Source organism: Pyrus communis, chromosome 4 (genome assembly GCF_963583255.1).
Source record: "Pyrus communis chromosome 4, drPyrComm1.1, whole genome shotgun sequence".
Taxonomy (NCBI): domain Eukaryota; kingdom Viridiplantae; phylum Streptophyta; class Magnoliopsida; order Rosales; family Rosaceae; genus Pyrus; species Pyrus communis.
The window spans coordinates 16,099,193-16,170,679 of NC_084806.1; the positions used below are offsets into that span (position 1 = coordinate 16,099,193).

Genomic DNA, 71,487 nt, shown 5'->3' on the forward strand with positions numbered 1-71,487 from the left:
TGTTTATTAATTTGCAGCAAGTTCAAGTCTTTACTGATTTCGGATGAAATGTGATTGTTTAGGTTAAGTGGGAAGAGGTTTGTGGTGATGGAAGTGATGAAGATTGCTCTGTACCAGGAAAGGATGTGACCTATGACATCCTTTTGACTGTTGGCTTTGTGCCAGGATTGAAAGTTGATGCCATCCTGCTGTTATGAACAATAAAGGTGCCAAATTTTACATTTTCTGTTACCCTTTTCTTTGATATGCTTTCTTGGGGAAATATTTACATTTCCTTGAACATTATCCTGATGCATCAATTTTTTTTTCTGTTACAGATATGGAACTGTTCACGTGATGAAGGTACTACAAATGTGTCCATCTTTGCATTAAATCACCGGATTCGTTTAGTTTAATGATCAAATTATTAATTTCGACATTTGCTAACTGTTTGATCTGTTTTTGGATTGTTGTGTGCTATAGAATTGTGTCATATGTTGGATGTTGAGATGGCATTTATTAGAAACGCATGCTTCAACTTATAAATGTTTTGAGATTGCTGCTGAAACTTTACTTGCACTTTTTTTTTCTCCTGCCATATATTTTTTCCTTTCTTTTAAGCATAGTCATGATTGGTTATGTACTTTGTTTTGATAGCCGATATTCGTGTTCATCAGTTCTTTAAAACATCCTATTTCAAGACCGGGATCCACTCACTCCCAGGTGCTCAAGAGACGATTCATAAGTTGTTAGATTTCTGTGACCTGTCTACAATTTGATTAATGGATTTTCTTGACACATAAATAGTTTCTAATGATATCAGGAACCTCGAGAAGTCTTGCTTGATAAATTCATCATGGATATTAAGGATTACACAACCTCTGAAAATTGTTGCACAAGTTCTAGGTCCGTATATAAGAAATGACTCTTGGATTTCTCATTTCTTAATGAATAAGAAATTACAACCAGTTTATATATACATGTGAAAAATAGCTTAGTAACTAATTAAACCTGATTAACTAACTAATCTAGGAATTAGTTACATGGACAGCTGTAACAGACTTGTAATCAAAATACAACCAACTATATATGTGCTATATGTGCCTCTTTACACCCCCTCAAGCTGAACGGAGGAGGGCCGAGGCAAAGCTTGGAATGAAGATATTGAAACCGAGCTTTAGAAAGAGATTTGGTGTGGATATCAGCAATTTGATACTGAGTATTGAGATATTTCACTTGAAGCAGCTTGGCAAGAACAAGTTCACGGATGTAATGATAATCAATTTCCACGTGTTTTGTACGAGCATGAAATACTGGATTTGAGGCCAGAGAAATAGCATAAACATGGTCACACCAAAGAGTAGGAATGGTAGTGAGGTGAAGAGCAACATCGCTGAAAATCTTACATATCCAGGTGAGTTCAGCTGCTGTGTGGGCAAGGGAGCGATATTCAGCCTCTGTAGAAGAGCGAGCAACTGTAGGTTGCTTTTTGGCACTCCAACTAATCAAGTTGCTGCCCAAATATATACAATAGCCACTGGTGGACCTGCGATCAAACACACAACCTGCCCAATCGGCATCAGAGTAAGCAGTAAGATGCAAGGGACTCTTCTTAAACCACATTCCTTGATCAAAGGTGCCTTTTAAGAACCGTAAGATCCGTTTAACTGCTTGAAAGTGGGAATCGCGTGGACAGTGAAGGAATTGACAGACTTGATTCACGGCAAAGGAAAGATCCGAGCGTGTCCAAGTTAGATACTGTAATGCCCCGACGATAGACCTGTAGTCTTTAGGATCAGCCAAAAGATCTCCAACATGATCAAGCTTTTGAGGTCTGAGAGGAGTAGAATAGGGCTTACAACCTGCCATGCTTGTCTTGACTAAGAGATCTAAAGCATATTTGCTTTGAGACAGGAAAATACCCTCATCGGATCTGTGAACTTCGAGGCCAAGAAAATAGTGTAATGGACCCAAATCCTTAACAGGAAATAAGGAATGAAGTTACTGAATAAACTGTTGACACAGAGAGGTATTGGGACCAGTCACCAGGATATCGTCCACATAGACAAGAACAAGGACAGGGAAGGGTTGAAGTTTCACAAACAAAGAGCAATCAGAGTTGGAGTTAGTGAAGCCAAGAGAGACCAAAGCTTGAAACAGCTTGTCATACCATGCCCGAGGGGCTTGCTTCAAGCCATAGAGGGATTTTTGAAGTTTACAAACAGAGGAGGGTTGAAAAGGATCAATGAAACCTGGGGGTTGTTGCATAAACACATCTTCTTGAAGATTGCCATGGAGAAAAGCATTGCTGATATCAAGTTGGTGTAAAAACCAATCATATTGCACTGCCAATGTAAGAAGAATGCGAATAGTAACAGGTTTAGCAACCGGACTGAAAGTCTCCTTGAAATCAATACCCTCTTGCTGATGGAAGCCCTTAGCAACAAGACGGGCTTTGTACCGATCAATAGAACCATCAGGTTTCCGTTTGATCTGGAAAACCCATTTGCAGCCTACCAAGTTTTGATTAGGAGATGAAGGGACAAGAGTCCAAGTGCCTGTGGATTGAAGGGCTTGAAATTCTTCAAGCATGGCTTTATGCCAGTGATCATACTTAGAGGCTTGCAAATAAGTAGTAGGCACAAATGAACTAGAATCAATAGGGTGTTTGGTGGCTGCTAGCACTCGAGGCTTGAAAATGCTTGCTTTAGATCTGGTGAGCATGGGATGAGTGTTTACTGGAACTGAAACTGTGGGAGATGGAGCAGGAGAGGGCTCGGGAGATGAAGAAGAATTGGGAGGTGGCTGTGGAGAGGAAGATGGAGAGACAGAAGATGGGGGGGGGGGGGGGGGAGGTGTCTCGAGGTCCGGAAGAGAACATTGAAGAAGATGGTGTGGCAGGGAGGCTTGACTGAGGAAATGGCAGGGAGAACTCAAGTGACAGAGAAGAGGGGACAGAAGAAGAACACTGGGAAGAACTATGGTGAAAAGAAGAAAGATCATGAAATGGAAAATGATCTTCATTAAAGAGAACATGCCGTGAAATATAGACTCGGTTAGAAGACACATCTAAACACCGATAACCTTTATGTTGCAGGCTATAACCAAGAAACACACAAGGTTTGCTTTTACCATCCAATTTGGATTGCAGATATGGCTTGAGCCAAGGGTAGCAGCAGCAACCAAAGACTTTTAACTTGGAATAATCAGGAGGCTTATGGAAAAGAAGTTCCCATGGAGACTGAGAAGATCCAGAAATAGGCATGTGATTTATAAGATACAGTGCAGTAGAAAAGGCTTTTACCCAAAACTTGTGAGAAACTTTGGAAGCAACAAGCAGTGTCCGTGCAGTCTCAGTAAGATGTCGATGTTTGCGTTCCACACACCCATTTTGCTCAAGAGTGTGTGGACAACTATACTGATGAGAAATACCATGTTGAAGCAAGAAAGAAGTGAAAGCAGAACCAGTGAACTCACCCCCTGAGTCTGTTCGAAAAATCTTGATTTTATTGCCAAGTAAGTTTTCAACATAAGCTTTGAAAGTTACAAAAGTAGTGAAGACTTCGGACTTGTGTTGTAAAGGAAACATCCAACTGTATTTGCTATACTCATCCACAAAGAGAACATAGTACTTATAGCCACTAACAGATGAAACTGGACAGGGACCCCAGACATCACCATGAATTAAGTCCAACCTATCTGAGACAGTAGTAGTACTAGAAGAAAATGGGAGCTTGTGATTTTTACCAATGGCACAGTCTGCACAAAAAAACTGAACAGTAGCTGAAGTATGAGGAACAAGCTTATTGGTATGTAAAATCCTTCTGAAAATAGTTGTGGAAGGATGACCGAGGCGTTTATGCCATTGTTGTAACGAAGCTTGAGTGCTAACAAAGGCAGAATATGAAGCTTGGAAAGGCTGACCTTGCAGAGGATAGAGACCATCCCTAACTGGGCCGCAAAAAAGCGTCTTCCCAGTGAAACGGTCCTTGATAACAGAACCATCAGAATCAAGAGTTAAAGAGCAATAATTGTCTCTTAGAAATTGATATGCAGAGAGCAAATTGAACTTCATCAGTGGCACATGAAGAACATTATGTAACCGAAAAACAGCATGTGGTGTTTGGAGAATAGAAGAACCTGTATGGTGAATGGGCATACCTTGGCCATCACCAGCATAAACCTTGTCTTCACCAGAATACGGAATGGGAGAAGATATGGCGGATATATCATTGGTGACATGCGCAGTAGCACCAGAGTCCAGAAGCCAGGTAGGCTGAGAAGAAAAAGCAGTAGTGGCACACATAGCAGCAAGCTTGGCAGGTGGAATCTTTCCAGCAAAAGCATGGCTCATTCGAGCATAGCAGTCAAGAGCCTCATGATCTGAAGAATTGCATATTTGACAAGGAGAGCGATGGCCAGAAGGACGAGGGAATCCACCAGAATTGCGATTGAAATTACCAGGATTATGATGAAAAAGACCATTTCCAGGGCCAGAGTTGGGATAATTTCCACGATAGTTGCCACGGCCTCGATTGTGTTTCTGAAAATTGCTTCGACCACGATTATGGCGCTGGAAATTGTTGCGATTGTTGTAGGTAGAATGTTGAAGAACATATGCCTGTGAGGGAGGAGGCGTAGGTAAGAGACCTTGCTGGAAAGGTGAAGCTTGAGCAGCAAATGCTTGAAATGGTTCAATGAGAGACGATGACGGAGTTTTTTTCTTTCGATGCATGAAAAACTCTTTGTTCAGGAGTAATCCATGAAGTTCATCTAAGGAAGTAGATGAAATTCGAAGCATTATCGAATCAATGAAAGATTCGTAATCATCAGAGAGGCCATTTAGGGTAACAGCAATGAGATCAGGTTCCGACACCGGTGCACCGGCAGCCATAAGAGCATCAGAGATGCCTTTGATACGCTGCAGATAATCAGAAATTGACAAATCTCCTTTCTGAATCTCATGAAGACGCGATCGGAGCTGGTGAATGTGCGCCGCCGAGACTCCGCCAAAACGCTGCTCCAGAATCTGCCATAATTCTCGAGACGAGGTGACGCCAACAGTGAATGGAATAAGATCTTCAGAGAGAGTGGAATTCAACCAGATGAGGATATTTTGATCCTTTTCGAACTAGATCTCGAAATCAGGGTTAGGAACTGCAGTACTTGTACCGGATTGATTGAGAAGAAAAGGCGATGGATATGTCTCCGATCCATCGATGATACCTGTAAGCTTGTAACGCCGAAAGATTGGAGCAAAAAGAGCCTTCCAGACGAGATAATTGTCCCTTTTAATCTTTGTAGGAACCATACAACTGATGTTTTGGATGGAAATTGAAGAAATAGGAGAATTAGGGTTTATCGAAGTGGGATTTGATGAAAGAGGAGAGGGATTATGAGCAAAAACTTCTAGATTTGCAGGCGAAGAAGTAGAAGACGCCATTGTCGATCAAGATTTTGCAAAGAGAGACCAGATTTGGGAGGAGAAAGCAAAGATTGCAGAGGAAGCTAGGATCGGTGCGTGAGCAGAGAGGCGAGTGATACCATATAAGAAATGACTCTTGGATTTCTCATTTCTTAATGAATAAGAAATTACAACCAGTTTATATATACATGTGAAAAATAGCTTAGTAACTAATTAAACCTGATTAACTAACTAATCTAGGAATTAGTTACATGGACAGCTGTAACAGACTTGTAATCAAAATACAACCAACTATATATGTGCTATATGTGCCTCTTTACCGTACACACACACTCCTCTTGCTTTATACTTACAATTTCTTTCTCTTTAATTAGTACTGTTTTTTAATATATTTTTAAAAATGTTTGATCTGGGAAGTGTTTTGTATGATTGCAGACTAAGTAGAATGCAACACCGAGTGGCTCCAAGCTTGCAGTAACATGAAATAACAGAACTAACGGTAAGCTATTGCGGTAACCTTTTTCCCTTTCTTTGCCATGACAAACTAATGGTAACTCCCTTTTTGATATAATGAATATTATATGCATATGTGGAGATATTCACATCAAAATGTCTGAACATAATTTGGGATCAAAGCATTGTGACAGAAACACGTAAATTTACAATTTGGGTGTTGATATTGTTGTAAATTTGGTTTCTTGAAATTTGAATTGGATTTTTCTTTTGCAAATTGTCTTTGAAGATATTCATCTGAGGTCAAATCGTTGCTTAGAAGGCTTGGTGTGGAGCCGATCGAGATTGAATTGGATGAACTGGGTACAAATTTTTTACTATTTATTACATGGCAATGGTTGGTTTGCAATTCAATATTTAGATTTAATGTAATTTGTTAATTGAGCTTCAGTTTTCTGTGTTTCACAATGTGGTAGAATTGTCGGAATGAAAAATTTAATGGTAAACCAGTTGATTATGTATACAAGGTGGGAATAGTGAATAATATTTAAGAGCAACTTTTTACGTTCCATTCACCTTTCAAAACAGAAATATTCTGGTAGTGTCCTCGCATTTTTGGGGCTCTCAGAATGTTCAAAATAGTGTTTGCACAGTTAAGACTATATGTGTGCTTCAATGCACAAAGTTCAAAGGTTTTTGTTTCCCCAATTTAACAAGTTACGCGTCTGTTTAGCTTTAGTTTTAATGTCGAAGAATCATTATTTGATTACATTGTAGTATTAGCATGTTATTTTAATGATTCCATATGCTTCTCTTTACGTTAATTGTGTTGGATTTCTACTTTTCTGGCTTTTGTTTTCTTTAATTAAATGAAGTTTGTAATGTATCTTGACAGTTACCAATCTTCTTAATGAAGATTAGAGCAATCAAATGGAGTGTGAGTGTGAGTTTTTTTGTTACTCTATTTTTCTCCTCCGTGGCTTGCTTCTTGATGGTCTTACTTAAGTCTTCATTTCGGTTGCCTGCCCAGATACAGAACTCAAGTTGTGCAAACCTTGCTGTGGATATATGGAGTCTTGGGTGCACTGTCTTGGACATTGCTACGACAAAAACCACCTTGGAGCCAGTATAAAAGGGTATGAATTTAGATCTACAAACTAATGCTTTTGTACATTTGGTTTTATAGTCAATTTCACCTTCTGGGGTTTTGCTAGGTTTATGCTAGGTTTTAGTACAATTTTGAAGGGATGTATGATCTGGTGAGGTTTCTCAAGGCCATACAGAAGGCAGGACTCTATGCTCACCTTCGCATTGGCCCTTATATTTGTGCTGAGTGGAACTTTGGGTAATTTTTTACTCTATATTGATGATTTTGGCTTTTATTTTTCCTATGTTTGTGCTGAGTGGAACTTTGGGTAATTTTTTTCTCTAGATCTATAATTTTTTTCACTGATTAAGTCAAATTATGTTGCTTTCATTTCTTTTTGTATCCATGGTCTAATTTTACTTGGATGATTTAATTCTATGTCATGATTTCTTTTGGGGTTTTTTCATTTTGTATTTTAAATATATTTAAGGTTGAAGAAGGAGTAAGCGATGGAATCTTGGATGCCGAAGAGAAGAAGCCTGGTATTATTTCTTCTTTCTTTTTGAGTGAGCATCTCTTTCTTTTCTTCTAATTTTGCGCTTCTTTCTTTTTGTTGTTGAATGTTTCAAAATTTCAACTCACATGTTCGTGTGCATTGTTGAAGAGTGTATTTTGTTATTAGTAGGCCATTATTATGTCTTTTTAGTAATTGTTTCTTTATTTTTTTCGTATTATTTTTCGCAAAACCTAATCGTCATAGCAAAGCTTTTCCACACAATGTTTTTTTAATGTGTTGCGAAATGGATGATGCAATAAAAAAATACGATGCAAGTACTTTGCACGCTATAATGGGTTTTCTTTTTGGCAGGTTTGTGTTTTTCATTCGCAATCATGATTCCATTATCATTTACATTTGCTTCTACATGATTTCTCATAAATTGGATATCATTGTGTTTATTGTATTTTAACTTTTTTAGCCAAGCAAATGATTTCATTGAACAATACATGCATCAATTAAATGCTGCCAATGTACGATGGCAAAAGCATTACAGTGCCTTCAAATGATCGCTTTCCTTTTTGTTTTTTTTTTTTTTTTTTTTTTAATTTTTGACATATTACATTAGATTTTATTATAGTCTGTTTGATGAAGTTCTCGATTGAGAGAAGCTACACTTGCATTATTGTTCAGGACTAGCAACTGTAATAGTATAGTGGCAGATTCTCTTATTTACATCTGAATTTGAACAATTTATTGTATCATATAGGAAAGATGAAAAGGGAATATTACATGATATTGAAGAAAGCCTTGCAAAGCATCTGCCTACTTAATTCAGATACACATCTTTGGTTATTGTTTGGGTTAGGTGTTCTTATTGTGTATAAAATGACCATGTCTGTAAAAATTGAACCTTTGGCTTATTTTTATACAAAAATTAAATTTTTCAATCTGCTTTTTCATGTTGTGGGATGAGTGTTTTGTAAAAACTTGACCTTTGGCTCATATATGTGTAAACTTGAGGATCTGGAGTTGTTTTCTATGTTGTTTATGAATTTTAGGTGACTAAATTGATGGTTTCGTTTATTAAGTTAAGTTCTTATAAAGTAGATTTTTCCTTCGTACTGGAAAAGTGCCTAGCTGAGATTATTTTGAAGTTCCCGTTCATTACAATATTGTGATTTTGATAAGAGCTTTGTCTACATGTTTTTTGTTGAGTAATGGTTTACTTGGTTAGAAGAAACTCTCTGAAATTATGTTAAAATCTATTTTGCGGATGAATCTAATTAGTTAAAATTGTCGAGTTTAAGTTATGTAAGAAATTTAATTGCAAAGTTGAGTCTTTTTTTCTGAGTTATGTTAATAATTCTACGTAAAATTTTTGTAAATTCATGGTTGGGTTTAAGTTATATTACAAAACATGGATCATTCAAGTCTCAGTACAACTAGATGTTTTTTTACTTGCACAAAATTTTTGTGCATAGAACTTTGTTTCTGCTTCTCTGGTTCTTTGTCCCGTGTGTTTTTCTCTTATTCATTTGGGTTATCTCAATGGATTGAAGATCAATGAAGGTTCTTTCCCATCATTTCAAGCGAGATTAGCTGGTGAGTGATATGCTCTTTGGACTGGTGCGATATCATTGGTGCTCACTATGTACTACAGCTTTAGTAACGTTGGAATGTTTCAAGATTTATGACTTTGTGCTCTCTCTCTCTCTCTCTCTCTCTCTCTCTCTCTCTCTCTCTCTCTCTCTCTCTCTCTCTCTCTCATGTAGAGCCATTTTATGGTGCAATGTGTTTATACAATAGGGAGAGAAGAGAAAAATTGTGAGTGAGAATGTCACCCATTCGTGCGGATCTTCGATTCGGTGGGTGGGATTGTGATAGTGAGAGAAAGAAAGTACGATAATTTGAGTAAACTATACCCCTTACAAATATTATTTTCGGTTCTCATGTCCAAGTTTTTCTTTCTACTTTGAATTAAATTTTGTTTGTATGTTATGTTTTCATGGAACTTGCACAAGTTTCAATTACGTTGTACTTGAATGTTTTGAACTCAAGTCCATGAGGATTTTTTTTTTTTTGTTGAAACCGTTGAATTTCGTTGTACTTGAATGATATAGATGTGGGGAATACATTTACATAAGGATTAATTTTAATCATTGAATTTTATTTCATTTTTCCTTGGAGCTTGAGTAACAAGATCATCAAATTCTTATATTCGTTATATGTGAGAATAATTACAAATGCATAACAATATTGTTACACTTCTACTTTTCTTGGGTTTTTATACATTTTTTGTGTTTGCTTAGTCTTGCCTTTGAGTTGGATGCACTTCGTGTGACATGGATTATGATTTGTTTGAAAATATCTTTAGTGTGATGGTTTTGAGTTTAGTGTGTTTTCCTAATAATGTTTTTCTCCCTCTCTGTAGTCCAGTCGTGCAGAAGAGGTTCCCATGCTGAGGAGGAAAACTGCTACATGTGGAGGATAGGTAACAGCTCAAGACACATGGTACGAGGGTGCAGGTAAACTATACATATGCATCTGCAAAAAATAAAAAGTAAAGGCGGGTTGGTTGTAACTTCTCCTTCTCGCCACAACAGAAAATACTTTTGAAATGCATTAAGTTGTTAATAAATTAAGCTTGAGCTATATTTTACTTATCAAGAATGGGTAAGTTTTAAATAGAAAAATTAAGTGCTTGTATCAGGTAAACTGTAAATTTAAGTTTTTTGGTAAATTAGATATATAGTTTAATTCGAAGAGTTGAGTTGACCTTTCCTTTTGTTAAATTATATAGTTTATTTGCTTCCCCTTTTTCCAATCCTTATATATCTGCTCAACTCTTGAGTCAATTATTTGCCAGTAGGAATGTTTAATTGCTTGATCAATGATGGTGATTCAATTTGAAGAAGAAATAGGACTTTTGTTCAATAGGGATTTGAAATAGGGATTGGCCTGTCTCACATGAGTAAGATGTCACAATTGTTCATTGGTTCTTAGGTGCTACAACATCTTTTTAGTTGCTTTGTATGGAAACTATACATGCATGTTGCGACTAATACATTCAAATCCCCACAGCAAAGCACGGGCACATTTTCTAATTGCACCAAAAGGCTGAGTGCGAGAAAATGTCAAACACTTGTTATGTATATATCAAAGAAACTAGAAGAAGAACTGAGATTGCAAATGTCAATTCAGAACACCACAAAACCCTAGATTGTGGAGAAGAGGAAATCGAGTCGATCAAACCTTCAATTGTCGATCGCAGAGGTAGTCGAAGCAAGAATCTTGAGTAGCGGAAGCAGGAAATGAATGAAGATCAAGCGCGAGCAATGGCAATTGATACCATGTCAATCTACATAAATCTATGGTTAGAGAGAGAAAGAAGGAAAGAGAGAATATCAGAGAGAAAGGGGAGAGAGAGAGAGAGATAGAGAGATCCTTAAGCTTTCTTGTATTAATTTCTTGATGATTAAGAAAGTACATTGACTTGGTATATCAAGGACAGAGCTAGTGTAGGCCTAGGGGCAGATGCCCCCACTCATTCAAAAAAAATGTATGGTTGCGTTCCAGTTCTCAAGAACCAGCCCTAAACTAGTCTACCATTTTGGATCCCAAATGCCCTACCTGATGATAATTTAATTAACAATTAATTTAATTGTGCCTCCCCGTTTTTCTAACCCTAGGTCGTTAATGCACACAAAACTCATCCCACCACGTACAGCAAAGCAATTCCAGTCCTCAACTTCTCCAGATTTTTCCTCCCCTTTCATTCAACCAAAACTCAATTGAATTTGGAGTGTTACAGATAGTTGGAGTTCAAGTAATCAATTATCAAAATTCAACACAAGAATTTTACTCCACAAGGTATTTTATATGACTTTACTTCATTAATTTGTTTTTGGCATTTCAATTTAGAATTTAGCTTTCTAATTTAGAGATCAATGGATGAATGATAAAATGATTATTTTTATAGAAAGAGATATTTAATGGTATTGGTAATGATATTGTTATGCAACGCTTTCAAAACATGAAAATGATTCGAGGAATATTGTAATATGTTGTATGAAAAACTTTATGGATTAATATATTAGTGTTTTGTTCAATAAATTCTTGAGATTTTTAATTGTGACTTTGTTGTTTGAGGATGTCTCCGCTCATACAAATCTCTGTCTTCATCCCTGCTTGGTATTTATACAATTCATAACACTTCTAACAAACTAACTACCTCTCTAAGATTGTGACACTTGTCACAATCTTATTGTTACAACATATCTCTATCGTACTTGAGGCCACAAAATGTCAAAAACGCTTCAGCTTGAGTGAATTCATTTGATTTTAACAATGCTGGTTTGCCATTGATGGCCACGATATTGCATCATCTGGAACTTTATCAGCTTTTGGCGTTTAACTTTCTCCGAAGGGATCTTGTTTAGGAGCCATTGATTTGCTTTTCCTTTTGATAGTTTCATTACCTGCAAGGGTTAGAATGTCCAAAACCATCTCACTCAACTTACGAAACACTATTAATAGCTTAATCATGATTTAAAAACGGAGCATATGGATTACAATTTCACAAAATTTTACCTGCCCAGCAAAATAACCTTGCAGTTTAGTTTTTCCGCCACGACATTGTTCCAGCTGCTTTCGATTCTCCGACACCACCTTTTCTACCATTTTTTCAATCTCAGCCAGTAGGATCTACCATCTGTTACAAACCCAAGTCACTAGAGGACCCTTAATTTGTTACGAAGTTCTATACAATATTATCATCATAAGATGATATTATTTCACTGTTTGATTGGCTGTTAAATTTTATAATACATCACCTAACAAAAGTACTCTCAAGTTGGAAACTAAGTCGACAAATTAGTAGGATCCATCAGTTATTTTAGGTTGGGATGAATTATATATTGTATTTGAATCTCCACTGTTATCCCAACTTTAACTCATCACATTAAGTAGGGGCACATAAACAAATCAAAAAAATGTCTTTTGACGTCTGAAACTCGAAAACATCTGCGAAACATCCCAAAAATAAGATACAATACCACCAATTTTAACAATCTGGTAAGCTGGAAATAATCCAGAGTCTAGACGACACTATGTTATTTTTAGAAATATTGTGGTGATAGGTGTTGAAGTTGACACAAAAAAAGGAATGAATGCTATATTAGGCTAAGGCACAGGATGCTTGAGAAGGTGCTCAACTTCTGCACATTTTAAATCTATCACAGGATCAGAGAATCAGATAAAACTACTGAACGTCGCATATAGCGGCAATTAATGTTTAAAAGTGGGGACACAATTTTAATCGGACCAAAACAATAGATAATTATAAGAAAGAATCACATCTCACACATCTGACCATATAAAAATAACAAGCCTGGTAATTATAAAGTGAACTTGCCTGAACTAAATAGATAATTATAAGTGTAGTTTAGTTGTTATACATAAACCGGAAGGAAGTCATGTTGTTCAAGTGTCATTAATTAGTCATTATGTTGGATAAAAGATATCCGACACATCATTTAGTTAGTGTCGGATAACAATGAAATACTGTCGGTTATAACCGCCACTATTTTTGAATTCTTTTTTTAAAATATTTTTAACATATCCCGGTAGTTTTTAAGTTAATGATGGCGGTTATAACCAACAGAAATTGACTATTTTATTATTTTAAAATATTATATTGATTAATCCTTCATTATACTATTAAGTACATTTAATAGTTTGGTAGGTATCCATTTATTATGATGTTTAATCCTTCAATGTACTATTAAGTACATTTAATACATTAAGCTTGCTTTGAGTTTGGTGCATTTAACTCAAATTTCAATTATATATGATCTTTGTCACCCATTTAGCTCACACAAAGTTTTGTGTTGTTTGTATTATGTGCTTTTTTACTTAATTATGTACCGTAATATTTGCTTTAACTTGGGCTACACATTTAATCAAGACGAGCTTTTGTAATGTTTTGTTTGTGAATTAATGAATTGTGATTTGGTTCGAAGAGGACTTACATGACACAAGTATACTGTAAAGATGGCATCATGTAGCAAAGAAATACAGATTTGTGTAACCTTTTGCCCACATATTCTTATTTAATTGGCACAGGACGCCATGGTGTACCTATGCCATTCCCCTAGTTCAAATAGTTTTTGCTTAGTTTAGCAGATGTGTCCTACTATTAAACATTGTGTTATGCCACTACTACAATATTAGCTTTAGGTGTCGGATGATGGTGACGGTTTAATAAGCCATTATGTCGGATAAAATATATCCGACACATCATTCAGTTAGTGTCGGATAACAATGAAATCATGTCGGTTATATCCGACATAAATTTTTGGCGGATATTTAGTGTGGCCACCAAAATAATCTTTGAATGTTTTTTTTTTTTTTCACTCATGGTCCAGTTACCTAATCTCTGAATGTTTTGTTTTTTTTTTTTTTTTCCCGAATTTTTACACATGCTATCTCGGAGTATATACAAACATATTTCCCGGTTAGATCGTTGAAACTAGTTTCGTAGAATGCATATCCTATCAAATTCATAGATTCAACAAACTCTTAAGAGTTAATGTTATACTTCCATTAAGTATAAAATAAGATTTATCCACTAGTGTAAATATTTTAAACTGAAGATCAAATTCATTCATTGCATTCTTATAGGGTTGAGGAGTGTAGCTATAAAAAAATCATCAAAATCGGAGCTAAAATAACCGTTAAATTGTGATTTTTCGTTTATAACCATCGAAAACTTTTGTTTCGTTACCTAATCTTTGAACGTTTATTTTTTACGATTTTTACGTATGCAATCTCGGAGTGTGTACAAACAAATTTGACTGTTAGATCATTGAAAAAAGTTTTATAGAATGTGTATCGTGTCAAAACGGTAGATTAAATAAACACTTAAGAGTTAATGTTACACTCCTATTAAGTATAAAATAAGATTTTATGGTATCCACTAGTGTAAATATTTTAAACTGAAGATCAAATTTATTCATTGCAAAAATCATTAAAATCGGAGCTAAAATAACCGTTAAATTGTGATTTTTTGTTTATAACCGTCAAAAACTTTTGTTCCGTTACCTAATTTCTGAATGTTTGTTTTTTACGATTTTTTATGTATGCAATCTTAGAGTGTGTACAAATAAATTTGACAATTGGATCATTGAAAAAAGTTTCGTAGAATGCATATTGCGTCAAAACGGTAGATTAAACAAACATTTATAGTTAATATTATACTTCCATTAAGTATAAAATAAGCTTTTGTGGTATCCACTAGTGTAAATATTTTAAATTGAAGATCGAAATCATTCATTACATTCTTATAGGATTGAGGAGTGTAGCTGTAAAAAAATCATCAAAACCGGAGCTAAAATAACCGTTAAATTGTGATTTTTCATTTATAACCGTCAAAAACTTTTGTTCCGTTACCTAATGTCTGAATTTTTTTTTTTTTTTTTTTTGCGATTTTTAACGTATGCGATCTTGTAGCATCTACAAACAAGTTTGATGGTTAGATCATTGAAACGAGTTTCATAGAATGCATATCTCCGTTAAATTTGCCTAAATTTTGAAGTGGGAAAAGTAATTTGTGCTAAATTTTTATTTATGTTTTTGAAGTATTAATTAGACAATATTTAGTTTGTGTGATGACATTTTCATTGTACAATTATCTTTTTGTTTCTTTATTGCATATTTTACATCAGTTATCATCTATTAAACCAAACAATTATTTATTTAATTTTTAAAAACGTATTCTATTTAAATACATATTATTTATTTATTTATTAAACCCAACAATTATTATTTTATTTTTTTTAAATCGTAACAAAATTTTGGGGGGGGGGGGGGGGGGGGAATTTAAACTTTTGGGAGGGAATTTAAAATTTTGGGGGGATTTTTGCCGCCTTTTTTTTCTGTCGGTTTATATTTAAAAAAATGTTTCTGTTGGTTTTAACCAACAGTAATGAAAATTTTCCAAAATAAGACCTCTCCATCACTTCTTTGGCGGTGCCTTCTCCCTTCCCCCTTCCTTCCCCCTTTTCTCCTCTCCTCATTTCCTTCTCCTTCTCTTCTCTCCTAATTTATTTCCAGTTCAACACTTGCAACTGAGAGCCTTTGGGAAAGGACAAGGTGAAATAATTCTTTCACTTTTTAAATTCTGGGTTTTATTTTTAAGCCACGATTCATTTCCAATTATTGTGATTTAGTTTTACCTTGTTTCTGATCTTGTGGTGATTTTTGAAGTTGGGTTTTTGTGCAATTATTGGCTTAACTAATCACCATTACTGCTCTTAATCATTGGCTTACGTTGTTTGATTCTACACGTAATCACTGTCCTGTTTTGTTCTGTCAACAGAAATTGCATACAAGATTAGTTGATATCCATCCAAAATCATATAGACCAATATCTTTTGGTTTAAAAAGGTAAGCATTTTGTTACTCTTGAATTTTTGTAATTTTGATTTTTTGCTAAGAAGTTATGCTGATTGCAGGATGCTTTGTAAGGAGAGGGTCTTGATTTTGTATATTTTGGCTTTAAGGGGTCTGTTCGTTCGTAGTAATCTCGATTTTCGATGGCGGAATTGGTTGGGCCGAGGTTGCACAGGTGCTGCAATTGCTGAAACCATGTTGCCCTTCATGACGATGTCATTTCGAAAGCCTTTCAGGTGAACATAGGTTGAGTATGGAAACATAGGTTGAATATGGAAAATGCAGTGAATGCAGGGAGGCTAACTTGAAAGGGAAAGAAATGATTCAGAAAGTGGTTTAAATTTTTTATTATTATTATTAATATATTTTCTGTCAGTTTTATCTGAAAATAATTCTTTTATTTATTCATTATTAATAAATTCTCTATCGGTTATATCCGACACTAGTTCTATCAGTTTTAGCCATCAGAGAATGCTCTTATTTTTCATTATTAATATATTCTCGGTCGGTTATATCCGACACAATTTCTGTCTGTTTTAGAGTATTTTTCGTCTAAAAATTCATTTCCTAACGCTGGCAATTCTGTCGTTTATTATATCCGCCACTGCTCATTATATCCGTCACTGCATCCATTTTCTGTTAGATTTTGCTTAAAATTCGACAGTAATATAAGTTTTTTGTCGGTTATCATAGCGACATTAATAAATGATTTTGTAGTAGTGTGAGGATCAATTATACATCCTCACCAATACAGCGAAACAGGTACTCTACCTTGATGATCCAAAGACGGCGATGGGACGTGGTTGGAAAGTAATGAAAATTGTGTATTGAATAAAGTATCCTGTTAATTTTATTTAAGTTCATAGTGGTCCATTTAATCTTCATGGTTAAAAAAAAGTTAGTGTTTTGCCTGACGGAAAGGCGACAATTTTGTTGGGTAAGGTGTCCTTGTCTGACAGAACGTAGGACATCAGTCGGGCAAAGCTATATTTTATGATTTAGGGTTTAAGGTTTATAGTTCGTCGGGCAAATGTAAAATATTTGTCGGGTTTCTTTGAGGATTTTTGCAATCGACGAAATTAATTTGACCAATTCAACTGTCAATGTATATAGTATATACTCTAAGATTGCATAATCGAAAAATTTACAAAAATAAACTTTTATGGATTAGGTAACGAAACGAAATCATTTAACAGTTAGAAACATATAATCATTTGAACGTTTATTTTAGCACCGATTTTGATTATTTTTTACAATTACACTCCTCGACTCAAAAAAATACAACAAATGAAACCGATCATCAGTTTAAAATACTTACAATAGTGGATACCACAAAATAAGACATTCTACTTAATAGAAGTATTGAATAAACTCTAATTTTTTGTTTACTCCATTGTTTTGATGGGATACGTGGTCTACGAAACAACTAATTTACAAGATCCTATTGTCAAGCACGTTTGAATATAGTATGAAATTGCATAAGCCAAAAATTACCAAAATCAAACTTTCAGGGATTAGGGATCATGTCAAAAGGTTGGACAGTTTCAAACATAGCATAACGTTTCAACTACTACGTCAACTTTGATTTTGGTGATTGTTTGCAAGGATGCTAGTTGAGAGCCAAACCAGACACTAAATAGATTTGATCATCAAATTCAATGATCGTTTAACCGTTTGAAAATAAATAAAAAATTTAGAGAGAGATTGATTTTTTTAGAGTTTGCTCGACGAAATCTACAACATTCGTCAGGCAACATTACTTACATTCATCGGGCAAAGGTTGAAATTCCTCCCTTTTTTTTTCTTTCCAAAAGTTCAAATTTACCTCCATATTAAAAGTTTACCCTATTGGATTGCGTCAACGACTCAAGTGAAGCCAAAAGGGAAGGATTTCCGAAACCTACGAATTTCGTCGAGCAAATATTATTCCCCACCATTTTTTCGCCAAAAATTCATTTGGTAGACTTTTTTTATGGATGACTTGCCCAACGAAATTGTTCGTCGATGAAAGATTGATAAAAACACTTGTAAAACCTTTAGACCGTAGCTCGACGAACCATTTTCAGGCAAAGTTCTGTTGTTTTGTATCGGGCCAACAGTCTCTCTTCATCTTCCTGCAACTTTTTTTCTCTCTCACTCCAAAATCCCCTAACACTGCAAACCCCCTCCCCCTAGCTCTCACACTTGCCATGTCTCTCCCCCTCTCTCCAAGACTCCAACTCTCAAACCTCACAAAGGTACAATATCCCCACTTATTTCGAATTAAATTTCTTTATACTAGAAATTATTTGCTATGAATTCATTTGATTTATATGTCTAAATTTGTGATTTATTTGCGCATTATATGTGGGGAAGGGGTGGAGAAAGTTGAAGAGGTGGGGGAGGCACGGGGTGGGAGGGGTGGAATGGGTTTGGAAGGGTGAGGGAGACGGGTTTGGGGGACTGGTGTTGGGGATGGTGAGAGGAACATGGTAGGGAGGGTGCAGGGACGTGATAGGCGTTGTTGTTTTTGAAAATATTATAAATCTTTTAGAAATATTAGAAGTTTCTAAGAACTATTAAAAAAAATTAAGAATTATTAATTATAATTTTATATATATTGTAAATTCATAGGAAATATTGGAGATTTTTAGGAAAAATAGAATTTTATAATATATTATAAATTTCTTATATATTATAATTTGTACAAAATATTAGAAACTTTTAGGAAATAATGGAATTTTTAGAAATTTTTCTATAGAAGCCGAGATCGCTTACTATCCCCATAAGCATGGAAGAATCAAATTCGTTTACAACCTAGAACACATGTGTGAACACCCCGAAGTCCAAATGCAGTTGGACTCACGAGATGGAATCATTGCATGAGGTGCCCTATGAAAGCCTCCAAATGGAAGAATATCTCCCTATGGGTGAATGAGGCGATACTGCCTCCGCTCTCAGTAAGTCTTTTATTAATTTATATTTTAATGATTTTACTTATTCGAGATTTCTTTTTCTTTTTTTTTTTTTTTTTTTTTGTGTATTTTAAATACTAACTTGTTTTTTGTCTATTTCAAAACAACTTCGAGATCGATGTGGAAGTGCCTGGTATGTCCCGCTACGGAACCTAGTTGCGGATCAGCCGTTTAAGGAGCAGATGTACGAGCTTCACAAACAGTGCATGAATTTTGAAATTCATGATGAAACTATGAGCCATCCACCCTAGGATTTTGAGCATAGGATGGACAAGTGGCATTGGTTCAGCGGTTATTTTCAAAACTTATAATTTCTATGGATGGATATTTTCTAGAGTGAAACAGTTAGACAGCTTAGAGATAATAATGTGCAACTGAGGACAAATTTGTTTTTCAATTTTAATATAATGTAAGAACATTTTAGTTTTAATAAAAAAATATTTTTTTTATATTGTGATATCTTTTCACATAAATATAATAAAGATTAATAATTTAGATTAAACATCATTAAAATTTGTATATTTTTTTAAAAAATATTTAATCCATTTGTGTGACATCCCACATCGCCCAGGGGAGTGATCTTTATATGTATATTCCAATCTCTACCTAGCACAAGGCCTTTTGGGAGCTCACTGGCTTCGGGTTCCGTAGGAACTCCACTCTTAAGCGAGAAAGGGGCTAGAGCAATCCCATGATGGATGACCCACTGGGAAGTTGCTCATGAGTTCCCAAAAACAAAACCGTGAGGGAATGGTAAGCCCAAAGCAGACAATATCGTGTTACGGTGGTGGAGCGGGTCTGGGAAGTGATCCGTCCCGGACCGGAATGTGACAATTTGCCCAACGGAGGATGTCGTTGAGCAAGCTTTTTATATTTTAATTTTTTTTTTCTTTAAAACTAACCCGAGGATAATTTCGTTTGTTTAAATATATTTTATTATTTTTTTCATAAAATAAAACTTTGCCAAATGAAAGAGTTTGGTCGGGCATGTTAGGTTTGTCGAGCAAAGTTGGTCAACACACTTTTGCTTGACGAAATTGTCGTCGAAAAATCGGTCGGGCAAAGTAGTTTTGCCAAATGATTTTTTTGTTTTTGTCAAGTAAAATTTTGTGTTACGAGTTTTCCGCCACAAACTTTCCGTAACGAATTGTTGTCAGTCAAAACCTAAGGTGACGAAAAATTATTTTGCCCGACTAATTATTTTCGTTTAGAAAAGGGTTTTTTTTTTTTTTTTTTTTTTTTTTTTTTTTTTTTGGTTAGGTATCCGAGTAAAAGTCCTGCAACCTAAACAAGGTTGAAGATAATTGGAAAAAAAACATAAACTTAACATAGTTCACTCATATTTTTTAGCCTCTCACATACTCTTATTTATTTATTAAATTGAATAAATCAAACATAAACAATATCCACTTAATAATGAAAGTGTGCAGAAGGAGAAAAATAGTTTGTGTTTATCATTTTTTTAAAAGAAAAAAAAATGAAATCTACATATGTCTAACCTCCAAGGGTTTCAAAGACCATATTATTAGACAACAAATTAAGAGAAATGATAACTACGCAATGTTTTTTCCTTTTACACATTTCTCTTTATTTATAACCATCACATTGAATAAACGAAACGAAATAGTGAACATAATTAAACAAGGGTGTGTAGAAAGAGGGAAAAAAAGTGTATAATCCTCATTAACACAATTTGTTTTAACATTTGAATTGTTTCCCTATTTGGAAGTGGTGCCGGCTCAACAGGAGGTTATCCTTTTTACATTTCGCTTCATTTGCCTTTCTAACTCAATCAATGCCATGTTAATTTATGTGACACCTAAATCTATGTATTAGTTGTGCCACCAACGGGGTTTGAACCTATGCCGTCATGCAAGGACTCAACTCATTTACACCACTGTGGAAAAGGGCCACTTGCCTATGTATTAGTTGTGTTTAAAACTTGTTTCTTCTCCATCTACTAATTAAAAATCCTATATGTCAAATAAATCATTAAATTATTCACCAAAATTTGACAGATCTAATTATTTTAATTATTAATTTTACTTTTCTTTTATATATATATATATATGCTTCTTTCCTATTTTTGTTAAGTTTTTTCAAGTAGAGGTTTTGGATTATCAACATGTTATTCTGAAAAAGAAACGAGGAAGGATGGTCATGACTTATGGTTTAAGACCAACTATAGCCACTACTTAGGGTGTAGAGTTCCCCACTTAGTGTCAGCATGTTCAAGATTTTGAAAAGAAAGATATCGAGCTCGATGGAACAATGTTTCATGTGTATGTCGTAAGTTTGAATACAATACTTTCTGTTGAATATAATGTTAGAAGAAAAAAATAAACAAAAATAAAAATGAGAGTCCAAAAGTGAAACTTGTACAAAAGATAATATTAAAAATTAAAATATATAGATTTGTCAAATTTTAGTGGATAATTTAATGATTTGGTTGTCATATGGGAGTTAATTAGGGACATTAGTAAAAGGAGAAAAGAAAAGTTTTAAACACAATTGATACATACATTTAGGTGTAAAATAACTTAAGATGGCATCCATTAAATGGATAAAGCAAATAAGAAAAAGCAAGAGGAAAATATAGCTAACATTCCTCTGGAATAACAAATAAGAGGAGTAATGTAATGGCTACACATTGCTTTAATAGCGCTCTGTGCATGTTGTTTCCTCTTATCCTGCACAAGTGTCAAGTGCCGCATACTTCTCGCAGGAAAACACCTATCTAAGGTGTTGTCAAATCCTTATGTATTGTAATCTTTATACATAATTTATCCAAAACCTCATTATTCTGCAGGAAGACATCCGCATTTGATATTTTATCCTTCTCTACTTTTGTTTTCTCTGGCCATCCTTTTTTTCCATAAAACAATAGTTAAACAAACATGCTAGTCTTATTATATTTTTTATATCATACTTGTACAATTTTTGTATTAGAGATGGATCAACATATATTGGTGGACACTACTTCTATGGGGCCAATGAGAGAGATGGTACATAATGGTAATGCTAGGAATAGCATCTATTTGAACCATATAACGTGGTTGTTGATGATTGGTAGTTTACTACGTAAGTGTTGATTAACATGTTATTTTTTATTGGCGACGTACATCACATGGTTTGCAAATTTTGTCTACAAAAATTAGTCATTACCCTATAAAAAAATGCAATTTAAACTTGAGTGCAAAGCAAATGATTTGGTCCAACACTTTTTCTTTTTTTTTTTTCTTTTTTTTTTTTTTTTTTTTGTGTAATATTGCATAAGAAAAGGATGGGAGCATAAAAAATTATGTTTCATCGGATTTCGATTTTCCGTGGGAATCAATCAATCAATGTACAACAGAAATTAACGTTCAAAAACCAACATCGGAAAGGAAGGGATGCTTCAACAACTGACCCGCAGTCCACCTCTTTCCGACTTCCTTCTGCAAGCAAGCCTCAATAAAACTCTTGAATTCCTGCGAAGCGCCCTCCGGCAAGCTCGGCGGCTCTCCAAAACATATGGCTAACATCAAGGAGGGCCAGTCGGGACTCTGGCCTGGGGGCAAGAGTGGATAGCGACCCACGTAGAGCTCCATGATGGTCAGGCCGAAACTCCATATGTCACTGGCGTAGCCACTGTAAGTGTCACCACAATTCTCCTTGTTGAATCTTTCGGGGCTCATGTAAGCGAAAGTACCGACAGGAGAACTGCAGGCGCCGTCCGAGGTTAAGGACATGATCTTGCTGATACCAAAGTCGGCGATCTTTACTTCCATGTTACTGTTCACCAAAATATTGGCGGGCTTGATGTCACGGTGAGCGATGTTGTGGGTATGGAGATAGTTCAGGCCGCTGAGCACTTGACGGGCCACGTGGGCAAGCTTGGCCTCGGAGAAGGTGCCATTGTCTTTGAGTAAAGTTTCGAGGCTGCCGGAGTCCATGAATTCCATGAGGATTTTGATGTCTCCCAAGGGCTGTTCAAAGAAGGCTTCACAGCGGACAATGTGGGAAGAGTCGGTGCAGCGGAGGATCTCAATCTCGCGGAAGAGATTAGACCTGACCGTGGGGTCTGAATGGTTGCTGACGAGTTTGAGAGCGTAGGTACTGGAAGTCTGCTTGTGGCGAACCTTGTAGACCTTGCCCCCATTACCTTGGCCGAGGAGTTCGAGTGTCTCGAGATCAGCAGCGGAGATTGAAGTGGAGGAGTGGTTGGTGGCTGTCGTCAGTGCGGGAGGATGGACGGGAAGAGAGAAACATGGGCGGTGCACATGCACGGAGAGAGGGGCCAAGGACTTCAGTTGCCGACCTCGAATGAGAGCCATGGTGAGTAGAGTTTTGAGTAACTAGGTCGTAGGGTTTCGAGTACGTAGCAAGGTTTATGGATTATGGCCATTGAGTAGCTAGGGCTTTGATATATATAGTTTTCCTAAAGGGGTGTGATATCCACACACCTTGTTTTACTTCTCACACACCCTCTTAATTTTCAACCGTCGGATCAAAATGAATTGATGATGATCAAAGGACGTAAGTTAACAAAAACTATGTGAGAAGCAAATAGGGGTATGTGGATGACACAACCCTTCCTAAAATGAGTAGTAATTTTAGCAGGATACTCGGAACTAGCTAATTTCCTAATGCATCCTTGACTAGTATTCCTAAATCCTAAAACAGTCCTGAATTTGTTTGGTTTCCGAACTCAAACTGGATTCCCCAAACTCAAGTCCATTATATAATATGTGGGGTCTGCTCTTTCCGTTCACTCTTTACAAAGCGTCGTGACCATTCATTCAACAATGTTCGGAAAAGTATACCACCGTCGCCACATAGAGAGACGAACAACATCGCCAAATTGGTCTGACCTCCGATCTGAAATATTAGAGTTAATAATGAAAAATCTCTCCTTCCTTGACATGCTTCGATTTAAATCCGTTTGTTCTTCTTGGAATCAAGCCATGAAATGTTATTATGCCACATCGTTTCCGCAAACTTCTCCATGGCTAATGCTCCCTAGTGATCAAGAAAACGTTCATAACGATATTAGCACTCGTTGTTTCTACAGCCTTAAAGAAGATGAAGTTTACACTGTCAAGAACGTGTTACAAGAATGTCATGATGATTGGTGTGTTGGTTCATCACACGGTTGGCTGGTGATCATGGACAACAACGCAGTCCCACATCTTCTCAATCCCGTTTCACGGCGTAGAATTCAACTCCCAAAAATTTGGTCTCTGCAAAATTGCACCAGCAATCCTGACAGCATTGAACAATTGCGCATGACTTTTATTTGCAAAGCTGTTCTCTCCTCCGACCCTTCTTGCAACGGCAACTTTGTCGTTGTGATAATTTATGGTGTGTTATCTTCAAAACTTGGATTTTGTAAGTACGGGGAGGAGGGCAGCAGATGGAGAGGCTTAGAAGGTGTGCATGGAGAATATTGTGATGTTATTTTTCACAAGGAGAAGTTGTATGCATTGGCGGGGGATGGCTCGGTCGAAGTGTGGAGGGACTTCAACAACTCCTCTACTCCCATCAAAACTATGAATCTTCATCAACCATATTTAGAGCTAGAAAACGTAAATCATATAATTAGGGACTTTTCCAAGGACAAATATTCTACTCAGACTTACTTGGTGGAGTCTTTGGGTGAGATATTGTCCGTGGGGCGAGTTATCGGCAACTTTGTCAACCATGAGGGCACGGCTATTCTTGAGGGGGATCTAGATGAGTATGGTTACTTCTGTCCCTACAGAACATTGCAGTTTTATGTCCTCAAGTTGAATTTCACAGCCAGTAAGTGGGAGAAAGTTGAATCTTTGCGCGGTCGAGCTTTATTTCTGGGCGGGAATCAATCAATGTCATTATCGACTCCCGATTTTCTAGAATGCGAAGAAAACTCAATTTACTTCACGGACGATCGATGGGACGAGATCAATTTCAACGCCGGCAGTGTTGACGACAATCGTTATGGTGGTCATGATGTAGGAATATACAACATCGGCAACAAAGTTGTGAAGCCAATTTACCAATTTGAGAAGTGGAGAGTTGATCCACCACCCTTTTGGATAGTTCCTAACCCATGGTGAAAGTAGATAGTACACAAAATGGATGTGTTATGTAATCGATCTCATTTCTTTTATATATAAATTAATATTTGAACACCAAAATTACTGGAAGAGGGTGAGGTTACAAGTCAATGTTTCTCTATCCAGCTTTCTAGCATGTAGAGCAACCAAACAACAGCAGGAAGTATAAAAATAGAAGCCAATCATTTCTACATTCTCCAGGTAACCTTCATTCCATACTTGGGATGAGGCACGTAAACAATCTCAAGCGGCTGCTGACTACTGGTTCAGCAGTAGCTGCAAAATATGCTTCTACCGTAAGCAAGATAAACTGGAGGCCACAAAATGTCAAAACGCTTCAGCTTGAGTGAATTCATTTGATTTTGACAATGCTTGTTTGCGATTGATGGCCACGATATTGCATCATCTGGAACTTTATCAGCTTTTGGCGTTTAATTTCTCTAAAAGGATCTTGTTTAGGAGTCCTGGATTTGCTTTTCCTTTTGATAGCTTCATTACCTGCAAAGGGTTAAAATGTTCAAAACCATCTCACTCAACTTAAGAAACACTATTAATAGCTTAATCGTGATTTAAAAACGGAGCATATGGATTACTGTTTCACAAAATTTTACCTGCCCAGCAAAATAACCTTGCAGTTTAGTTTTTCCACCACGATATTGTTCCAGCTGCTTTGGATTCTCCGACACCACCTTTTCTACCATTTTTTCAATCTCAGCAGGATCTACTATCTGTTACAAACACGTCATTAGAGGACCCTTAATTTGTTATGAACTTCTAAACCATATTATCATCGTAAGATGATTTTATTTCACTGTTTGATTGGCTGCATGCAGCTGTGCATAAATTTTATATGACATCATCCAACATAAATACTCTCTAATTGGAAACTAAGCAGACAAATTAGTAGGATCAATGAGTTATTTTAGGGTGAGATGAATTGTTATATTGTATTTGAATCTCCAGTGTTATCCTTACTTTAACTCACATAAAGTAGGGGCACATAAACAAATCAAAATAATGTCTTTTGACTTCGGAAACTAGATAACATCTGTGAAACATGCCAAAAATAAGATACAATACCACCAATTTTACCAATCTGGTAAGCGGGAAATAATCCAGAGTCTAGACGACACAGTTATTTTTAGAAATATTGCGACGATGTTGAAGTTAACACAAAAAAAAAAAGAATGAATGCTATATTAGGCTAAGGCACATGATGCTTGAGAAGGTGCTCAACCTTCGGCACAGTTTTAATCTAGCATAGGATCGGAGAATCAGATAAAATTACTAAACATCGGATATAAGGGCAATTAAGTTTCAAAGTCGAGACAGACAATTATAATCGGACCAAAAAAATTAGACAATTATAAGAATGAATCACACCTCAAACATCTGACCATTTAAAAATAAGGAAAACTAACGAAAAGTCCAAAAAAACTTTAGTTTTAAGGAAAAAGGACAAATAAAGGTGTAGTGAATAGTACCAGAGAAAGGTAAAATTGTGGTTTTTCGTTAAAAGTAAACAGTACCGGAAGTGTTTAGTTCAAACTCCCTTAAAAATAACAAGCCTGGCAATAAAGTGAACTTGCCTGTACTAAATCTTTTTCTTCAATCAGTCCCTTAACAGTACCACCCTTGGCTAGAAGCTCAAACAGTATCTGCAAATTCCATTGATCATTTAGAAATACAAAAAATTGTAAATGTAGTCCGAAAGAAGAAAAGAAAACCCATTACCTCTTTTCCTATTTTCCCACTAGTAGTCCCATCTTTTATGGAAGCTATTAACTCAGCCAACTCTTGGGGGCTAAGCTTAATCTCATTGATGGTCAATTTTTCATTTTTCATGTAGGCAGCAATATCACCCATTATCCAGTTGGTAGCTAGCTTCACATCAGCACCCTTTGTAATAGTAGTATCAAAAAACTCTGCAACCTATGGTATACATAAAGCAATCAGCCCCGCTTCATATATTACATATGATGCCATTTTTTAAGACAAAAACAAAAATAATAAGCATGTATATCATGCCATTTAGATAATCATCAACCACTTGAACATTGAACTGATGAAATGACTAACTAAAGGCTTTTCTTGGTAATTTCAAAAGGGAACCAGCCATTGACACTAAAAACATCTGGTTTAAAACACACAGTAAGAGACTGATAGACACTCAAGAGAAAGATGGCCAGACATCAAACCCGCCAGGTACAATTGCTAGCATTGTAAGTAAATATTAATTTTTCTTCTGTTCTTTCTTTCTTTCTTTCTTTCTTTCTTTGTGTGAATTATGTGACCTCAGGAATATAGAGCAACTCCCAACAGAGCAAGCATTCATAATTTCTACTTCTTTTGTTTCAGTCATAATTTCTACTTCTGTTTCTTCCTTTAACTCCCAAATTCTAGAAATTTAAAGCAACTCCGAGACAGAGAAAGCATTCAGAACAATATTCCAGAGAACTTACGTTTACGTCGTTGGCCAGAAAAAGAACATCCTGCATACTCAGACCCATCTTTTCATATCTCCGACGCTTCGTTTCTGGAAGTTCAGGCAATGTATTACGAATACCACCAACATAGTCTTGGGTGAGGAAAACTCCTGGAAGGTCTGGTTCTGGGAAATATCGGTAATCAGCAAGTCCTTCTTTCTTTCTCATTGTAATTGTTTTCTGAACAGCACAATAAAGTTAACAGAAGCACGTAGCTGGACACAGAGGAACGTTTTACACAATAAGGATGATAAAGGTGCTATCACCTGAGCTCCTTCTTCCCATAGACGAGTTTCCTGTACAATTTCTTTGTCCTCGCCTTGACTATGAAGAAGCACCTGCCTGGAGATTTCATAATCTATTGCCCTGCTCACAGAGGAAAATGAATTCAAATTTTTTATCTCCACCTGCCAATATGTAATAGGAAGAATTACATCAGTCCCTGAAAACAATATATAATTGTACTACAGAAAAAATTGGCCAAAGAGAAAAATAGTCATTACAGTCAGTTTACATTGCAACATTTTTTTCCTTCTTCCAGTCCTTCTGTCTTTCTTAAGGTGAGTGGTTGTGTACATGCTATAACTGTGGATTTCTAATCCAAGGCCGTGACTTTGACAGTGATGATATAAAGGCTTGACATAACCTATTTAATAGTGTGTTTCTTTATGTTAAAAAGTATTTTCCATAACTCATTATGTCATTCAGGTAAGATCTTTGTCAAACACAAAATGCTTCCTTTCTGAGAAGATGTCACCAGAGGGTAAAAAAATTATAACATTCTGTGGATATTCTTCAATGCAGGAAACTTTTAGAAATAAGGCATCTTTAATTTGAGAAACAAATGAGAATGCATTGAGAAGTACCAATATCATTCTACCTTTTTCTAAAAAATCGGCATTTCCTTTAAAACTTTATAAAAGTACGGACTATTTGCAAAGAACAAATTCTACTTTATTCCAAGAACCTACCAGCAGTTTCAATCAGTTTCCATAGCTGAAATTTTGAAATTTTGGTAAATCACCCCAGTTCTTTGTTCTCTCTTTTTTTCCCGTGTTTCTCTTTATACTAGATTTGTAGTTGTTAAAAGAAAAAAAAAAAAAAAAAAAAAAAAACAGAAAATGTGTAAAGTAACTACTTACCTTTGTCCCAAACTCTATGTGCCCAATTGGTCGAACAGAGATATTCACATCACAACGAAGTGAACCTTCTTGCATATTCCCATTACTCACTCCCAAGTACCGAACCAACCTCTGTAATTCTGCAGCATATTCTGCAGCTTCAATACCAGTTCTCATATCAGGTTCAGAAACAATCTCAAGCAAGGGCACCCCGGCTCTGTTTAAATCAACCTGCATGAAATAAACAAACAGTATCCAGAAAAGTGATAGTGTAAACCTTAGCCTCTCATAACCTTACATAACTATGAGAAGTAGATTTCTATATATGCATAAATAGTAATTGTTATTCCACAGTAAATTCAAAGGACATACAAAACTGAATTTACGCAGTATCCGTAACACAACACGAATCTAATTAAACCTTTAAAGTAGTACAACAAATAAAAGAAAATAGGAAATAAAGAAATTTCACAGAGAAAAAAAATAAAAAAACGGAATGTGGTTCTCTATTTTATAACTTATAAGATGTAGAACAATGTTGATTTAAAAGTATGAAAGGAAAGGTACTTTCCTGTGAGTAACTTCCACCTTCTGAATGAAGCAGCTTCCCTGCATCCTCTTCCATGTGAACTCTTGTAATGCCGAATTTCCTATGCCCGCCACCATACTCCAAAGGAAGATCCACATCAATGTAGCCACCAGTGGCAATTGGAACATCAAACTGTGATATTTGGTAACCCTTCGGAAGGTCCGGGTAAAAGTACTGTTTCCTATCAAACTTTGAGTTGAATGACAATTTGCAATTGAGTGAAAGCCCGACTTTAATTGCAGATTCAATGACCTTCATGTTCAAAACGGGTAAAGCACCAGGCAGACCCATGCATACGGGGCAGACGCTAGTGTTCGGTGGAGAGCCATAATTATACGGGCAACTACAAAAGGCCTTGGTAAGAGTGTTGAGCTGGACATGAGTTTCTATACCTATGACTGCTTCATAGTCCTTTGAGGCTTTCTCGAGTGTTTTGTTCTGAATATTCGGTGCTACTTTCACTTGTGGCTTAACCTTATCTGGTGTAGCGGCTGTCTGGGTTTGTGCACTCCTCATTGTGCAATACAAAATGACATCTTTTCTTCTAAGTAGTGCAGTTGGATGGAGCAAACAAGGGTTCGTATGAAGGCTTCTAAAGATCGTGGAAGCCATCTTCGTAAACCAGCTGGATATCAAGCAATGCAAGGGCTGTCTTCCCAACCATTAAGAAATGCATGAATTAGTTGAAAAGCAAGACTATGAGTCTAAGTTAACTGTAACAGCTACAACTGAATGCAAGTAATATTTTTCAGGGATAATATATAATCCTAGGTTTCTAACCGTGCCATTCGCCTATTCGAACAATATATTAGAAAACAAAGCACATCATAATCCAATTTAAGCCATCAAATACAAACACAAAAACAAAACCCAGTCCCAGTTTCGCCAAAAGGCAAGATTTTCCCACCGAGACAATCCATCAAACAACTGATGGGCATCACAATTATCCCAAGAACACAACACAAAATGCAAAAGAGGGTGTTCATTGTAATATATTACAATTTGAAAGGCAATCGACAGAATTCAAATGAGGAAAAGGGAAGACTTACCTGTGCTTGGTCGAAGAAGTTATAGGTTGGTTCAGAGTTCAGACATCGCGGTTGGACCGTTGGAGCAGCTCTCACAGCTGCTTAAACAAGAGGAAGAAGAAGAAGAAGAGTAGGCTCGACAGAGGAAGGAGGAGGCGGAAGCAGTTGCATTACGAGAGGTAGGGGCGGCAACAATGGCGGATGGCAAGGAGTGAGTGACTGGGTGGAGTGGCTACAATAGGATCGTGTGGTGGGGGAGAGAAGAGGTCGGGGATATGAAACATGGGATAATTGCGATCACCATAAAAAATGAGGTCCGTTTGTACCGTTGGATTATTGGGTGGGATTTAATCACACATCCACTCCACCGTTGGATTGGATATTTTCTCACAGTCAGAGAGCATTCTCTCTCTGGCGACTTGCGAGCTGCGACAACCATCACCATCGTCTCCTTCCAAACCTTCCAAACGCCACCACCCCCATACGGCCATCTCCGACCACTTTACGCCATCGGCGAGCAACCCCCACCCCCGTCTCTGATTTTCGTCGCCCTCTGGATCTCTCACCCTCCTTCTCACAGCTCTCTCCGGATCAATCTCGCATCTCAGTAACAGGCAAGTGAGTTTCTTTTGGTATTTTTAGGTTAAATCATTAATTTCTTTTGGAACAAAGAGAACCCAGAACTTGATCAGCAGTACGTTGTCCGAAAATCGATTTGAGTTGTAGAGTTTCTTTAAATTGTGGACAACAATGTGCATGTATTGTTTGTTCTGTTGTTCTGCAGTGTTTTATATAGATGGTGTGTGTGTGATCCTTAACTGGGTCTGGTGTCTATCGGATGGTTAACTGGTGGCAACGTCGGACAACGATGCTAATGGCATTATGTACAATTTCTTCTAGAACAAAGAGAACCCACAACACGATTTGAGAAGTACTCCCTTTTGGAAAATTGATTTGGTTTGAACATTTCCTTGAATTGTAAAAATTAATGTGCATTTGATGCTGCATTTGGTTTTTCTTCTGTACTTGTGTGTAATGTTTTGTTTAGACAGTGCTTTTCGAACATTATGTTCAGGGAAACCACGTACTAAAGAATCAATTTTTTGTTGTACTCATAAATTCTTGCTTTAATATGTTGTCTTGATCTATTATTCAAGACGTTATTGCCTCTCTCCGGTCGCATGTTTCTCATGCATTTGTAAAGCTTTCAGCCGCGTTTACGTCACAGAATTTTGTATTACATTTTGGGAGGCTCGACCATCTTGTTGCCTGTCACTAACTTGTGCCCATATGCTATAAAAATATGAAAAATTAAACGGAGACTAAGAGCTGAAAACATGCGTTTTACTAACATGTATATGGAATCTAGTGTTTGTTGGATTGACAATATTGGTTAACCACATATATTTAGTTGAATTTGCATTATGATTTTTGTTTCTTGATTGTGTTAGTTTTCAGATACAGAGATTGAGAACATGAGTGTTCTTTTTAAGTATCATATAGTTGTAAATATGATACTTATGCGAGATCGGAGTTAAACAAGAAGACTATATCCGCATCCAAATTGGACATATGCTTAATAGAATTTCAGTTTGTGTTTTTCTAGGTTTTGAACTTTTTATGCAAACAACTCTGTATTCACATTTGTTTGTTAACTCATGAGTTTTGACAGTGTTATAGATTTGTATGTATTTTTGGTTCAGGAATTTGATGTGATTGTAGGGAAATTTATACAGGGAACAAATTGACATTTCGATTGATATAATGGATAGCATTTTATAAACTTGGTCGAAACGAAAAGTTTTGTTATGAAATTCACTGTTAATTTTTCAACAGTTAATATTTCAATCCAACAAAAATAAAAACAGTTAAAATTATTTTATTCACTTCCTATTTTTAATGTGAATTTTTTTATTAGATAGTTAAATTTTATTGCAAATCGAACCCAAAACCAATGTTAGTATTATTACTCAGTTAAGATGTGAACTTTATGTGCAGGTACACCAAGATGGAGAGAAGACATGAACACCTTCAATGTAAAAACTATTTGAACATCTTCAATGTAAAAACAATGCCTGTCTTTACTTTCAAATCCCAGATCTAGGCTCTAGCCCTACAACAATGGTGGGACCGAAGAGACACTTCCTCCCACTCCTCCTCTTGTCTCTTTCCATCCTCTCCATCTTCTTCTCCTATTACCACTCCTCTCTCCCCCACTCACCCCCAAGCCCTAACCCTAAATTCACTCTCCTTCCCCAAAATTCTGACTCCAACCCCAATTTCACCTTCATCATCAAGGTCCTCACCTTCAATCGGCTTGACTCGGTAGCTCGCTGCCTACGTTCCCTTGCTGCCGCCAACTACCTCACTGACGAGGTCCATCTCCACGTCTACGTTGACCATTTTGCCCTCGGGGATGCCCCTTCAAGTTCAAACATTGATCAAAAGTTGCAGGAGTCGCATCGGATTTTGGAGTTTGTAGATGAGTTTGAGTGGAAATTTGGGAGCAAACTTGTCCATTACCGGACTGCAAATGTTGGCCTGCAGGCCCAATGGTTGGAGGCCTGGTGGCCCAACTCTGACAACGAGTTCACTTTTGTTGTGGAAGATGACTTGGAGGTCTCACCGCTGTATTACAAGTTTCTGACAAGTCTGATCGTGAATTACTATTACAATGCCTCTAACTATCGTCCCTACATCTACGGGGCATCGCTGCAGCGACCAAGGTTTGTCCCAGGTACCATCCTGTTTTGTTTTCTTTGTCTGTTATTTTTCTTTTTTCTAATTTAGTTGCCCAAAAAGGAAAATGTAAAAGGGTTTATGGTTAGTACTAGTACTGGATTTCTTCTACTTTAAGCATTGTCTGATACCTGATTCTGATCTTGTTGGTTAGTACTAGTACTAGTACTCGTTTGCATGATTGTCTTAGGCAAAGAAAAATCAAATTTATATTTCAGTTTTGGAATATTTGGATTTGAATGAATTTGTAGCTTGCCATATTTCTTTTTCATTTTTATTCATGAAAACAAATGGAAAAGAAACGGAGAACCTATTTATTCGATTTGTTGTTGGCTTATGGGTAGCAAACTAGAAGTGGATTACTTTTATTTGATTTGTTGTTTGCTTATAGGTAAACACGGGAACAAACTACAAATGAATGATACAACACGACTCTTCTTGTACCAACTAGTTGGCACTTGGGGTCAGCTTCTCTTTCCTAAACCTTGGAAAGAGTTCAGGGTGTGGTATGACAATCACAAGGCAAAAGGCATTAAGCCATTTCTTGATGGCATGGTACTTTATTACTTCTAAAAATTCGATTTCTAGATTTTTTTTTTTCTTTTCTAATTTTAACTTTTTATTATCTCGCTCATTCCTCAGTTGAGATGATAAATTCATGTGCAGGTGACGACAGGGTGGTATAAAAAGATGGGAGAGAAGATATGGACACCTTGGTTCATTAAATTCATTCATACTCGTGGCTACTTTAATATCTACACCAATTTTTTGCAAGAGAGAGCGCTTAGTGTCTCCCACAGGGATGCTGGTGTTAATTATGGGAAAACAGCTGGGCCTGATTCCCATATACTGTATGAAAGTTCTCTTGATTCGGATTTTTGGGATATGCAACCGTTGAGTGATCTTAAGTGGTATGATTTTTGTTTCAGAGAAATATTTCCCGACACAGTTGTTGAGAGCTTTGATGAACTCGGGTCTGTTCTTAATTCTGTGCAGAAACATGACACTGTTATCATAGTGAGCCTATTTGGGGTATCCGAGCTGGCAATAAGGAACTTGTTCTGCCACTTTGAGAGGCTAAATATATGGCACTATGTACTTGTTGGCCCCGAATCTGATTTCGTGTTTGATCTGGCAAGAAGAGGATATCCGGTGATTGGTACAAACCAGTTTCTGAAGAGTGTAGGAGCTTACAAATTGATGTCTCTCCAAGATTCACATGCGGAAATGATCAAGGCCTATGTATTAAGAAAGTGTTTAGAATCTAGGTACAATGCCTGGGTGGTGGACGGAAACATGCTTCCTGTCAGTAGTGACCTTTTTGTTGAGTCTGATCCCTCATACGATTTCTACATAGGGAAGAGCTCGGAACTTTTCTTTGCCAGTAGATCTTTCGCTCAGAAAGTTGATGGTGATGATTTTATATCCAAATTTGCAACGATGGGGAACTCGTTGCTAGTTAAAAGGCAGAGCATAAGTTTTGGTTTCATAATGACAAAGCTTTTGGAACAGAAGGGTGTGAAGGTCAAGAGTCTCAACGAGACAAGCTTCGTTCTCAAGATCGATTACAGTAATGTTAATCAATCATTGGGGGATGGAAAACAGATGGTATTTTGGTCTAGTGATACGGCTTCAGATTTAGTTCAGAAGCGGCTTCAAGAATTGGGTATTTGGATTGTAAATGATGACTTGTCTTGCAAGGCTGTTGTTTGTCATCAGTCATAGCATCTGATCTGATATTATACAGATTATCTTGATTTCATTGTAACCTATACGTAGCCATTTGCTTTTTGGTTCTGTTTAAGCTCTTAATTGTCTTGTGCCCAATTTTTTCCCAGGCATGATTTTCGTTTGCCAAGTTTTCTACGATTTAGATGTAAGCATCCATAGTTGAAAGGCAAAGATGAACAAAGAAATACATCGGTCACAAATCTTGAAGATTCATATCCACTTTATGGATGTCAAGAGATTAGGTGATGAGCATCACTACTATGTTAAAAGATTGTCATGTGTTACGAGGCTAGATAGTATATTGAATTGTAAGTAATTCTTAAATTCACTTATCAAAAATTCAACATAGTCATAGTTACTATCGAAAAAAAAGAAAATCTTATGCAGTGTTGTTCATGTCATGAGACTTGTTAAATGAAAGTATCATTAAAAGTGGGTGATGTGTACTCTTGTTCTCATCAAATATAAATATACTAACTTCTAACTGAACTGTATTATCATTTAGCACCAATGTCATGTAGCAGGAATAAGCCATATGGAAGTTTTTTTTCTAGCAAAAACGGTTGAATCCCACATTGGTCATACAAAAAGAAAAGTAATAGTTTAAATATCCTAACCAAGCTCTAACTAACACCGAGACCTTTTGTGATAAAACCCCACACCTGACGGATTGTGCAGGTGGTAATTACCAAGTTGGGGACAATATCGGTGTTATTGGAAGTGGGTCGTATGGCCCATCTCTCTGATATTTCTACATGGTATCAGAGCAGAGATCCTAGGATTTCTGCTCTGCCCGTTCCCTCAAGCAAACTCGGCCCTTCCATGAAGAACCTACCAGTACTCCATGGTGGAAACAATTTCATCCTAACCAATCCTACCCATATACTAAACACTACAACCGTAAACACTACTGCCCTAACAGACCCTACCATGAATCCTCCTGTTTCGAGTTCTTCCGACATGCCTCCGAAGTCCTTAGGTAACTATGGTTATGCTTTTAATATGAATAATTATGATACTCAGTCCGATTGGATTATTGACTTCGGTGCCACATATCATATGACCTATGACCCCACTAATTTATCTTGTGATACTGTTCCCCTTTGACGAAATATTACTAATGCTAATGGTGTCACCTCACCAGTAACTGGTGCTGGCACTGTACGCCTCACGCCTACCCTCTCTTTGCCGCATACACTACTTGTACCTTCACTAAAGCATAAATTAATGTCTCATGGCCAAGCTACTGAGCAATTGAATTGTTGTGTACTATGTATCCGAAATTTTGTCATATTCAGGATATTCTCACGAATGAGATAATTGGTCGTGGTACTAAGAGGGGGGATCTCTATTTTGTGGATGATGTCAGTACAGGACGGGTCAATCTCACCCAAAGAGCCGTTGATCACAAACGGCGTCAGATATGGTTATGGCATCACCGTTTGGGTCATCCGTCTTTCAGTTATTTACAGCATATGTTTCCGGATTTATTTGTTGGTTGTTCGATTTCAAACTTTAAATGTGACACTTGCGTACTTGCCAAGAGTCACCATGTCTCTTATCCGTTGAATTCTAATAAAAGTGATATTCCTTTTGGTCTTGTTCATTCGGATGTTTGGGAACCATCTCTGATTACTACTTCATCTGGTATTAGGTGGTTTGTAACGTTCATAGATGATTGCACACAGATGACATGGTTATACCTTCTTAAGCATAAAAGTGATGTGTTGCTGACATTTAAGACATTCCACACCATGGTTCTGACATAGTTTTCTACTAAAATCCGGATTTTGCGTTCTGATAATGGTGGTGAATACGTTAATAATGATTTTACACATTATTTAACTAATCACGGAATCCTCCACGATACTACTTGTCCTTATACTCCTCAATAGAATGGGGTGGTTGAGCGCAAAAATCGTCATCTATTAGAAACAGCTTGATAGCTATTGATTGGGGCGGATATTCCCCGCTCCTCTTGGGATGTTGCTCTTCAGACTGCCACTTACCTTATCAACCGTATGTCATCCAAAGTATTGAATTTTCTTACACCTTTGCAAGTTCTTGCTACATTCGTGCCTCTACCGTCCGTTTTGGTGCTCCCACCACGAGTTTTTGGATGTGTTGCCTTTGTTCATCTACATAAAAATCAACGGGCAAAACTTGACCTGTGTGCTCTCTGGTGTGTTTTCATGGGGTATGGATTACATCAGAAAGGGTATCGTTGTATACTACCATAGATGTTACTTTTTCCAAGTCTGAGATGTATTACTCTTCAGCTTCTTCCAACCCTCCTCTTCAGGGGGAGACACTGCATGACGAGCAGGTTTGGACCATGGCTGCTGCTACCACTGATCTTCCATTGCCACTATTAACAGAGCCCGCAGTGGCTGCACTGCTAGCCCAGCCATTAGAAGCAGCATCGCTGCCCACAGAACTAGCGGCAGACACTGCAGTGCAGTGCTTACCCACGGCAACAGTGCTGCCACTTGCCAATCTTGAGACTTCTATTGATACTACTCCCCCCTCGTCTCAAAATATAGCACCACCAGATGACCATACTCCAGAGAATATTCCTAAGATAAGATCTACTATCCCTATTGACGTATCCGATGTTTCGAATTATCAGTTACCTTTCAGGCACAACCGGGGAAAGCCACCCAATCGATATTCACCGGAAACAACGATAGGCTCTAAATATCCCATTACCAACTATGTGTCATCACATAAATTATCAGAATCCGACAAAGCTTTTGTACAACAAATATCCAATGATAGCACACTGAGTTCATTGAAGGAGGCACTATTTGATGATCAATGAACCAAGGCAATGGAGGAAGAAATGGATGCACTTCAGAAAAATCAAACATGGGATTTAGTTCTGCTATCCCGAGGAAAGAAGAGAGTGGGATGTCGATAGGTGTACACCATCAAGTACAAAGCTGATGGGTCGATTGAACGATACAAAGCACGATTAGTGGCCAAAGGATACACTCAGACGTATGGTGTTGATTATACAGAAACATTTGCTCTGTAGCAAAGATTAATATGGTAAGAGTGTTACTTTCGTTGGTGGCCAACTTGGATTGGCCATTACAGCAATTTGATGTGAAAAATGTTTTCTTACATGGTAATCTTAAAGAAGAAGTGTATATGGATATTCCACCTGGTTATGCATCGGTTTCACAACCCGGACTGGTGTGTAAGTTGAATAAGGCATTGTATGGATTGAAACAATCACCTCGGGCATGGTTTGGTAGGTTCTAGATGGCTATAAGGAAGTATGGGTTCAAGAAGAGCAATTCTGATCATACATTTTTCTTGAAACGTCGAATGGGTAAATTGACAGCACTTATTATTTATGTGGATGATATGATTATTACAGGTGATGATAAAGAGGAAATCTCAAGGCTGAAAGATTACTTAGCAACTAAGTTTGAGATGAAAAATCTTGGTGGATTGAAATATTTCTTGAGTATAGAAGTAGCTTGATTTAAATAGGGTATATTTCTATCTCAAAGAAAATATGTTCTTGACTTGTTAGCTGAAACCGTAATGCTTGATTGTAAATCGGCTGACACCCCTATAGTCCAAAATCACCATCTTGCCGTGCACCCTGATCAAGTTCCCACTAACAAAGATCGTTATCAAAGGTTAGTTGGGAGGTTAATTTATTTATCTCACACCAGGCCTGATATTGCATACGCAGTAAGTGTTGTTAGTCAATTTATGCATTCTCCGAGTGAGGCACATATGGGTGCAGTTGAACGCATCCTACGATACCTGAAGTCCTCACCAGGTAGAGGTATCATGTTTTCCAAGAATGATCATTGCCGAATAGAGGGTTACACCGATGCAGATTGGGCAGGCAACATTACTGATCGTCGGTCCACATCTGGTTACTTTACATTTGTGGGAGGAAACTTAGTGACTTGGCAGAGTAAGAAACAGAAAGTGGTTGCTTTATCAAGTGCAGAGGCGGAATACAGGGGTATGGCAAAAGGAGTATGTGAACTATTATTGCTTCAGAGGTTACTTGGTGAACTTGGGTATCCTTCGAATTCAGCCTCAGATTTATTTTGTGATAATAAAGCCGCTGTCGATATCTCACACAACTCAATTCAACATGATCACACAAAACACGTGGAAGTTGATAGACACTTCATTAAGGAGAAGTTGGATGTGAATATTATTCAATTCCCATTCGTAAAGTCAGATGATCAATTAGCGGATATCTTAACCAAGGCTATTGCAAGTCATGCATTCTACAACTCTCTTATAAATTTGGACGTGAACGACATTTATGCACCAACTTGAAGGGAATTGTTGGAGAGTTGACTTTTTGTAATTAGTTTAGTTACCTTTTTTTTAGTCCTTATAATCAGATTGTAATTAGGTTATTTGATGTTTATTTCTTTCCTTGTAAATCACTCTTGTACATTATATATTTTCCTCCTTAGTGAGAAGAATGACATCAGAAAATTAAGCCCCAAAGATAAGCTCTAATTAGCATGGTATCAGAGCCAGAAAGTGGGCCCGTACTGTACTGCCACGTGATGTGTGGGTCCCCTTGACCCCGCACGATGACGGTGGGTCCCTTGGCCCTGCGTGTAGGGGGAGTCCTCTTGGCTCCACGTGGTTGCTGATATGTGGATCTCCCACGTGTGACCCACTAATTGGGTCCCACGTGAGGGGGCATGTTGAATCCCACATCGGTCATACAAAAAGAAAATTAATAGTTTAAATATACTAACCCCACTCTAACTAACACCGAAATCTTTTGTGATAAAACCCCACACCTGACGGATTGTGCAGGTGTAATAACCAAATTGAAGATAATATCGGTGTTGTTAGAAGTGGACCATACGGCCCATCTCTCTAATATTTCTACATGGTATACTATGATACAAGCACTGTGTAAAGACAATCATACAAGACCACTTGCATGGATTCCATATCTTTGAATCTTGGTTTATTGACGTACAATCGTATAACTTCATATCTTAATTAACATTTGTATAATCATACTAATTATGGTTTCATATCCTCTTTCACCAAAATAAAAACTCAAAGTAATTAGACTCACTAACAATAATTAGCTTTCTTCCTAGTGAAATTTCAACCCTACAAACAATATCAAGGACCCACATGAGTTTTATAAACACTTGTGGTATCATCTCTATCCATAAATAAATAAGTGGAGCACAACTAGATACAGATCATGACAAACTCACTAAGTTTTCAAAAGGCAACAACATAATTACATTGTTTCTAGAAACTCTCATGGGTGAAAAATTAGGGCTTTAGTAACCCCACGTCATGCCCTCAATTCTATCCTAATCTGCTTTGGAATGATACACTAACAACAAAAGGGCAGTGGTCCAGCACAATAATTAATAAACCCACATCACATTACTCTAGTTTAAGGTGTTTCGCCTTTCTTGATTATCCGTACCAAACACGGATTAGCATTTCTAGAAATGTTAATTAATCAAAGAATTTGAGATTTTGATTCGGTAGGGTTCACCTGCAACAACGTGATGCATCATATTGTGTTAGTGTTTGTTGAGTCTCATATTGATAGAACGCAAATTATATTAGTTTTAAGAGAAATTCTTTATTATGCGTGGTGTATTTATCGTCACTAGTGTTTTAAGCTCAATCAAATCATTTTTCATCCATGATGTGTGGCTTCTATTTAGTGTTGTTTTATTACCTTTTAATAGAATAATATTAGTGTCAAACTTGTCATTTCATGTATGTGAGTTGGATTTGAAACTTCTCACTTACAATTAAAAGAAACACTACTAGATTGCAAAGTTAGTGGCGTTGTTTCATTACTTGTTAATTAGATCTATGTAATTGTATAAACCCTCTATGGAGTTTAGTTTTTCAGTTCCAAATCTTGTATTTGCTCTGGCATTATCAATGAAAATTGAAGTTGATGCATAACAATATCATTTCAATAGTATAATAAAAAGCACCAGGTGTCCCCTTCGATGACGCTCCACAACCATCAATATAATACCATAGAATTCTAATGGCATCACCAGATTATATTTAATTCTAATTTTTCAGTGGCTAATTGGAACAAATCTCCTTAAAAAGGAAGCTGATCCAACACCTGGTAAAAATCCATTGGTTCAAGTTCAAAAAATTCCACCACCCACTTATTTCTACAGTAAAATTTGTTAGGCTATGCTTAGCGTCTAGTTCTTCTTGTCCTAACATGCACAAGTTCTGTATGTACGTGTCTTAAAGCCATGGTATTCTTTATTTCTCCTTCGTCTCACTTAGCATCCAATAACTTAAACTAAAGATTTAGATCCTTACTAGAATGTGTCACCCAAAACGATAGCATACTTCTGGTATCCTGTTAGGCACATAAGCGCGTCAGTCAATGTCGCTAGCATAATATTTTAGTGAATTGTATGGTGTTAAGTTAAATCAGAAAGGTGGGGATATAAGGTTATAAAATGACAAAAGAAATCAAGGAACAATCTTTACAAATCACAAATGGAAAAGGCGTGGCAGAGTGTTTTTGTCATGGGGAGGATTTGAAAATGACAGCAAATTGACTGATGGAAGAAAGTATAGGGACTAATGCTGCAATTCTATAAACATACAACAAGCATAAAGCATAGGTTCCATAGGATTTGAAGACACAAACTTTAAAGGTTAAAGCAGTAAGTTGTGATTTCTTCACAAATGTATTTGGGGATGATGGCAGGAGGACATCATAGGGGTTGGGGGATGATAGAAGATGAGGCTTGGAGAAAGGGACCTTGGACTGCTGAGGAAGATGGATTGCTCATTGAGCATGTGAGGCTTCATGGTGAAGGCAGATGGAACTCTGTGGCTAGGCTTGCAGGTATGCAACTTCTCTCTCTCTCTCTCTCTCTCTCTCTCTCTCTCCCTCTCTCCCTCTCCCCCCCCCCCCCTCCCTCTCTCCCCACAAACCCTAATAAAAATGTTTGTTTGATCCGTTGTTGTATAGGGCTGAAAAGGAATGGAAAGAGCTGCAGATTGAGGTGGGTGAACTATTTGAGGCCAGAACTTAAGAGGGGGCACATAACTCCTCATGAAGAGAGCATCATTCTAGACCTACATGCTAGATGGGGAAACAGGTCAATATTCAGTTTTATCGATCCTTTTTAAACTTAATGAGTCTGGATGGCTGAACTTCTGTGTTAAAAAAATCAGGTGGTCGACAATTGCACGAAGTTTGCCTGGAAGGACTGACAATGAGATCAAGAACTACTGGAGGACTCATTTCAAGAAAAAGGCGAAAGCACCTTCTGATGCCTCCGAAAGGGCCAAAACCCGCCTCTTAAGGAGACATAAACCCCATAATCAGCAGCAACAACAACAAAATTTGCAAGTGGATCAAGAACTGAAAAGAATCATGTCCTTATTGGACGAAAATGAGACTAAACTGCCGTTATATTGGCCTCACGCAGCTGATCATCATCAGGAGCAAGGCTTCTTCTATTCCATGCTCGATGGCAATATTGTCAATGTGTCTATGCCTGAAGCTGCCTCCAGCAATGAGGTCAATTTTCTGTGGGATGGTTTGTGGAACTTAAATGATGTCCATGCAAACTTTATTAACACCACCAGGCAAAGCTAGTTCTCACAACTAGGGTTTTTCCACTTCTGTCAAATAAGGGTTTAAGTTGGTGCAGGCACGCTACAACACAATTTTGATTAATCGGAAGTTGTTTAATTTAACTGGTTTTCACATGGAGATGTAATTTTCCATAAACCCTTTTCCGCCTTTCAAAGCATGATAGTATCAGTTATCTTTGATTGAAAAAGATCTAAGGTTCGATCTCATAGATGCAAGAACAATATACATTTACAATGAGTTTGATACTTAATTATGGTCGCTCTACTATGGTGACGTAATTTGTAGTGTAGGCATACCCCGGCCCATTAAAAAATATCTATGAAAAATCCAAAAAGGGAAAAATACTAAACAACACAATAAGTCATTTGCTCATTCAAAAACGCATTTGTACTTTGAGTTGCATGAGTATCCATGCCGTCTTCAAAACTTTTGTGTACTAGTACTACCTTGGTCATATCAAGCTTCTCGTGACATTTTTGTCTTTATATTTCTTATGCTATTTTAAGTAATGATTTGGGACAAATGCAATCTTACTGTATGATTTATTACCACAAAGGTCTTGTTCCAAGATAAGAACTGGTTTTCATTTCAATTTATATGGACAAATACGATTCCCACTCCGATTTCACTATCTTTCCTTTTTCTTTTTACAACTTTGATATTTAAAAGTACAGTTCGAATTTGGATGCAAATGGACGAACATACTACCACAATACCTATAATGCTTCGCTTAGTTTGATTATAGTTTGTTCAATAACTTGGATTGTGTCATACCCAAGTGAGTTGAGAGTTCAATAGCCAAATACTATAAAAATTTCATAATGCACCGAAGAATGGGATGCACCATTTCAGTGGATGGCTGGATTTTACTACCAGAAAAGAGGGGTGGGTTCGGTTTCATTTGGTTCAATTTTTTACCAAAATTAAAACCGAACCAAAATTTCGGTTCGGTTTCAGTATGATTTCTGTTTTTATATTTTATAAAACTTGATATTTTTTAATATGGAATTTAGAAAAGTGGCTTGCATCAGTAGACTAATAATAAAAAAATGGGGAAAGTGGGAAGGTAGCTGTATATATACAAGATTATATAAATCAATCGTGTTCTATCAACAACGTCATTTGCAAAGAAAAAATGATCACCTTCAAATAGCAAACAATTAGATAAATTCTTCAAAATTCCAAAGCGTTCCAAAACTTTCCTCTATAACCAATGAAATATCCTCCCTAATTGAACCAAGTATGCTCCTTGAAAAAGCCCTAGGCTTAGTTTAAAACTTGGCAACAAAATTTCACAAAAGAAACATCATGGGCATACCATACAGTGTAAAGGGATTCAGCTCTGTTTGGTTCGGTTTCCGAACCTCCAAATCAAAACCGAACCAATAAGGTTTGGTTCAATTTTTTCTTTTTTGATTTAGTTATTTTTAGGTTTTCGATTTTTCAGTTTCAGTTCAATGTTTGGTTTGGTTTTTTTTCAGTTTTCAGTTTTTTGAACCCACCCCTAGAAAATACTATTTGCCCGACAAACCATATTTAGTGGGTCGTTTTTGTTTACTAGAAGAAAATTTACGTTGGTCGGGAAATTTGGTCAACATTTAGGGTTTTGCCCAAGGCTTTGCACAACGAAATTTTTTCACAGGGCAAGAGTACATATGTAAGCTAACGTTTTGGGGCCAAGGGAAAAAATGGCGTGTATTGTGTAAATGTTTGCCCGACGAACCACCCAAGTTCCGCCAAGCAAAGGCCTAAATTAGGGTTTAGGGTTTCTAGGAGTTCCTCCTTCGGATTTTGGATTTCCATCTTCAAAGCATGTTGTATCTCGTTTCAACATAAAAAATAGATTGAATCAATACAAGTATATGAACTCAATAAAATCAAAATTTAATTACATAAGAATAATTGAAACGTGGTACTCCTGTGATTGAAGATGAATGAATTCTCTTTAGCGCAACGTCATAACGTGTTATGACCTATTTTAGAGAATGAGAGGGGTGGTAAAGAGGAAGAGAGATGGGGAATAGGTTTGAGGAACTTTGTGTGCTATTCCCTCATACCTTGTGCCTTTAGGTATCGTTTGATATGCAAACGGACGGGACGGGACAGGACGGAACGGAACGGAGCGGGAGCAAAGATGCCCTCGGATGGAAACAAGGAGGAAGAAGAAGGACACGAAGAGGTTATAATTTTGTGTTCCACGGATGTGGAACGAGTCGTTCCAGGGGGGTGAGGTGGAACGAAAATTCACCCAAAACTCGTCCTGTGGAACAACTCGTTCCACCTGTTTTAGACGCACCAAACGTGAGACGGAACGTCTTGTCCCACTTTGTTCCGTCCCGTCCCACGTACCAAACGGTACCTTATTTATAGTAAATCAATAAGAATTCCTTGCATTGCAAAAATACAATCCTAAAAAGAAAAGATCTTATATTATCCTAAATACAAGCTACAAATGATTTAGACAATCACACATTCCTCATTCTTAATTTTGTTTTCATATTTTTCCTGTCTCAAAACAAAGGACCTACCTCTAATTTGGAATTGGTTGACTTTGAGTAGAAATCAAGTGAAAGTGAACGGTCAAGGACAAATTTGGAGTCACAATTATGCCGGAGACCCCGCTCTCTTTTTGTTGATCTTCGTCTCGGAAAATTTCCAAAAATTCTGAATCAAATAAAAAAAATCTTGATCCCAAATCAAAATTTTCAAAATTTTTGGGATAAAATACCAAACTGATCCTAAAATTTCAATACGAGATTCGGCATTGTTTACTCAATCTTTCGGTAATTCCATATCCGAAAATAAATCATATATATGTATGTATATTATTAGACAGTTGAATTGTTGCTAACTACTAAAATTTCAATACGAGATTCGGCATTGTTAGTTTTCGAACATGTTAAATTTGTAACTTATTTTTTATTTTATTTTGGGTTTGTTACTTATTTTATTTTAGTTGCATGTTAATTTAACTTGGTATGAATGATTGCTATTTCAAATTGTATGAAATTTAGAAGTACCAAACCATCACAAAATACCAAAAATATTTTAAGAATCCAAAAAATTGAGAATACCAAAATTTTAGTTTGAGATTAATCTACAAATTTCCATCCCAAAAATTTTTAGTTTGGAATTTGGAATCTCATTTTCGATTTGGGATCCCATACCAAATCAACCGTATTCGTCTCTCTCTGTCCTCCCTCTCTCTGCCTACTAATTTGTACCAGCTCAATCAGCAGCTAATTACCAAAAGAGACTGCAAACAAAAATCCGATGGAGGGACAGCAATCATGGCTGCCGAGGCTCTCGTTCAGGATCGCCACCATAACGATGTGCTTGCTCAACCTGATTACGGCGCTTCTACTGCTTCAGGGCTTTCTTTCCTCCGCTTCTTCTCGCTCCGAACTTTCCGCCTCTCACCTCAATTCAGGTTTCCCTCTCTCTCTCTACAAGCTGGCAATGGGTTTTCTTTATCTAGATTTTCTCACTTTTTGAAAATCTTCTGGTTTTTTTCTTGCTAACCATCATTTGCTTCTTGTTGTTGATTGGATTGGTGACCCATTTCGTTTGAGGTTAGGGAATTAGGATTTCTAATGTGGGGTTTAGTGGTTTAATTGTAATGTGATCTTGTTGGTGCAGCTTTATGTTGATCTTCGAAGGTTCCGAATGTGCTTGAAATTTAATATTTTAGGCTTGAGAGTTTTGTGATCGAAGGTTCCGAATGTGCTTGAAATTTAGTATTTTAGTACAGTTCACAGTTGGTTTTTTTGGACTTTATCTTTAAGTTGCTATGTTGTGAGGTTATCTTCCTAGTCTGGATCGGACCAGCTTCAGTTTTGAAAATTAAATCGCATATGGAGGTTATTGAAAACTGAAAAGCCATGAAATTTAATAGTCGAACTGAAAGTCAAAATCCTTCCAAGTTTATCTTGCTTTCTTGGAGAAGAGTTTGTAGAATTTTACACTTTGTTTAGATCAGTGAAGACCTTGGATTATCTTGTCTACTTGTCCGAACTCCTAAGGTAAATGTATTTTAGAGGGGTCATTTAGCTGTCCTGTAGAAATATATTTCATAGTGGTGTGCCCGTGTTTGTTTCCTCGAAACATGATCATAGGCTGTTACTTGTACTTCATTACTCACTTTTTCGGGTCAAATTTCTGCGATTTAGGCTTAAACCACCTACTACTGATTATAGTGCCATTTCCTTTAGCATTTTATCTGTGGGAATGATCCATGTGGTCTCACCAATCAACTCGCATCCCTAGATGGCAAAGGGACTGATGCAGGGCGCAGCGGACAGAAATGAATTAAAATGATAGATAGAATGGATAGGTAGGGTCCACTATCTCCTAGTGCGAGGAGAGGTCTGAAAACCCTATAAACTTTGGTTCTAGTACCAGCCTACAACGTAGACACTAGAAAGAACAAAGCAGCAGACTCTTACAAAGAGACGGGCACATAAAAACGAGTTTACAACTCAAATATCAATATGATAATTCAAACAACTTCTCCCCTTCTTCTTTACAAATACAAGTTAAGGTGAAAAATATGAAAAGACATAAAAAATAAAGGCTTACAATATAACTCCTAAAAAACTAAATGATTTCATAAAATGTCATTAACCTAGGAATTCCATAAGCCACAAATTTAAAGCTAGATACATGCATTATAACTCTAAAAATGCATGTATTATATTATAAAACTTACTGCCAGTAATTTTATGCAATAACGCCTTTAGTCCTTGGCCTACATCAATAGAGCTCAGTATACAATTCAAAATCCAGTAAGCTCTTGGATGTATACAACTTGAAATCAATTAAAATCTTAGGATTAAAATTGTGCAACTGGTGACGTACACCTTGTAGGTTTTCTTTTTTAATTTTCCCTTTACATCTATATGACCCTGGTTCAAGACTGGATGATGGGTTTTAACTTGATGGTAATAATGAGTAAATTCTAATGGAAAAGTGGTCCAAGTGGTCATTGTGAAGGCGTTTCATTAACGAAGCATTATAATAGCATGAGACCTGTATTTGAGTGACTAAAAGACACAGTTTTGATTTAAGCAGTATGGTGTTGTTAAACTATGATGCGTTCGTTATATCAGGTTAAATATACTATAATCATAAACCTGTGAAAGTATTGTTTTTTCATGTGCGTCAGGTAGTCAACAGCCGGCACTCCGTTTTCACGTTGAATCCCGATGATGCTCTAATATGATTATGATATATTCTTGACTTTAAGTTGGTTTGCTTTAGTCTTTTTCCTGTGTGTGCGCAGCTGCACTTAGGTATGTAAGAGAATCTGAAGAAATTCGTTTTGCTATGCGACCCTTGGAACTGATAAAAAGAGTAAGTTTGATTCAGTGTTAGAACTATTATGCGTCGGTTATAATTCTTCTGCTATTCACAAATGAAATGGAGGGAGCCCATGTACAAACTGAACCAATGTTTGACCGCTTGCCTGTCTGATGCTAAGTGCACTTTCAATTGAAATTGGAACTTCTTGTTTTTTTGTTTTTAAATTTTTCGATATCAAGCAAATAGTTAACCTCGTGCAATTCATGGTTTTGTGTACCATTGAATGCTCTTTTAATTTCTTCCCTTTTCAGGTGAAGGAAATCCAACAAGAAGCATATGAAAAACCAGAAACAGCTAAAGAGAAAGACACAAGGCAGACCGTTGCAGTTGACCTTTCCAAGAGATTGAAGGATCTGCATTATGTTAATGATGCAACCAGCTTCAAAGGTGAAACTATGTCATATTTTGTTCATTGTGAAGCTCTGAAACGGCTGTCGTTCTTGTATGTTACTTGTGTGCGTCCGCTATTGTTTATGAAAATCAGATAGTTGCTCGCATTTTAAGTTGGATGTGAACCAATCTTTCAGAGAACTCATCAAACGGCCTTCACTCCTTGTAACATTAGAGCAGATGGATTCAATGGTTATGGTTTCTCGTGTAAATACTAGCCTTGCAGCAAATATTTCATTAAAATTGTCAAATTATTTGGTATTGTTATTAACTAGATTTTACCGATATACATAATGTTCTGCAGCCCTGGAAGAGTGGCGTAAACGAAAGATGGAACGAGCAAGACTACGTCAACTAGAGAAAAATGGAACGCTCGCAACTCAGGCCTGAGCCATCTACTTCACAAAGTATTGTTCACTTTATACTGAAATTGGGATACCAAGTCATCCCGAAATGCGTATATTACAACTCTGTTTGTATAACAAACAAGGTGTTAAATATATGATGATACAAAAGTTTTACCGATGTTGTATTTACCTTCGTAATTTGTCCATCGACAAGGGAGTTTTAGGCAGCACAACGGCACATAATTTCTTCAGACGTGCCGGTCGCTTCAAGTATACAACTTACATGAATGCAGCAGTTTATGCATGCTTTCAAGTTACGTGAAATCCGCAATACTTCATGTTCCGTTACAAATGAATTAATCAAGGAATTAAAGAAAACCGATCTATCCAAACATACGTGATACGTGCAGGCACTAATTATACAATTCTGTACAAAGTTTAGCTATTTCGGTCTGTGACAACATATACAACGCTACAAGTACAGAAGATTAGTACATTTGTGCTTACAAACTTACCGAACCAAAAGATGCCTACTATCAGTTGCGTGTATGAAGACTTGGTCCGAAATGTCCGCGAAACAGGCAAATGCCTAAAATGTCAGAGCAAATCATCACAGCAGCATATGGTGGCTCGGTCAGCGAGTTTTCAGTTCTTTTTTTCACCAGCTCGCGACTTCAATTGCCATGTACATGAGCCACGTCAATGCTTTTGGATAATCTGATTGAAAAATTTACACTTTCGGCATCTACTTGTGAAGAAACATTCATGGACCAGAAAATTAGGAAGCCAGATACCACAACAATGTAGTCTGACTGCCACCTGCAGAATAAGGAAACTATTAGAGAGCTCCAAAGACCATTGGCTATCCTAAATTTTGAATGCAATCGTGAGTACGTAACAATAACCAAACACATCCAGTAACATCGTTTTCTATGTATACACCCGCATAACAAGATAATAGAAAATAATATCGAACAGAGAACCGACTAATGGGTTCAGATCCTGTTACACAAACGGTACAGGCCGGTAAGATTTCAAGCATGCACAATGTATCATATACAGAAATTAATGAATTATTTACAACTTAAAAAGCAGGGAAATACTACAGAAATAGTCACTAGATACAATATTTAGTTCATTTTTCAGCCGACAGAATACATTTCCATTTGAAAAGTTTTGGTTCAAATTATTTACAATAAATAGATATAGAACTGCAGCATTAAACAAAAGAGAACTCCAAGAAGCTGCTCAATTTATTGAACTCTACTAAAACTTCCCTTTCTAAACACGTCATTCTCTCACATAGAATGATTCGCACGGCTCCCTCACTTTATCCATATTCAATAAATTGGCAAATTTTAAAAAAGACATGCACCTGGTCCCTGGAACAAGTTATGTGCGTGCACTCACGTGTGTCTGTATTCACTATCTGCAGTGCAGCCAACTGAATGTTATCGTCTTGTAATGAAACACAATTTGGAACCTCACTTGTAAAAGATTTTATAGCTTGACAAACCTAAACAATGGATTGGTTTTGAAAAAAAAATACAGGAAAGAAATCAGTTTTAACAAACAACAAGAATTTAATAAGTTCTTGCATATTCTAGTCCATTGTAATGAACTATACAGAACTTTTTTTTAATTTTTAAGAAGAAACGATCACTTTACTAAAATAATAACATGAATTACAAAATAGTGGATAAGAAATCCACCATCTAGCAAAACTAGCTAAGACCTCTCAAGTAGATCTATTTACAAGTAACATAACCTCAACTTTACGGCTGCTAACATATCCCACACTATATGAGAAAGAGAATTATCCCTGAACTCATTTGAAACTGAAGCCCAGAGGGCTGCCCAGTATCTTATTCTACCCCATAGTTCCGCTACCCACACTCTATTATAATCCTCAAAAACTTTACAGAACTTTAATTTTAATAGTAATGACTTTGTCACAGAGAAACATGAATCTGACATTGATTCCTAATTTCCTACCACAGGCAAAATATCACAAGCAAGACTTTCAGATTTGGGTTTAATGATTTGGTTAAGCCAATTCAGATGACAAGATGTTATCTGTAACTAAGGTGTTGGTGCAGAGGTGTGAGGACATCACTGTTTCTTTTAATTGATATGACACGTGCAGGGAATACAGAGCAAACTTGTATAATTTTCATGTACATGAAACCTATCATTAATCTCAATGAGAAAAGCTCCAAATCTCATCTCTACAAAAACTTACCCAAATCAGAAATTGTTAGCCATTTGATTATCATCATCAACATTTCAATGTTTATCAGAAACGTTGTGTTCGTTTATCTATTTTATCATACTTAGATAACTAAATGGTTTCCTATTTCACTAAACTTTTTAAAGGGTAATCCATTGAAAGAGGACGTAACAGTCGGAATCGTTAAAAATTAATTGCAGGGTGACTTAAGTTCACACTTTTCACGAACTATGGGCATCCTTTTTCCTTGTATATGTAGAGACACACACACATATATTAAACTAGCATATAGCATTGATGAAAGAAACTGAATACTAGTAACTGAAAAAGGAAACTGAATACTAATTGGTACATTTTGAAGCAGCCAAAGGATATTTTCCAAAGAATTTCAAGGTTATTCTATGGGCAAATCCATACATGTACCCTTTCCCCAAATCCCGATGCACATTTAGTTGTAGCCTAGCATTAATTTGCACAACTTAAGTAAATAACTTCAAAATACCCCAAACAAACACCACAGCTGCTCAATGTCATGAGTCTTATTGTGTTCTGCCTTCCAACTTTTTAAACATGCTAAAGCACTTTTTGTCTTTACACCGCAACTTTTTAAACAAACACAAGTAGGAGTTAGATAGATATAATGTACAGCTATCTAACACTAATCTGATGCTTCTAGGGTGTATCTAAACAAGAAGTATGATTCAGTATTGTTCCTGTCAATCAATTAAAGCTCCAGGATGGCTAAATTAACTCAAATTTCATAGGTAAAGAACGTAAATTTCAAGTATCCACAAATTATTTCCCTTTATTAAATTCAACCATAACTAATAGGTAGACCACTGCATTTCCCCTTCAATGGACTTTCACAAATCTATTCAACATGAATCCCTTTTACCTTTCCCTGTACCAAACTCCACTTCAGAAAATACTAGAAATACTGCACTAATCAAATAGTTTCTTTCTCCTATTTGCTGGCTTTCTCCTATGTGCTGGATAATTGATTCCAAGTACATTGAATGAGGCTATATATTAGGCCGTATCATTTTGGGCTTCAGTTACATTGGACGAGGCTATATATTTAGTGACCCCCTTCTTTCTCCGTTCAAGGGATAGGGAAGTGCAGTCTTACTTTCATTGCAGTTTGTATGGACCCACTCTCTTCAGGGTTGGGGTGGGTGGGTTTGTATTTTAGGTAGGGGGTTGTATACCATGTGGACTTTGATCGCACTTTCCTTTCGTCAATAATAAGTATTACGTTTACAATACAAAGTGAAATTAAGAGTACAAGATTTTGCTAACAAAATTATCTTCTTTAAAAGTTTCTCCTACAATTGCTTCAAGGTACAATTATTCCACAATAAATACTCGGGTTGCATATCTCACATATGAACTCCAACCCAAATGGTTTCAGAACCCAAAAGTGCACTCAATACCCATACCCCATATTGTTCTATCCGAGCTCATTAATAATAGAATGACATGAAGACTCAAATGCAAAGCAATGGGTCAATTACTAGATGCACCAAATACTTACAACCCTAGCAAAATAAAATATCGGAATAGTGTCATTACCATTGTGTGTTGAAAACTATATAATTTTGGGGGCAAAATATTTAATTTAATGTGTTTGAATGTACCAAAGAGAGTACCACTAATCAGGACTGAAAAGCAAATTATTTAACTCTTCTAAAAATCGAACACAAGTCTGCCATCCTAAACTAAATGTCTTGCTATTGCAAAGCATAATTCGACAAGAATTAGTAAATACAAAGCAGTGGAATCCACGGCCACTGAGATTAAGTACATTCGATAAACCTTCTAGCTGAAACTTATCGGCAGGCGAGAAATATCTAAGACATAAACCCAAATAGTTGTGTTTTACTAATACAGAAATTTTATTCCGTTGGGGTTAGCCCAAGTCGTGAGAGAGGGTCGGGAAATGGGTTAGGATTAGGCTAGGTCAAGGGTTCAAATCCCTTTCATCATAACCCAAAAGGGGGTTGGTGAATATTTGTTTCCTTTGGGTCATGAACAGCAATGGGAAATATCTGATACTGAAAGTGTCATACTGCAGCAGTCAAAACTAAATGTTGGTGAAAAACTGTTCTAGTAAAAAATTTATACAGCACTAACTAGATCCCCGCAACTGTCCAAACACCAATTTCTAATGCAACAAAATTAAAAGCACTATGCCAGACACATACAAGAAGCAATAAAGAAAGAGATTGAGCAACTTTTGTTCCTCGAGCATTCAGAATATTATAAGAAAATCCTTGAGCATTCAAAATATTATAAAACAAAACCTGTGAGTATAATTTACAGCCAGAATCATGGCCCATGAATCATGATATTACCCTACAATACAAATTAATGAACAACCGTGCTCCAAAGAAACGCAAACAGAAAAGGTGAATCCTAAGTACACAGATTAGCATGACTAGCTTTTATATGTAACGAGACAAATCACCTCCATCACAGAGAAATAATAAAGGCCCCTTCCCTTCCTCCTAATAGTACGCTTCACCATATGATTACTAGAGTATATCATTGCACAAAGAATTACACACCCAGCACCAATAAATAGGTGACAAGGTGACATCGAAGTTTGAACAAGAGCTACAACAAAGCACAGAAACACAGGGCAAGCTGATCTGACGCATAACCATAAAATAAGAAAGATACGAATGCTTTTACTGAGAAAGGAGTTGGTTTTACCTCAGTATATCTTACTCCCGTAACTGTCTGCATGCTTTAAATATCATCACCCCATCAAAATTAGTTACAGATAGCAAGTTTCCCTGTCCATTCATCAGCCTCAGACACAGTAGCCACCCCATAATCAAGGCTCAACTCCCTCATAGGAGGGATGTTCTCCATTGCAAATAGCATGAGATGAGGAAACATCACATTATTGTGATCATACAGTACAAACTGCACCATAACATTCGGAGTGGAACTGTGGCTCATATAACAAGCAACATTTCTCATTTTGGATACATCCATAGCAAAATCCAATGGTGGGATCGAAGGATAAGTTGGACGTACATAACTAGGATCTATCTGAGATAAATCTCCCCATTCAGTCCATCTATCAGAAAACCGATGTGGATAAACCAAGGTATCACCATTCATTGCAAATATTTGAGCCATTTCCCTAGTGAGAATAACCCCTGTATACTCACATATAAAGGCACCAGCATGCATAAAGTTCAATGACCTAACTCCCCAACCTGTTTCCCTCGACCTAAACACTTCCAGTCTATTTCTCATACCTTTTTGCGTGACACGATTCCGGCAATTTGGGGGACAATGGCAGAAGGGCCCACACTCAAAAACCACAGGCTTCCCTCTCAAAAGACACCCATTGTCATCATAAGCAAACTCGCCTCCATTTTTCATAGCACAAAAGCAATTACCAAAACAACTGTCAATACAATCACACCCGGTTCCCTTCCCAGACTGATGAAACACTTGTGTTGGAAACACAGTTGTCGCAAGATACTCATAGTAAATGGGGTCTTGATCAGAATCAATGTCATTGAAAAGCAAAACTGGAACATTCTCCTTCTTATTAGAAATATCCAGACTGAGATAACCTGACTGCCTCACAGACAAGGGGTTAGTCCTCAGACTAGCCGCAAACTTAAGAATAGCACTACCCATCTCACCTTGCCCTTCTATTCTCAGAAGTTTAAACTTATAAACACCAAACCCCGACTTGCCCACATCAAACCAACAATCAAATATTCTATACAAGCCATCATAAACATAAACCTTCTGCGAAATACCACTTTGGCATTTGACTCCTCGGATAACTCTCACTTCAATCCCATAATGCATGCTCCTCTCCAATGCCAAATTCCCACCTTCCAGCTTCTGGTGAGCACATTGCTTATTAAACTTGTCCTGTCCTCCATGACCGGTGTAGATAATCACATCGCCGGCATCCTCGTCGTCCTCATAGCCACCCGAAACGATAATGCTGGTTGCAATTGGCTCATGATTCGAGCTCTGGCTCGCCGGAAGATAGTCAATCCCAGCTTGGACTTGGCCATGTAAACCAACCACACACAACTCCATGCGGAAAAAAAAGAGATCGCCAACGTAGACCCCGGGAATCGAACCCACGATCCTTTTATCGCGATTGAGCCACAGCCCACGATCCCTGAGCGCCGTGGCGGCCTGCAAGTCGCCTCGGACTCGCTTCCCGTTTCCCGGGTTCCGCTTCTCCTCCGCTGCCACTGATAGTATTCGAATCGAGTCATATAGCATTCGGGTTTTCCTCACCACGTCACGGAAGTACCTCTGGTCCTCGATGTTGAGATCGGTGACCCGGACGAGCTCGGAGGACCGCTTGGGGTATTTCCGCCGCGCAACGACGGCCTCTGATAGCTGGGTTTCTTGAGGAACCGGCACAATTGCTCGCGCATCCGGGTCCAAAACTTCGACCTCGCCGTCGGCCATACTCTGGAGCCCTTTAGCAAAAGCTGTCCGGAAAAGCTCGGAAATTCGATGGAACTCCGAGTACACATTCTCCTGGTCGGAAGGTGCGGCGGAGGATTCAGATACAGGGGTGTGGTTCAGGTCGGAGAATGGGGTAATTTGGGAATTGGTGAGAGAGTTGGGGGTAGGTGTGGGAATGAAGGGTTCTGGAGGCAGTTGGGGCAGTTGTGGCAGGTGGGTATCGAGTGGTTCGTCGAAAGGTTCGAGCTTTGGTTCGATTTTGGGGACTTTCAAGGCTACGGCGGAGTTGGCGGTGTTTGGGGTGGAGCCGGCGGGGGATTCAGGGAGGTTGTTGAGGTCTATAATTGGGATGAGAGAGCCCATTTCGTCAGCTGAAATGAAGTGGGTCTGAGTGGGAGGAGAGTGTGGTGGTTGTAGAGGTTGGGCATGGAAGACTGTGGCTGCGGTGGGTGTCCCCTTTGTTTGTTTAGGGTTCTGCTGAGAAATTTGGAGGAGCTACTTTCATGGCGGATTTTGAAATGTAACCTTTTTGTCAAATTTTTTACATCCAGTTTTGGTAGGAAATTGGATGAAACTGACTTTTGCTTTACGGAATTGCCCCTCTCTCCCGAAATTTGTTGCAATTTATGTTAGCATTGGATGCTAACGCTTTAGGCCAGCATATGGACCATTCGCACAAAAACTATGGACCGCATGCATGTGTTACATCATCATCTATGGGTCCTATTGAGTTCGATCTAGCACTTTCAGAGCATGTTATACACGCGTAAAATATTATCGTAGATAAAATAAAATTACCATAAAATAAAGATGAAATGGTAGTTGTTCAAGAGAAGAAAGCTCTTGTGAACGTTTATCTTATTATATGTTACTCATTTAAATTTTGTAGTGTAAATATAGAACACAGTTGGCTAATTTGTAATTTTATATCAAAATTGAACCAAGTTGTCAATATTAAATATTAGATTGAGTATTATACACATCATTTAGGTTTATGGTCAATTTCACTATTCACGAGGTTATAATTGTGTCACACTACAGTTCATTACTTTGACATTTATTCAATTTACACGTAAAGTATCAACAATTTAATGTTGAGAACCATCTCAAACCCATCAAGCTTACCACAAAAAAGTACATCAAGGTTATCTTCAAGATAGATAGTGATTTCACACACTTCTCGTTCTACATTCATTTTCTTATATAGACCCCTTAATTCTTTTTTGTTTTAAATAATATGAATGCTAAATGTAAGAGGAGTGTGTTGGCGTGGAAAATTTTGGGTACTCCAATTCTCAACTAACAAGTAATCTTGAACACATTTGAAAAACCTTAGACACCATCTTCCCTCGCTATCAATGAGAGCGGAGGGGACTTGTACAAAAGCACTTCGATGCTCAAGTCAGTCTTTGTTCAGGATGTTGATAAAATATAGAACGATCTCATGCCTCTCTTTTTCTCCCCCTGGTTTTGGTGGGATTCTAGGTCTTCTATAGTCATAAAAAACTTGGGCTCCAAGTTTCATTATCTCACTTTATGTTCCTTAGTAGTGGTTGATTCATGTTGCTTTATTTTAGCCGCACTCCCCAGTTTTTAGTATGCATGAAAAATGGCTAGTTACTTGGCTCTTAATGCTTGCACCACATATGCCCCTTTTTTTTTCTCTGCAAACACGAATCATCTTAGTTTATAGAGGAAAAATATTTCTCTTGCAAAAAATCATATGACTTGAAATATTATCATGAGTTTAGCATGTGGCTATGATCATAGTTTAGCCTTTGGTTACTTTCACACAGTCGTATGTTATCCTTCAACCACGATCAGTTGGTCATAATTTGGCCTCTGGTTACGATCACTCGGTTATTATTTAACATTCGACTACGATCACACGATCATACTTTAGCCTTCAGCTACGATCATACGATCATCATTACGATCACACGATCATAATTTAGCCTTCGTATGTGATCACACGGCCATAATTTAACCTTTTGTTACAATCGTACGGTCATAATTTAACCTCCCGCTATGATCATACGATCATAATTTAACCTTTAGCTATTCAACCATGGGTTTTGGGTTTTCAACCCTCGGTCTTGGGCTTTGGCCATAATTCGATCTAAGGTCCTCAACCCTCAATCTCAAGCCTTCAGAATTTATTTCGTTCTAGGTCTTCAGCCCACAATTTTGTGATCCTCAACTATGAATTTGTGCAGTGCTAACATGCCTCCAAAGTCCAAATACAATGATTTGCTATCGTCTGTCAACGACTAAGCAAAAGTTTAATTGTAAGCAATAAAATAATATAATTAGTTTGTTGAACAAAATACAATGCATAATAATTCCCCTCATTTGAATAGTGGTTGCCCTCAATTCATGAGAAGTTAAATATTATCAGATGAGATTTGCCACAAGCAAGATGTAACAGCTTGATAAATCTGGCATTTCAAGTAAGTCGTGGCTTGTCTCACCATGCGAATAATTCGTATGCAACAAAAGGATGTGCACCAGCCATCATACAATGACGATAGTTCGATGAAGGGGCTAAGATGCCCCTAGACTAAGATTGCATTTGTGTCTACATATAATTATCTTAGAATTCTTATGAAATGAATTTGAGCACCGTACAAGACATGTCTTGATCCAAGTCCCATAGTAAAGTTGTGTGGATAGTCAACAAAGGCTAGTTGTAATTGGCAAAATAGAGTAGCACTGATGATTGAAATTATAATAGTGAGATTGTCTAATTGGAGAATGAAGCACAAAAGTGTTCCCCTGACTCTTGAGGGTTAACGCATAATGATATCATTACGAAAAAAGCATTTCCCTGTCGGTCTTAATATCAATAAGCTCATGAGAAGCTAGTAAAATTTTATAAATAAAAAAAAGCATTTGTGTTGCTACAAAGCATTAACTCCTTACTTCTATAAACAAAACATGACATAGCAATCCATGCCTTTAGTTCCTCGTGAAAATGATTTGAACATTGCGCTTATTCGGTATTATCGCATGATGTCCTTTTTAAGCCACCCTAACTGCTGGTTTCACAAACAATGCGTTCTTGTACCCCTTCTATTTCTCAAATTCTCTCTTCAATGTCAATTTTCTTAAGGCTAAAGCCTCATCAACTCGACACCATATCAGTGCTGAAACGAATTCTAAAATGCTCAGATTATCCGCTTCGCTTTTTATATCACGACTGTTAGACAAGGAGTTCATTGTGTCCATAACACTATTTTCAGGAGTTCAGTGGTCTTTTTTTATGAGCGTTTGCATCCTTGTCTTCTTATCTAAGTGCAGTTGTTGTGGAGATTGTGACTATGATCGAGGCAATTCAAATTGCATGGGATAAAGAATGGCATAACATTTGGTTAGAGACAGATTCTATGCATGTCATCAGCCTACTATCAGCTTACTCCATGGATGTTCCATGGTTTCTTAAAGTTTCTTGGGCAAATTGTTTATGGCATATTGCTCACTTCCATTTGCGTTTTTCGCATATTTTCAGGGAAGGGAATTGTTTGGCGGATACTTTTGCTAATTTTGGTGCAATGAATAGTAGCTTTACGTGGTGGGACTTGGTACCCGATTTTGCTGATGCGTCTTATAGAAGAGACTGTGTCGGACTTCCATTCTTCCGTTCGAGCTCATAAGGAGCAAATTGTTGCTATGGAAGAAGGTGGGGATGAAATATAAGCAGCATAATTATGGGAAATCAATTTCAGGTGACCGAAGCTAAGCAATCTTAAACTAGTCCATATCATTTTCGTTAATTGTTTTTAGCGGGTATTGGCCTAGTCCCTTTGTTTGTTTTTCCTTTTCTTTTTTCTTCTTATTATTAATAAAATCTTGTAGGGGGGGGGCGGCGGTGGGGTTCTGGGTGCAACGGTCTTTTCTCCTTCAGGAGAGGGTTGGTGCCTCGCACGCGACGGTTGACGAAGAGCTAATCTCGCCTAATCCGTCTCTACAAAAAATTAATAAATAAATCGAATCTTTTGAAGGATTATCCTAGTGCATCCCCCTGCCGCCAATCCAATTGGTGCAAACGAATTTGAAAATTCCATGTTATATGTAGTTTCTTCTTCTTCAAAAATATTGGTGTTAGCCTGTGCCCCCACTCAATTGGTTGTCAACCACATCAAGGGTTTTCTACATGCTGATTTAAATTGAATCCAATACCATGATAGTATCTATTGCTTCTCAAGATGACTTTTCGTAAAGTTTCCATTGACGACTCCAACTATTGGCGTGGAAAATTTTGGGTACTCCAATACTCCACCAACAAGTAATCTTGAACACATTGAGAAACTTTAGGCACCATCACTCGCCATCAATGCGAGCACATGGGATTTGTAAGAAAACACTTCGACGCTCAAGTCAGTCTTTGTTCAGGATGTGTATAAAATATAGAACGATCTTATACCTTTCTCTTTTTCTCCACCTATTCTGGTGGGATTCTAGGCCTTTTATAGGCATAAAAAGTTGGGGCTGCAAGTTCCATTATCTCACTTCATGTTCCTTTGTAGTGGTTGATTCATGTTGTTTTATTTTAACCGCATTCCCCTATTTTTAGGATGCACAGAAAGTGGCTAGTTACTTGGCCCTTAATTTTTGCATCGCAGAATTTAAGAAATTTTCTAAGACGTCCCTTGTGAGAGTCTTTGATTATTTGGAAAACTAACCAAGACCCCCAAAAAACTTACCTTTTAATCATCAAGACAAAATTTTTTTATAATACCCAAACTGGGCATAAGAAAGATGACAAATGAGGGCTCTAGGGAAACAAAACATGCAACAACCCTTGAAAACCTTTAGATAACAATTGAATGCAAAATGATAAAGTAAGGGCATGGGCTCCAGGAGACAAACCATGCAAGAGGATTCACATGGGTTCACATGGCCTTTATCAAAGCAAAAGAAAGAAAAGACAAGATTCCGTTAGAATCATAAACAATGTCTGCAGATTCAGAAACAGTGCCAAAAAGTGGAAGATAATGCACACCATTCAATTGTAAAGAATTTTGTATGCTAGTATCTTCATTCAATGTATATAAGGAGAAATTTCATTCATTGTAACCACAACCTCAACACAAAACATCTCAACACCTGAACACTCTACTCTCACCATATACTCACACCATCTTCATATGTAGCATTCATAGCATCCTTGTAAACTCTTTCTTTGTAAACATTCAGTATATCAATAAAAGTTCAAGTGTACATATTCAAGCAATCTCCAAGTCTTAAGTAAGTTTTCTTTTCTTTCTTTAGTGTGTTTGTTTAAATAGACTTCTAGTCCAAAATAGGGAAACACTATTGTAGTTATATTATTAACCTGCTAAACTGACGATCATACTTTGTTCGAGCACTCTGTTATAATTGAATGTTTGTCATACAAATAACTGGACATTAACCAAGGTACATCTGAGTTCTTCGTACCTTTGAGTTTAGCCGTTAAGGCCTTATACCTGCATTGTGAATGGTCGTCATGCTGAAACATATCGAGTTCTATGTGTAAGGTTTTATGTCTACTTGTTATAATGATCATCTGACTATTTAACCGGGCATGCTTTGCGAATCTGGTATCAGAGCCAAGTTTAGCTTTTAATAGTATAATTATAATAGTAAGTTTACCTTGAGGACGTAAGTCATTGATACAACTGATATCACACTTGTTTATTTTGTATGAATAGCATATATTATTGTCCTTGTAGACATTGTCAACCACAACCACCAAGTATTTATTGTCCCAGGCACCCAATTATAACTAGCATAAAGAGAAGATTAGCATACATATCCAAAAGAATTAGCAGGACTTTGAAGAAGCAAAAGTTTTATCTTGATTATCTTGAACATCCTTCATTTATTCATAAATATAATAACACAGAAGTGCAGCATAAAGTTTTAGAAGCAAAAAGAGCAACAGATCAAACTTTAGAGACCCTGAGAGAAGAAAGAGAGTTTCTAAGAAACCAGTTAGCTGTAACTCTAGAGAAAGGTAAACTATAGTTTATGATAGATTATCTTAATTTAGAAATTAGTGAACCTCAAAAAAGAAAAATAACCTTAGACCAAAATAGTTTAGTTTGTTATTTTCCATTGAAAAAACATAATCATATTTTGCGTAGTGAAGAAAATCCACAAGCCAATAGTATTGTAGATCTTATTATTAGTCAAGCATAAAATGTAAAATTAGAAAATAATAAGCATAATCATTTGTTACACCAGTTGGTAGAACATTTTCAGAAAAAATCCATAAAAACAATTAGACAAAATCTTGATTATATTACATCTCAATTAGAAGATAATAATAAAAATATTCAATGGTTTCCTAGCAAAGGAGAGATAAAAGAGCTTATTGACTTCATAGATAGTAAGCCTAAGCAACTAGAAGTTTGATCATTAGAAATAGTTGAGCAGCTAAAATTAGAAGTTCAAAAAATTCAAATAGTGCAAAAAGAGTTGAGTGAACAAGTAGATAAATTACATAATAAAATAGATAGATTATTAGTAATATTCCCATTAGGCAAAATAATTTAATTATTCAATTAGTTTTAAGTTTGGCTGAAAATTAGACCAAGTTGAAGAACAAATAGCAGAAAATAAACCAAGTTTTGCATTACGCATCTTCATCACTTCCACCATCTTTGTTAGAAAAATTAGAGAATTTAACTTTAAGTGCAAATAATAATATTAGAAGACCTAAGATAAATCCTTTTGATAATAGAAAATGGAACTCTTTAAGAGAAAAGGAAAAGAAGTAGTTAGAGCTGAAAATATTTATCCAAATGAAGAGGAAGCACAAGAATTTATTAGAAGAGGTTTTGAGAGAATGCAGAAAAATAAATATAATTTGTATCAATTAGGTTTATTTGAAAATAGAAGCAGAATTGTAAGCAGCATCAGTCAACATGAAGTTAGCTGTATTGATAAAGAAGTTACTCTTAATTTAATTAGTAAACAAGCAGTTACTCATTTGAGAAAATCACAATTTAGTCAAATTCATGCAGGAACAATATTAATTGGAATAGAAGGATTACCTAGAGCACAAGTAGGCACAAAAGCTTTAGTGTATATATATACATAATGATAGATGGGATAATCACCAACAAGCAGTAATAGCAACAGCTAAAGTAGACTTAAGTTTAAACTTAGCAGTCATAGAATGTATTCCAAATTATGTTATGACAATGAATGAATTTAGTAAATATATTAAAGTAAGTATAAGAACAAAAAATTATAATATGAAAGGAGAGTATAAAAATTTGTGTATTAGCTTAATGTATATTGGTAAAATGTCTGATAGATATAATCATAAGTTTAATTTAGAATTTCAAATTTTAGTTCAAACATTTAATGATAGAAGCAAAACCCGTAGATAATAGTTTTTTGTTAAAAGAAACTCAGTGGACATTACCTAATTTACAAACCAGATAAAATACAAATATATGAAACTAGTGCAAGTCAAGCAACAATTAGGTTTAGTAATTACAAGCAACTAGAAAAAATAGAAGATGATGAAAGTGAGATGGAAAATGAGAGTATTCATATGGCTTTTGACAATTTAGATATTAATTTAGTTGAGCAAAGTTTTGATCATATTGTAGAAAAGCTTATAGAAGATATTGATCATTTAGATGAAGAAGAGTACTTAGAAAAATATAAGACATATGAATTAGGACTACACAGAATTTCAGATGAAGAGATGAAAAAATTAATTTTAGAAATAGGAATGGAACATATTTTAGAATCAAAAGAATATAATAATTTATTAGAATTAAACGAAGAATGTAATACAGCAGAAGAAAGTAGTACATCATGAGTAGAAAATCCAGGACACGCAAGTAGATCTGATCAATAATTTTTTAGACCAACAAATGAACAATATAATGAAAAAGTAGGGATGACAACGGTTTGGTTTGGGGACGGAAATGCTATATCCATCCCCATAACCATGAAAATTAACCATACCCATAACCGCAAAATAACCATCGGGGATTATCCATAACCATATCCACCGGGTAACGGATTTTTAATCGGTTATCGGGTATATCCATCTTTGTAAAAAAAAAAAAAATATTCATCCAATTGATGCACTATAAATTTTAGTAGATACTAATTTTGCCATTAAATAGTCACATCCAATTACAAAAAAATATAACAATATATATTTGAAGTTGTTCATGATAAGCCAATATGATAAATTGGTCCAATAAAAAAGAAAAAGAGGACAAAAACAAATACGAATGGAAGATAAAACATGTAAACTAAATATATAACAACAAACAAGAAGATAATTATTGATTTAATTTTGCATAATTCTATGGGCTCATAACATATGTAATAAACTCAAAAACTGATGCTAATTGATAATTTGCATGAATCAAATAACATGAAAAAGAATAAAAGATTACCTATTGAGCTGACAACATGCACCAATTCTTAACAATGAGACTCTTGAAGAGAGATGAATTTGATAAACTTGGAACATTTGATAATTGATATATAAAATAATTCAATGAATTAATTTGGTTGAGTATAACAATAAGAGTATTAAATTGATGAGGTTGTTGGTATGCCCCATGTATGATGTTTGGTGCATAATAAAGATAGTATAGGGTTGGATGCATGCATAATGAATTAGTACTATAGGGATAGGAATAATTGAATACGTTGTGGGCATAATTCCAAGACTTCCAAAGGCCTAATTGAATAAAACATAATATATATATATATATATATATATATATATATATATATTACATACATATTATTCAGGATGCCTGCGAGCTCCATCTCTTTGTTTACTTGTTTCATCTGCCATTAGGCAATACCTGTTTGTTATCTGCATTGCAGTAAGTTTTCAATAAAACTTATTTTCCAAATATATTTGCATCATTACGTTTAATTCATTATTTTGATATGCTACTCTGTTTTTATATGTTTTATTTCTGCACTTTAAATTCTATGGACGGCTATGCCTCCTGCTGCTATTTTATATTTTACTTCCGCACTTTACATTCTATGGCCGGCTTTGCCGCCTGTTGTTAGTTCCGCCCCATTTGGTATCAGAGCCAAGTGGTTGGTAATTGCATTAGCATCTATCTAATCTGTTCATTGCTATTCACATACTTGTATCTTATCTGCATTTCTTAATCGTCGGTCCTCAGTTCTTCTTTCTTCCAGCCAAACAGTAAGACGTGGTCCAAACAATAAGTCCCAGGAGAGGCATGAGCGGAGCGCATGAGCGGGGGAAGAGTCTAGACATACGAGGAAGGTGAATCTTTTAAGTCTTGCATATAGTATACTTGTTTTGTGCATTTCATGAGTAGATTATTTAGATCTAGTTCAATGGCCAGCACTAGCTCTAGATCCACCTTAGGAACTATACCTGACATTGTCAATGAAGAACAAAAACTGGATTTTCAAACAGACGAAAGTATTGATTTTTCCGACTGGAACATTCCAAAAGTTTCAACCCAAAATATTTACAAGAAAAAATGGTCTTTGACCTCTTTTAAATCCGAACATCACGTCAAAACAGTTGAGAAGGCTTATGCTCTTAGCAAAGAACATGAGACTTGTCAATTATTTTCTCCAGAACAAATCAAAGCGCATCGCAAAAACGGTCATAACTATCTTCACATTGGTTTAGTTCAAATCGCTGTTAAACCTTTAACACGAAAAGGTCTTAATACGTCTATTCTTTTATGTCTTCGTGACGCCCGATTTACTGATTTTAACGACAGTATTCTTGGAATGATTGAATCAAGTCTTTATAACGGACCTATCCATTTTGATTGTTTTCCCGATCTCACAATAAGTCTTTCAGATCCACATGTTTTAAAAGCTCTTACTCTTAATATCAAAACCTCCGGGTACCAAGTCCTGGAAGGAACACAACCTTTGGCACTTATTTTTAGAGTTTATTACAAAGTCACTGGCACAAACATGAATTTTCAAGCTTTGAACAAAAGTCCTCGCGACCACACTCTTTTAATCCAAACAACCCAAGAAAGCGCAAACATTAGAGTACCAAGAACCATTAGGTGGTCAGACATCAGTCTCCCCTCAGATTGGTGTTTAATTAATGAAAGTAAGCCGGTTTCCGTCCAAAACAGCCTCGTTAATCTTGACAACATTGAACAATATTTTGACGGCACAGTTAAAATCAATTTTGATCGTCCAGCAAGAAAATCTTGTGAATCAGTTTTGTCGCACAAATCTTTTACTCCTAGCAGACAGTCTTTTTCTGGATCCACGTCAACCGATAGACTGGGTCGAGATCAAGATTTGATCAAATCTTTAGTAAACAAAAAGTTAAAAGAGCAGGAAGCTGCACAACAAGATCTAGTCAATGATTTACTCAAATTAAAGTCTGTCGACACCTCTTCACAAGTTGCACATCCTGTTTATCATCCTCCAAACCAAGAAGAACCCACTTCTCCAACTCCTTCTGATTTTGAAACAACATCGGTGAATCACCAATTACTTGTTTTAAATAAACCACATAAAATCCGATGGAGGAAGCTTAAAGCTGACATCACTTCTGAGGAAAACATCCCCAGAAGAAATATTTTTAGAAAAAAGTATTGTGATGAAGAAAAGCTAGCCATATATGCCGAATGGAAAGCTTTTGTAGAACAATACCAATTTGAAATATCTTTCTTTGATTTTATTGAAAAACATTTTGAAACAAAAAATAAAGTTACGGTTGTTACCAAAGAAAATTGGGTCAAGGAAGACAAAACTTTGATTTCTTCCAGTCATCCTCCCAAAGAAACTATTTTGATTTCCACTGGTAATACCAACATCCCCGCAACCCCTTTTAAAATTCCAAAAGAAGATTCTGGTTTTAAACCTGTCATTGAACAGAATAATTTTACAAACCAAAGTCTTCATACTATTGGAAAACAGTTAGACAAAATTGAAACCAAAATCGACAAATTGTCTCAACCAAAATCTTCTCCAAAAGAAAAACCTTTAGTAAATTTTACTGATACTGCTTCAAGTTCCACTGCTTTAAAATCCATGACTACTTTACAAAAAATTGATCATATGCTCACTGAGCTCAAAAAAGAGAAAGTTGTTAATGTTTTGCAAAACAATGATGTTTCTGTCGAAGAAGAAAATACTTCTGATTCTTCTCAGGACACGGAAACTAGTTCTGCTATCCAAAATATTGAAAATATTTTTCAAAACATTGATCTTCAACCAACTTTTGATTTAAAACGTATTCGTACTCATCCGGTCAACCCTACTTCTCTCACAAAAAACTGGTATCCTAGGCCAACTCCTCCTGACCTTCAATTTGAAGAACGAAATATTCAAAATCAATTTTCAGTTTCAGCCGACAAACTTTATGAGTGGAACATAGATGGCTTATCCGAACAAGAACTTTTGAACAAACTTCAACACATGTCCATGGTTGCTAATAGCTACATTTCAAATCACAATTTTACACAAACACAAATCGTTGATCTTCTCGTCACTGGTTTCACTGGAATGCTTCATTCTTGGTGGGAGAAGCACTTAACTTCTCAGTCCAGAGATGAAATACGCTTTGCGGTCAAAAAAGATGAGGAAGGATTTCCCATTTTTGACGAAACGATAGGACAGGGAATACCCGACGGTGTAAATACTTTACTTTATACGATTATAGAACACTTTATAGGAACACCCAGCAACGTTACTACGCGTATTCACGACCAACTGAGTAATTTAAGGTGTCCAACCTTAAGTGATTTCAGATGGTATAAAGATGTTTTCATATCCAGAGTTATGCTTCGGAAAGATAGTAATCAACCTTTTTGGAAAGAAAAATTTATCAATGGTTTACCAAATCTTTTTGCTCACAAAATTCGAAATGTTTTAGTAAATGAAGAAGGTGTCATACCTTATCATACCCTTACTTATGGTAACATAGTTAATGTTATTCAAAAGGAAGGATTGAAAATGTGTATCGACATGAAGATTTCAAAACAAGTTCATAAAGATAAATCTATTGCTAAATACGAACTTGGAACATTTTGTGAACAATATGGTTTACCTCCAATCGCTCCTTCGAGTAAAAAGAAAAAAGCCCAACAAACCAGCAAGTTTTCTAAACATCAATCCAGATTTTATAAAAACAAAAGATCTTCCAACAAACCTTTTCAGACAAATAAATTTTATGAAAAACCATCTTCAAACAAAAAACCTTTTCGAAAGTCTAAAAAGGATTTTCAAAATAAAAAGGGAAAGTGTTACAAGTGTGGTAAATTTGGTCATTATGCAAATGAATGCAAGGTTAAAAAAGTTATTAACCAACTAAAAATCTCTGAAGAAGAGAAGGTTCAACTTATCCAGGCTTTAGAAATTAGAAATACCGACTCTAGTCAATCTGACAAAAATCCCGATTTTTCCGTCTCCGACTCTAGCAGTTCTAGCGACGTCTCCTCGCCAAACATTAAGTTTGGGTGCACGGACACTTGTTGTAATAAAATTTCAGTGCTTAATAAGCAAGAAGAACAAGAAGAGTTTTTAATGGAATTAATTAGTAAAGTCGATGACCCTGATTTAAAATCTTTTTATTTGAAAAAACTCAAAAATTTGATTTCTTCTCATGAACCTGGCACTAGTCAAATTTCTTCTCAAAAGATTTCTCTCAGTACCACTTTGGAACGTTTTAATAAATCCAAAAAGGAGATCACCCTCAAAGATTTGCAAAAAGAAGTTAATCAAATCAAATCGGAAATTAAATTTTTAAAATCCGAAAATACCGAAATTCGTTCACAACTCAGTAGAGTACGTACGCAAGAACTCGTCCAAGAACAAAATGATTCTTCCTCAAATTCCGATTCCGACGCTCACTCGACTAAATCTTCATCTTCAAAAGAACTTGTTTTAAGTCTTTTAGATAAAATAAGAATTCGAAAATGGTATTCTAAAGTTACGATAGTAATCGAAGATTTTCATTTAGAAACTATTGCTTTAATTGATTCAGGTGCAGATTTAAATTGCATTCAAGAAGGATTAATACCTACTAAATATTTTCACAAGTCTACGGAAACACTTAGCGCTGCAAATCAATCCCCGATGAAATTAAAATATGAAATTCCCAAAGCCCATGTTTGTCAACAAAATATTTGTTTTAAAACTCCATTCGTTTTGATCAAGAATATTTCTGATCCAGTCATTTTGGGACTCCCTTTCATTGCATTAATTTATCCTTTCAAAGTTCATCATAACTGTATTTCTACCAAGGTTTTTGGCCAAAAAATTACTTTTGAATTTTGCATAGAAACAGATCTTAAAAGGTTAAAACAACTTCAAAAAGATAGTGTTTCAAAAACTCTCAACCAGATTACTGCAAAATCCCAACAAATTGCTTTTTTACAGGAAGAAATTCTTCACAAAAGAATTGAAGAACAATTAACAAACAAATCTTTATTAGATTCTATTCGCCAGTTTTCTGATAAACTTACTAAAGAAATTTGTTCCGACCTTCCAAATGCTTTTTGGCACAGAAAACAACATATTGTTAAACTACCTTATGTCAAAGATTTTATTGAGTCAAAAATCCCCACAAAAGCACGACCGATTCAAATGAATCAAGAAGTTTTGGAGTTTTGTAAAACTGAAATTAATCAACTTTTAGAAAAAGGAATTATCCGTAAAAGCAAATCTCCATGGTCTTGCCCTGCTTTTTATGTCCAGAAAAACGCAGAATTAGAACGCGGTGCTCCACGACTGGTTATTAACTACAAACCTTTGAATGATGTTTTAGAATGGATCCGATATCCAATCCCTAACAAAAGAGACTTGATAAAGAGACTTTCTCAGGCAACTATTTTTTCTAAATTTGATATGAAATCAGGCTTTTGGCAAATTCAAATTCATGAATCTGATAAATACAAAACTGCTTTTGTAACTCCTTTCGGACATTACGAGTGGAATGTAATGCCTTTCGGCTTGAAAAATGCACCAAGTGAATTTCAAAATATCATGAATGAAATTTTTAATCAATACAGCCATTTTTCGATTGTTTATATTGATGATGTATTAATTTTCTCAAAATCAATAGAAGAGCATTGGAAGCATTTGCATGCATTTGTTAGGATCATTAGGTCCAATGGGTTAGTTGTTTCGGCATCTAAGATTAAGTTATTTCAAACCAAAGTTAGATTTTTAGGTTACCATATTTACAGGTCTACCATTCAACCAATAGATCGAGTCATCCAGTTTGCTGATAAATTTCCAGATCAAATTATTGATAAAACCCAGCTTCAAAGATTCCTTGGATCCCTCAATTATGTTTCAGAATTTTATCCTCATCTGCGTCAACAATGTAAGCCCTTGTTTGATCGTCTCAAGGAAAATCCTCCATCATGGTCACAAAATCATACTTCCATTGTCAAACAGATCAAAAATCATGTCAAGACTTTGCCTTGCCTTGGCATTCCAACTCCCGGCTCTCTCAAAATAGTCGAAACCGACGCATCTGAAATCGGTTATGGAGGTATCCTTAAACAAAAAATTTCTTCCGAAGCTCCTGAACAAATTGTTCGTTTCCATTCAGGAGTTTGGAATTCTGCTCAAGCTAATTATAGTACTATTAAAAAAGAGATTTTATCTATTGTATTATGTATTAGCAAATTCCAAGATGATTTATTAAATCAAAAATTTTTAGTTCGTGTTGATTGCAAATCTGCAAAACATGTTTTACAAAAAGATGTTCAAAATATTGCATCAAAACAGATTTTTGCACGCTGGCAAGCCATATTAAGTATTTTTGATTTTGATATTGAATACATTAAAGGCAGCCAGAATTGCATCCCAGATTTTCTAACCAGAGAATTTTTGCAGGGAAAGAATGGGTACTAATCCTACTCAGCAACGAAGGCTCCCAGCCACCCTTACCCAAACCCCAGCACCAGTAAAACAAGAGTCTATTCCCGACTCTTCATCGGCCCTCGCCATTACAAACAGATTTACTCCCCTAGGATCAACAGTAGGAAATATCCGACCAAATTACCAAACGGCCTTAGCCACCCCTTATGATCCTTACTCATCAGTTCGTTCTCCAGCTCCCTCACAACCAAAAACACCTAGCTATGCTAAAACATCACCATATGTCCAGAACCCTCATTCTGAAAAGCTTTTTAGCATTCCTCTTCATATTGACAAAAACCAACCCCCAGAGCGCATTGCCAAATTACTCCTTCCACCAAATTTTCATTTCTTACCAACTGAATCCTATAAAAGCCTAAAATATTACCAGGCTATCCTTTCAGAAACAGAAAGCATTGCTATTAAGCCAATTTACAGTACCACTCACCAAAACAAAATATTGTATCATTCACTCCATATTGGAAAATTCCTTACCGAACTCGAATGGGGAATTCCCCTTTTTCACACAAAACCCCTTCATACCCAACATGCTCTCATCCCAAACAATCATTACAATTACTATGATTATATCCAAGCATGGACCAACATTTTTCTCCACCAGACAGAAGACTTTAGTCATTCATGGTTCATAACTTTTGATAAAAATTTCAGATTGCGGTTTCCTGCATGGTTTCCAGATTGGTGGGCTTCCCATGGCCCAAGCTCTTCCATCATTCCAGATGACCTTCGTCATGTACTCACAAACAACTTCCAGCCCAGTTTTGACAGAAGTCGTTTCGACAACAGAGTTACTATTTTTTCACTGCTCATGGCCAAGTACAAGATCCCATGGATTCTCAAATGGAACTTTGAAGTGGATACTAGTGGTCTTTACAGAACCCGATGGGTAAAATGGTGGGATAAATTCAACCACCAAAAAATTACTGATCTTGTAAAAGTGGAATTTCCCCAGGCATCTTCTCAGGCACTGCCAATCAAAGCTTCAACTTCGTCCTCACAGGCTTTGCCAATTCATCAGCAATTTCCTGAATTACCAAAAGCTCAGGAACCAGTTCAGTCCTTATCAGACATTAGTCCATCTTCCTCTCTCAAAGGAATTTCCAAGTCAGCCAGGTCCTCCAGTTCAAAGAAAGAAAAAACTACCCAACTGCTGGATATGGCTCAGCTGCTAATGGCGGAAGCAGCATTGCTGCAAAAGAAAAAAAGGTTCAGACTCAGATTCAGATAATTCTGATGCCTCGTCTCAGCTTCCCGCCAAATGGGCTGATCAAGCAGATTTTCAAGATGCCCAGGACCCATTTGATATCTGAAGAGCAATATTTGCCCATGTGATTGTGTCAGCTCAGCAACATCATCAGCAGTAGCTGTTTTCATCTCTTCCGCAAAAGACAAAGAATTATTCTTCAATAGTGAAAAACAAAAAGGTCACTATTCACAATAGTGAAAAACAAAAATGTCACTATTCATTTAACTTTTGTAAAAGAATCAAAGCATCTTCACTATTCTTTCACCCAGCTTTAGCAGACAGCGGGATTCCCGGATCATTTGGCCACG

At 36.6% G+C, this 71,487-nt stretch overlaps 7 protein-coding genes across 8 annotated transcripts; 4 read left to right on the plus strand and 3 right to left on the minus strand.

The window, feature by feature from the left end:
• Positions 1-22,213: 22,213 nt before the first annotated feature.
• Positions 22,214-23,164, minus strand: LOC137732771 (mitogen-activated protein kinase kinase 9-like). The gene has a single exon (XM_068472045.1). The coding sequence runs from the start codon at positions 23,162-23,164 to the stop codon at positions 22,214-22,216; it is 951 nt and encodes a 316-aa protein (XP_068328146.1).
• A 471-nt stretch (positions 23,165-23,635) lies between these two features.
• LOC137732772 (F-box/kelch-repeat protein KIB1-like) lies at positions 23,636-24,925 on the plus strand. The gene has a single exon (XM_068472046.1). The coding sequence runs from the start codon at positions 23,636-23,638 to the stop codon at positions 24,923-24,925; it is 1,290 nt and encodes a 429-aa protein (XP_068328147.1).
• A 32-nt stretch (positions 24,926-24,957) lies between these two features.
• LOC137731843 (glutamyl-tRNA(Gln) amidotransferase subunit B, chloroplastic/mitochondrial-like) lies at positions 24,958-30,398 on the minus strand. Its single transcript, XM_068471081.1, has 9 exons — positions 30,171-30,398; positions 29,115-29,769; positions 28,554-28,777; positions 27,678-27,818; positions 27,388-27,591; positions 26,660-26,857; positions 26,515-26,583; positions 25,537-25,653; positions 24,958-25,423 (listed from the first exon to the last, which is right to left on the minus strand). Exons 2-9 carry the CDS (start codon positions 29,731-29,733, stop codon positions 25,343-25,345), a joined length of 1,653 nt encoding a protein of 550 aa, XP_068327182.1. The 5' UTR covers positions 29,734-29,769; positions 30,171-30,398; the 3' UTR covers positions 24,958-25,342.
• A 184-nt stretch (positions 30,399-30,582) lies between these two features.
• On the plus strand, positions 30,583-34,700 carry LOC137731842 (uncharacterized). Its single transcript, XM_068471079.1, has 4 exons — positions 30,583-30,763; positions 32,148-32,886; positions 33,280-33,443; positions 33,555-34,700. Exons 2-4 carry the CDS (start codon positions 32,271-32,273, stop codon positions 34,611-34,613), a joined length of 1,839 nt encoding a protein of 612 aa, XP_068327180.1. The 5' UTR covers positions 30,583-30,763; positions 32,148-32,270; the 3' UTR covers positions 34,614-34,700.
• Positions 34,701-41,160: 6,460 nt separating this feature from the next.
• Positions 41,161-42,556, plus strand: LOC137732481 (MYB-like transcription factor EOBII). The gene is made up of 3 exons (XM_068471795.1): positions 41,161-41,490; positions 41,617-41,746; positions 41,823-42,556. The coding sequence occupies exons 1-3, from the start codon at positions 41,328-41,330 to the stop codon at positions 42,247-42,249; spliced, it is 720 nt and encodes a 239-aa protein (XP_068327896.1). The 5' UTR covers positions 41,161-41,327; the 3' UTR covers positions 42,250-42,556.
• A 2,851-nt stretch (positions 42,557-45,407) lies between these two features.
• On the plus strand, positions 45,408-48,523 carry LOC137731731 (uncharacterized). 2 transcript variants are annotated; one of them, XM_068470925.1, is made up of 4 exons: positions 45,410-45,679; positions 47,531-47,601; positions 47,862-47,997; positions 48,305-48,523. In XM_068470925.1, exons 1-4 carry the CDS (start codon positions 45,523-45,525, stop codon positions 48,388-48,390), a joined length of 450 nt encoding a protein of 149 aa, XP_068327026.1. In that variant the 5' UTR covers positions 45,410-45,522; the 3' UTR covers positions 48,391-48,523. The 2 variants fall into 2 exon arrangements, with proteins under 2 accessions (XP_068327025.1, XP_068327026.1); XM_068470924.1 differs by lacking the exon at positions 48,305-48,523 and having other exon boundaries at positions 45,408-45,679; positions 47,862-48,237.
• Positions 48,524-48,999: 476 nt separating this feature from the next.
• LOC137731730 (histone-lysine N-methyltransferase family member SUVH9-like) lies at positions 49,000-55,541 on the minus strand. Its single transcript, XM_068470923.1, has 2 exons — positions 53,293-55,541; positions 49,000-49,166 (listed from the first exon to the last, which is right to left on the minus strand). The coding sequence occupies exon 1, from the start codon at positions 55,402-55,404 to the stop codon at positions 53,353-53,355; it is 2,052 nt and encodes a 683-aa protein (XP_068327024.1). The 5' UTR covers positions 55,405-55,541; the 3' UTR covers positions 49,000-49,166; positions 53,293-53,352.
• Between the last annotated feature and the right edge of the window lie 15,946 nt (positions 55,542-71,487).

Excerpts from the sequence above, each read along its gene's own strand:
- LOC137732771 (XM_068472045.1), bottom strand. The coding sequence starts at position 23,164 with ATGGCTCTCATTCGAGGTCGGCAACTGAAGTCCTTGGCCCCTCTCTCC.
- LOC137732772 (XM_068472046.1), top strand. The coding sequence starts at position 23,636 with ATGTTCGGAAAAGTATACCACCGTCGCCACATAGAGAGACGAACAACA.
- LOC137731843 (XM_068471081.1), bottom strand. The coding sequence starts at position 29,733 with ATGGCTTCCACGATCTTTAGAAGCCTTCATACGAACCCTTGTTTGCTC. Across the intron at positions 26,858-27,387 it reads TTCTGGCCAACGACGTAAAC|GTTGCAGAGTTTTTTGATAC; the intron begins GTAAGTTCTCTG and ends TGTATACCATAG. Across the intron at positions 26,584-26,659 it reads GTGGGAAAATAGGAAAAGAG|ATACTGTTTGAGCTTCTAGC; the intron begins GTAATGGGTTTT and ends TGGAATTTGCAG.
- LOC137731842 (XM_068471079.1), top strand. The coding sequence starts at position 32,271 with ATGGTGGGACCGAAGAGACACTTCCTCCCACTCCTCCTCTTGTCTCTT. Across the intron at positions 32,887-33,279 it reads GCGACCAAGGTTTGTCCCAG|GTAAACACGGGAACAAACTA; the intron begins GTACCATCCTGT and ends GTTTGCTTATAG. Across the intron at positions 33,444-33,554 it reads AGCCATTTCTTGATGGCATG|GTGACGACAGGGTGGTATAA; the intron begins GTACTTTATTAC and ends ATTCATGTGCAG.
- LOC137732481 (XM_068471795.1), top strand. The coding sequence starts at position 41,328 with ATGTATTTGGGGATGATGGCAGGAGGACATCATAGGGGTTGGGGGATG. Across the intron at positions 41,491-41,616 it reads CTCTGTGGCTAGGCTTGCAG|GGCTGAAAAGGAATGGAAAG; the intron begins GTATGCAACTTC and ends GTTGTTGTATAG. Across the intron at positions 41,747-41,822 it reads CATGCTAGATGGGGAAACAG|GTGGTCGACAATTGCACGAA; the intron begins GTCAATATTCAG and ends TAAAAAAATCAG.
- LOC137731731 (XM_068470924.1), top strand. The coding sequence starts at position 45,523 with ATGGAGGGACAGCAATCATGGCTGCCGAGGCTCTCGTTCAGGATCGCC. Across the intron at positions 45,680-47,530 it reads CGCCTCTCACCTCAATTCAG|CTGCACTTAGGTATGTAAGA; the intron begins GTTTCCCTCTCT and ends GTGTGTGCGCAG. Across the intron at positions 47,602-47,861 it reads CCTTGGAACTGATAAAAAGA|GTGAAGGAAATCCAACAAGA; the intron begins GTAAGTTTGATT and ends TTCCCTTTTCAG.
- LOC137731730 (XM_068470923.1), bottom strand. The coding sequence starts at position 55,404 with ATGGGCTCTCTCATCCCAATTATAGACCTCAACAACCTCCCTGAATCC.